The sequence below is a fragment of the Atractosteus spatula genome (genome assembly GCF_055471065.1).
Source record: "Atractosteus spatula isolate fAtrSpa1 chromosome 11 unlocalized genomic scaffold, fAtrSpa1.hap1 SUPER_11_unloc_1, whole genome shotgun sequence".
Classification (NCBI taxonomy): domain Eukaryota; kingdom Metazoa; phylum Chordata; class Actinopteri; order Semionotiformes; family Lepisosteidae; genus Atractosteus; species Atractosteus spatula.
Genome location: NW_028296630.1, coordinates 2,383 through 74,471, shown reverse-complemented (window position 1 = coordinate 74,471; position 72,089 = coordinate 2,383). Strand labels below are relative to the sequence as shown.

The 72,089-nt window shown below is 39.2% G+C and overlaps 1 protein-coding gene across 1 annotated transcript; it reads right to left on the bottom strand.

The window, feature by feature from the left end:
- Window positions 1-29,492: 29,492 nt before the first annotated feature.
- LOC148811427 (deoxyribonuclease-2-alpha-like) lies at window positions 29,493-68,543 on the bottom strand. The gene is made up of 7 exons (XM_088908765.1): window positions 68,394-68,543; window positions 67,672-67,853; window positions 65,173-65,269; window positions 47,293-47,377; window positions 32,503-32,667; window positions 31,746-31,937; window positions 29,493-29,830 (listed from the first exon to the last, which is right to left on the bottom strand). Exons 1-7 carry the CDS (start codon window positions 68,541-68,543, stop codon window positions 29,493-29,495), a joined length of 1,209 nt encoding a protein of 402 aa, XP_088764891.1.
- Window positions 68,544-72,089: the final 3,546 nt, after the last annotated feature.

The following is a 72,089-nucleotide window of genomic DNA, read 5'->3' as shown; positions in this document are numbered from 1 at the left end:
AATGAATAAAAAAAACTCTCTTTTTTAACTCTGTTATCTTGAACAGAGAAGACTACAAGGAGACCTGTTTCAAATATTCAAAATCCTCACAGACAAGTCTGCTTGTTGAACGCTGACTTCTTTCAAGAAACAGCTGGATGAGACTCACAGACCAATTAGCAAGTAATTACCAAACAGGCTAAAGAGCTTCCTCTCATTCGTAACTATTCTTATGATATGAAACCCATATCCTGCATGCAGAAAGGACTATATGGGCTATAAACAACACAAAGTAGCATGAAAAGATGTACAGTATGGTTGAACTAACAAGAAGAAGCTAAAATAGGCTAGAGCAGTGACAAACATAAGCAACAACATCAGAGCGTCAAAACACTAAAACAGAAATGAGCTTTATAGCAATTAGAGAAGAAACTGAAAGAAAAAACTGAAATTGATCCTTAGAATACAAACACAGTCAAGGTAGAGACCTCCTTGAAGAAGACATGATGACAGCAGTATATTCAAAGGTGCATAATGGAGAGATCTTATGGAAGCCTTCATCCAGAAACGTTACTGATTGAGGGCTGGATAAAGGCAGAAGTCTATGATGAAGAGTCAGAATCAGATGGACGGTTGTTTAAAAACATCACACTTACCTGTTTAGTCGCATAATTTTTGTCATACTGCAACTTCACATTGCTTAGGTAGTTATGATATTGATTGTATTCTTTCAAAGAGCAGAGGACCTGAAAACAGACAAAACATGTTTCAAGTACTGTCTAGGAGGTTAAAGAAAATGTTTTTATTTTTATTTTACAAATCTAGAGCACAGTCAAGTACTCTGTGTTTGAATATTTATTGAGCATAAGGACTTTAGCACAAACCATAGGCCTGCTTTGATTACATCTACTATTACATGCTTTGATTACAACCATAGGCCTGCACACCGAATACATCTATGCTGTAGTGCAGACATGAGTTAAATCACACTACTGGAAACTATTACAGCTAAATGAGCTAGAACCTGGTCTATGTTTTTTTTTTGACAACACCTCACTCCTTCACCATACCAAAAAAGCCTCATTCTTTGCACAAACTCCAAACAGCCTTACTTTCTTCTGCTCATTGATTAAGCCTCTGTTCTGCAGAGACTCCTGCATGCCCTTGCGATGGTAATAGGTGCGCAGGTGGGGGTCATGGAGGCTGTTGTACTTCGAATCCAAAAGGAAACCGCGGGGATCAGTCAGACTGAAGTCAGGAGATGGCTGGTGCAACTGAAATAGAAGGTAAGTATTTTATTAAAACATGATATGTATAGGTAAACACAGATATGTATCCCCCTATGTTTCTGAACATAAAAATGAGAATGTTTTTTTTCTCCCCCCTCCGAAGGCTGTCGCCAGTTTCTTGGAAGACTACTCCAGAATCACTGTTACCATTTTTCCTACGTTCTTGAACATCAAATTCCAATTTCTCAGTCATTGTAGCCAACTAAAAATGACTGAATTGCAAAAAGACAGTAAGCACAATAAGCTTTAAGGCATACAGTACAGCTGAATTTCAATAATGTGATCAATATACTGCGTCTAGAAAAATATATAACCTTACTTCTGATGTTATATGCACAAAGATGCCAAGGGAGGACAGCTTGCTTACAGTTTAATCATTGCAGCAACCACATTATACTAACACACACAGAAATGTGTTAATGTGTCCCAGGTATCATTTCATATTATAACATTTTACATGTTGGTTTACCCCTAAAAAGAAAGAAAACCATGAATAAACATGTCATTTTTTACAATTTAAATGTTTAGAATTAAATGAGAATAAATGTATTCATGCTTTTCATTTTAGGTTACACTTACTTTCTCCAAAAGAGCAGTCCTGCAAAATTGAGGTTTAGACCCTGGGATTAACGGCAGTTTAGTGCCGACAGGTCTCTCCAACAGCTGCTGCTCTCCCCGCAGTGCATACAGCATGGTGTAGCAGCCCTGAAACACAGAACATAGCTATCGTACCTCACAGAACCACAGCCAAAACGCCAGAAAAAACAAGCAGAGCTGATGGCAGAAATTATTTCATCTGTCACAGAGTGAAATAAAATGGCTGTGGGGGCAACAGCAGGTATCAAGGACAATGTTGACTTGAAGTTTGTATAGAATGACTAGTGACTTCAATGAGGGTGGTAATATGTGTCTTTCTTTGTTCTGGGGCTTCCTACTGATCAAAGATGCTTGTTAATTACCACACAGTTCAGAGAAGACACATGGAATGTCAAAACTGGCCTAGCTGAGCCTCAGACTGAGGAGGTGGGTCTAGAACATAACAATTCTAGAAAATCTAGAATGTTCTAGAGCAATGTTACACCTGGCCATCTGTATATAGCCATTTGATCAATGAGCCCCAAGAAGTTAGCTCTGCTTACACCCAAAACTATCAACCCCCACCTCCCCCAAGAAAGGTAGGGGGGCTTTAATAACCCCAGTGACAGAGCACACAGAAACAGAAGAAACAGGAATAACCAATTTGTACCACAGCACCCAGGAGAGGGTTTGGACACCAGGGACTCTCTACAGTGAGCAAGGGAGGAAGGCTTTAGCATTGTCTTCCTCCCCTCTCTACTCAAAAAATTGACTCAGAGACAAATGGGGGGGGCATATTAAAAACCAGACTCAGCCAGGACTGAGGAGGATCCCTAAGACTACACAGAGTGTCTTTGCTATGACAGAAGCAGGCACACCAGGTCTCCAGCTGGGACTGGGTTTGGGAGAATATTTGCAGCTGGACTTTTCCTTTGGAACTCTGGTTTTGGTAACTGGGCTCAAATGGGGCTCTTGAGCTGGTCTGCAATGTGTTCTGTGAGTAAGTAAGTACCTCTAGTGGATAAGTTGTCATATGTGTTCTGTGGATTAGGCTATAATAGATACTGGAATTGCAAAGTACTGTAATAAAAATGGAAATTATGTAGGATGACTGTCTTGTCTGGTCTGTGGATGCACTGGTGGTTCTGGAAGATAAAAAGAACTTGTTGCTGGGGGAAAAGGTCTTTAGAATTGCTAGGTGGCATAATCAGCTACAAAACTAACTTTTAAAAGCAGTCCCTGCATTTAAGGGTCACGGTTCCTGACATATCTTTTTATAGATAGGTAAGAAAAGTTACCCTAGGGTGTTTAGAGGGCTAAATCAGTTCATAACATTCTTTTTTTTTTCTTCTGCACAAACGAGTTGATTCTCTACATCTGGGCTAAGGATCTAAGTCTGTTTAGAGTTTTAGATTGGGAAGGCATATTCTCATGCAAGACATTTTAAGACAACAAAAGAAAAGTACAGTACGTATATTCCCATAAAATACAGAAAGGGTTAACAATAAATTATTAACCCACGATTTCAGAAATAGAACACATAGCTGGAATTTTAAAATCACGTTCCATTTATTTTACCTTCTAGAGCTTTTAAAACAGTATTAGAAATATTACTACGTTTTTACTGTTTTACTAAACCTTACATTTTAAAGCTAAACTAATGCTGATTTTTTTTTTACAATTCACTACCTAAAAGTTCAAATATATAAACGTATGGATAGTACACTCACAGCTCCAGATCCCGGTTTCTTTCTCTCCATTTTTATCCCTGATCTCGATCCATTAATCCATTAATCAATTAATCTATTTTGAGAAAACAATTCCGTCGTGTTCGTGAGCGTTTAAACTTTATTTTGTATAATACGGACTTGAGCATAAACCAATGTATAACCAAAATGTTGTCTATTATTACGTCAGATCTGCAAAGCAGTTGCCTTATCTGACGTTTCCAGCTAAGTTAAGTTAAGTAAAGACGTCATTAAAAGCTGCCGCAGGGAAGCTACAGTATTCGTCCCTGTACGGACTTGTTTTTTATATATATATATTTATAATTAGGTTTTCATTAGAAAATCCAGACAAAAGGGCGATGTCCGATTTAATGTTTAATTTGAATGTCGCCATTCTAACTCAAAGCCTTCACGGTATCAAACCTGTGTGGTCGCACGTCCCAAACAGTCTGGCTCTGCCAGTGGAGCCTGGAGACCCCAAAAATATAACACACGTTTTGCCTTTTAATAAATTACACCTCTAATAATATTTTTATTAATAATAATAATAATAATAATAATAATAATACAAAGTAATAAACACCTTGTTTGAAAAGCGCGGACTGATTAGTAATTTGTACAGAGCAACATAACAAGACAGTGGCCACAGTACATACGGAAATCTCCAACTATACTATATTTAAAAACTGTATCTTTTTTCTGTATATCAAGACCTAGTTTTCAGTGACTACCGCGATACGCCCTTCAATTCCTTACTTTGTTATAGAAAGCAAGTGGCGCTGCTGAAGAAAATATCCTAAAAATAACTACTTTTTGTAGTGTCCGTAATGTGACGAGGGGTCCGGTTCACCTTCAGACTTAATTTCTTATATTAGTATATTGTATATACAGTAGGTTTTACAGTCTGATAAAACCCTTTTTTTCCAAAGCGTTTTATAACGCTACTCTTGCACTCTGCTGTCTCCTCGTTCCTTTCAGTCGGGCTTCACCGGTGAAATAAGGATGAAAACATCCTCTCTCTGCCCAGTCTTGCTTTTAGGCGGTTGATGTGTCTTTTCTAGATATGTCTAAAACGGCACCTAATCTGCAGGAAGAAGCTGTTAAATTGGTAAACTGGTATCTGTAGCTGGGTAGCTGCAGAAAGGGATTGAAAACGCACAGACAGAAACTTTTTAAAAACAAATCTGGGCGCGACGGTAGGATGACGTCACAACGGAACGGCCATTTCACGAGGTTCCTAACTCCTCAGCCTCGAGATGTGTTCTGGTTGTTTTCGGTTCGGCTGAAGGTATTTGTACCGTAGCAATGCCGTGCTTTAAATTTCATACTTGGTTATTTAAGATCCCTGTTTATAAGAACAGGTGTGTTAACCCCTCTGTATTCTGGCTAGATTTCACTCTGGAATTCTTAATCTGGCCTTCCTAAAGTTTTTCCTTAAAACAATTGGTGAAGAAATTTCTCACTTTTCAACCACTTTTCATCTGTAGCTCTGAGGAACTGCTGGTATAGTGGTGGACAATGCGTGATGGACTTTGGGATCCTTTGGGGTGGAAAAGAAGTGTAGAAATGCAATTTTAATTATGGTCAATTATGGCATTGCAGCCATTTATAGTTATACAGGTCTTGTCCTCAATATTCTCAGTCACAGCAGCATGACACATGGAATATTATCCATCCATTGTCTAATCACTTGATCCAATTCAATGCTGTGGAGAAGGGCTCTGCAATTACCAGAGGTCAGTTTCTTCATTTCTGTTGCAGTGTGAGAGCAAAGAAAATTACAGTCATCAACAATTATACTGCTTATCTGTTTAGTTGCAAGAGGATTATCCTTTCTTTTGGACAGAATATGCATTCGGATTTGTGACCAAGATTACATAATACAAATGCCAAAGCTCGGAACGTCTGAAAAAGACTCAGTGGATGACAGAGGGATCAAATTAGCTAACTGAATGTGTGTTCACTGATTGATCTGCAGAGTCGCGCCGTCAGGCTGGGTGCAATAAGATGTGGATACAGTCCTTCAAATTCACACCCCTAGTAAAAAAAAAGAGCATACAATCCATTTTATCCAGCAGCCATATCACTCTACAACTCACAACTGGCAACCTACTGAAGCTAAGCAGGGACACTATATTATAAACAGGCGCCATCCTTCGGATGAAACGTAAAACTGAGGTCCTGACTCTCTGTGGTCATTAAAAATCCCAGGGCATTTCTCGAAAAGAGTAGGGGTGTAACCCCGGTGTCCTGGCCAAATTTCCCATTGGCCCTTACCAATCATGGCCTCCTAATAACCCCCATCTATGAATTGGCTTCATTACTCTGCTCTCCTCCCCACTGATAGCTGGTGTGTGGTGAGTGTTCTGGCGCACTATGGCTGCTGTCGCATCATCCAGGTGGGGCTGCACATTGGTGGTGCTGGAGGGGAGTCCCCATTACCTGTAAAGCGCTTTGAGTGGAGTGTCCAGAAGAGCGCTATATAAGTGTAAGCAATTATTATTATTATTATTTTAATACCCTGAATGTATGAAATGAGCACATGCTTGTTTTTAGCCTAGTCTTACTGACAATCACATTGCTGGTCTGATCACCTGCAGGATACGAGAACTCCGTTTCTATAATATTTTGTCTTTGAAGAACTGGCATCTGATTCATTTCCAGTAGTCTCTCTCATTACTTGACTGTCTGTTGGGAACTGTTAGTCCTGCTTGTGTTTATTCTGCAGTCTGGTGAACAACAGGTCATGAAATTAAGATCTATTTGATTAATTGTCTTTTATCCACCCTTTATCAGAAGGCTACTTATTCCTGTTTAAGGGTTTGCTGACCAGGAGTCTATCCCAGAATCCCAGAGGTGTAACTCGGCATTAGTAGTATACTTGTCCCCTTGTAGGGTACATACACAAACACACAGGGCGATGTAGACATTCCAGTGAACCGAACAAGCATGTGTTGAAGATGGAAGATGGAGGGAATCACCCAAAGGAAGATTATGTGAAAGCAGGGAGAAGACGCAAACCCCCTACATAAGGTGCACACGTCTGGAATCAAATTCAATGACCCCCAAACACGTTCACCAATTTTATTTCTAAAAAGATAACTTTCTGCATTATGATAAATGATGAATGCACCCTCGTGTTTATTAAAATTTAATTCTAAATGATTTTAAAAAATTGTGTTATTTTTATGTAAGAACTATTTCAATCAAACGCACTAGAAAAAGAAAAACAATATTTTAGGAAATGCAAGATGGTTGAAAAGCCTGGAATGCAAGTGTAATCCTCACTTAAGGGGAGCCGGGTTTTAGAACTGGCTATAGTTGCTCACGGACGTCGCGTTGTCTTTATGAACTACAACTCCCATAACGCACTGCTCAAGTGTACGTCACAGTCCCTATTCTGCCTGGCTGTGGTGACCTCTAGCGGGGCCCTCTCAGTTCTGGCAGCTTTACCGTTGATCGTGTGCACTCACCGGCGCGTGCAAGAGGAACTCACACACGGCTCCCTTTTTTAAAGTTTATTTTCTAAAAAAATAGAAAAAAACACGGGAGGGTTTCCAGAGATATGTACAAGTCAGGTTTACAGCAGGCTGGAAGCGAGAGTCTGACTCCTACCCTCATACATGTTGTTTTCCCCTGTTTAAGACGTTTACTATAACACCATTTAAACGCGACACAACATAACAACTCAACTCACAACACACAGACAGTTTTCATCTAGCGACTTCACACAGTTAGCTAACGAAGTTCAATTTCGTCTCTGATAACCCGCAGAGCCCGAATACACTTTTGATACTCTTAAAACAAATATAAACGCGTAAACCTTAAACCGAAACTATGACATCAGTAAACATAAATTTACTTTTAAAAAAGCCTTATTACTTCAGATCTTACCTAAAAAATTAGAAAGAGCCATGGGAGAGTTTCCAGAGATACGTACAAGTCAGGCGTACAGCAGGCTGGTAGCGAGGGTCTACCAGCCTGCACGAGGCGCTGTTCCCGATTCCCGGGCCCAGCTGCTCATCACCTGGTTGCACAAGCTTTGACTTTTCATTTTCATTACTATATTTTCACGTTGTGTTTTTCATACCACTACCGAAAAAAAAAACATATTTTAGAGGAAGATGTCAGCTTGATTAAAAAAATATTACTCCTTAAGCCTAGTTCCTTACTGTGCTAATTCTGCCACCTACTGGACAAGGTAATAAATAAAATAAGGAGAAAATCATAGAATATAACACCCACATTACAGGCCAGCCAAGTAAAGGGTGTAAGATGACCAGGGGAAGGGTCATTCATAACAGGTATTTTCGGAATAACCTACTTAAAATACTAGATATGGACCTCAGTAAAATGGCTGCCAAAAAGAACCAGCTGACCCGTATATGGAAAGGGTCTACCCTGAGAAACAATGAGACACAGCTGAGCCGCATCAGGAACCGAAATATAAGTGGCCCGGAGGCAGTGGACAAGGCGGAAGTCGATCAGGTGAATGCGGTTTGGAGGAAGAGGGAAGAGGGAAGAGGGAAGAGGGAAGAGGGAAGAGGGAAGAGGGAAGAGGGAAGAGGGAAGAGGGAAGAGGGAAGAGGGAAGAGGGAAGAGGGAAGAGGGGTTTATGTTAAAGATCGGACTAAGGAATAACGGACTACTGAAAGGAGAAAAGGTTTATGGTTTTTGGATCGCGGATTGGCTTTATTACGGACTTTTGTAACTCGGATCGGAACAGGATTAAGAGAGCGGATTACGGACTGGATTTGGAAGATAATTGGAGGAAGAAACGCCACGAAACTCAGGAAAGAAAAGTGTGGTGTGAGTACTTCTCTCATTTAGATAAACTTTCCCCCGGAGGCACCACAAGGGATATCTGAAGGACTGAAAAGAAGTGCACTGATTGTCACATTATCTAAGGTTGTCTTTAAAATGTACTTGTATTCCATTAACAGCATCTATTGCATTGCCTGAGAAAATCAGAAATTACTGTATGTAATTTGTTCGAATTGGGTTTCTATGAAAAAGACTTGTGAAGAAACCCAGCTGGGACTCAAAACCCTTGGTATCTTCTCAGAAGAAGAGAATGCAATGTGCCCCAAAGCAGTATGATTTTCAAAACACAGATTTAGTACCAGAAACAAATAATTTGTAGCTATTTTATAAGAACCTTTCATCTCGTGTTTTAATTGTAATACAGTGTATTAAAATGCACAATGGTTTGGTTTTGGGAGAGAGAAGGAATAGGAGGGAGAGAGGTAAGAAGGGAAAGCAAATGAAAGAAAAGTCCAGAATAGGCTGTAGGCTGTAGAAAAAATGTGAATAGAATATGACATATTCCAAGGAGAAGTCGAAACAAAATAAGACCTTAAAAAGAAATCAGCCTATCACTGTTTGCTGGGAGAATGGATGAATCCTGTCTAATGCTCAGCTGACACCCTGTTAAAAGCAATAAAAGACAATGTTAGTCCTCCGTGGTTAACAACATTTATGCTGTTGCTTTAAAACAGATAACAATGGAAGAACTGAATGACATGGCGGAGAATATAGTGGCGTGGGTGGCAGTGTCCATTATCAGAGTGCTGCTCCCAGCCATCTCCCTGTACAATGAAAATAGGAGCCGGAGAAGAGTCTCTTAATCACCTGCTGCAGATCTAATAACCTTGCCTCTGAATTGTGGATGGTGTTCTTGAATGTGTCAACTCTCCCTTGTCAGCAAATACGAAAGAATTCCCACCCCAAAGACTGTGCGTCTTAATCAATCTGCAGACTCGGAGACTGACAGTGAGATTTTACAGGTTGTCTCTAAAAGCTTGAACCACTTTCACTGTATGTATTGAGTCAGTGTCAGTCTACGGTCTCCATATTAAATGAGATGTAAAGTCTCAAATTGCACTTAATGAGCATGTTTTCTTTAGTGTTTCAATGAGACTTTTGGGCAGCAGAATGTACTGTATGTGGTGTTTTTTGCAATGGAATGCACAGCAGCACTGCTTCAGAAGGATATACAGTACAAAAGGTAAAATGTAATATTGTGGTAAAATAGTTGATAGCTGAATGGATATGATTTAAAATTACAGTGGTTTCCAGTAGTAAAATTAGTGTTAAAAGGAAAGAATTCTCTAAAGGTTATGAAGGTTTTAATCCATCCATTTTCTAACTGCTTTATCCAACACAGGGGAGCCAGAAGCAGGATTCACTCACACCAGGGACAATTTTCACAAAAGCCAATTAGCTGAAGACAACCCAAGCAAACACATGTAGAACATACAAACCCCAGGTCTGAGGACGAACTCATGGCCCCAGTGCTCTGAGCCATACACATACCAATAGAAAGTCTTATACTACTGTTTGTGCAACAGTACATGAGTATAGTTATTAATTTATTTAGATACGTGAATCCATATTATATTCCCTATTAATCAAATTCTGAAAGTATGCTTTTGTTTACTCCGATAGCGAGCGTATTCGCAGAAAAGGTTAAAATATCACTTTTCTCACAAAGTATATAAACAATATGGTCAGAAGGAGCACGTAAAAACGTTTCCGAAATAACCACATGTAAGACTTTGATGCTTAAAATGTTTAGGGAGAAATGGAATACTGGTGTGTATTTTTTCTTTAAACTACCAGTACCAGCAATATACACTTTACATAATGTTTATGTTACTAAATTAATATCTTTTATGACCTATAACCAGATGCATTATGCTCCTATTTTTTTTATGCTCAGCTACTAAAATTTCCCTTTAGTGGTTAAATTCCATATAAATATTCAATACTAAGCGGATTAAAACGTGCACAGTAAAGAGATGAAATGATTAAATTTTTTCACTACCGATCAATGCCCCACGAGTGCCCCTGTTGGGCATTTTGGCCAGCCAATCACGTACCGCGCTACGGCGCGGGGGCTTGTGCATAGTTGCGTGCGGTATGGGGTTTGTACCGTGAACTTTGAATGGCTGCATCTGTATTCAATTAGTTTTTCATTTTGAAATGTAAAATTGTTACTTTGAAATTAAGACTGTCTCCGATTGATTTATTCTGATTTTCCAGCCTCACGATGACCCACTTTAATGGCATTAACACTTCTTTGGTCCTCATGTTGAGAGACAGCAGCAACAGACTCGATGCAAATGCTACATCTAGAACCAGCTCTAGACGTTTTGTTAGCTCTCTTGCGCATGAACTAATGATGCAAATACACACAGCTGGCCAAGAAACAACTGAGCAGCCAAATGTCCAAATACTTTTGGTCCCCTAAAATGGGAGGACTATGTATAAAAAGGGCTGTGATTCCTATATGGTTCACCCAATATAGACGTAAATATCCTCGAATTAAAGCTGACATCCTGCACTTTAACCTCATATCCATTGTTTCATTTCAAACCCAATGTGCTGGAGTACAGAGCCAAAACAAGAAAAATTGTCACTGTCCAAATACTTACGGACTGTATTATATATAAAATAAATGTACAGTGCGTTATCTAAATTAAGCAGGTAGATAACTGTGTGAATAAAAGATGACTTAGTTCTATTGGTCTAGAATCTGGGCCATCTAAATCAACATCCAGATGGAAGGAAGTGAAATTCACTGTTCAAGGGGTGGTCATGACAATCAATGATTATATTGGCCTTTAGCGCTATTTGCTTGATGTAGTTGTCTGAAAGCTGTAGTTGTACACCAATAATTTTGTTAGCTAGCTTCACAATCCTGCTCAGTTTGGTTTTATTACACCTGTATGAATGAATGTTAAGACGGATTCAAAGAAAGTTCTAAAGAACAAAGTCATTGTTGTAGTACACGCATTAAAAGAGCAGATTTTTCTTAGGAGGAACTATCACTGTTGTTTTTTTTTACATATGGAATCTGTGTTTTCCTCAAAGGTTAGTTTGTAATTAACAACAGTGCCAAGATATTTGTAACTGTTGACAACTTCAATTTCTTGCTCTTCAATAACTGTTGGTTTTGCAGCTGGTGGTTGCTTTCTCTAATTGATGATCATGTCTTTGGTTTTTGACACACTATGCTGAAGGAAGGAGCTGTTACACCAATCAACAAAATAACCCACGACAGGCCAATGATCAGTGTCTGTGTCTTGGAGGAGACTGAAATTGACAAGTCATCAGCAAACCTAATGATGTGCCTGTCCACTAAAGGGCTTCTACAGCTGTCTGTATACAGAAAGTTCAGGATAGGGGACAGCACACAGCCCTGAGGAGACCCCGTGGAAGAACAAAGCTGCCCTGATACAAGACCACTTACCCTCACTCTTTGTGATCTGTTGGTCAAAAAGTCTAAGATCCAGACTACAATATTAAAGTCCAGATTAAAATTTGAGAGTAATCGCTCCACTAACAAGCATGGTTGAATGGTGCTAAAGGCTGATCCGAAATCTACTGTATAAATCAATCTCTGGCATGTGTCTTGGGACCTTTCAGATGTGAATTAATTCATAAGAGATTCAGTAATGTTAGGGTAGCATCTTTGACCAGCAGGTGCTCTAAGTGGTGGGGAACATGCCTTTTTACAATTTACTCAAATCATTTTATAACTAAAAAGGACAATGCCACTGCTCTGAAATCATTTAATCTTGGGGCATTTGTGTTTTGCAAGTGGCATGACTGTTACCTGTTTCCCCAATTCTGGGTAATTTCTGCTGATTCATACACATATTGAAAACATAATGAAATACAGTACAGAACTGCTCAGCACGTAACCTCAGTACCTCAAGTTCAAGTTCAAGTTTATTGTCATTATACTCATATACAGGTATATGGTATAACGAAATGCTATTTAGCTAGCTCTCAGACATAAGTAGTACAAAGAAAAAACAACAACAACAACAACAATACAATTGTATAACAAAAGAAAGACAGAGACAACAGGCAGTGTGCAAAAAAACAACAACAGGCAGTGTGCAAAACAGCAAAAAGGTAACCGGTTATGTGCAAAAACATGCATCAACAGAATGAAATAAAGGGATAGAAATTATGGGGAGTGAGCTTTTGAGATGTATGGTAGAGGTAGATTTTCAATGTGTGTTTGTGGTTTTTGGTAAGAAAGAAAGAAGGCACTGTGAGGTTCAGATCATGGGTGAGAGGTAAGGTGAGAGTGAGAGAGGCTGGGAGTTTAATAGTTTGATAGTGCGGGAGTAAAAACTGTCTCTGTCTGGTAGTCCGGGCCCGAATGCTCCAGTACCGTTTTCCAGATGGTAGCAGATCATAAAGTCTGTAGCTGGGGTGTGTGGGGTCTTTGATGATGCTTAGAGCTTTCCTCAAGCACGGTCTCTCATAAATGTCCTGTATAGATGGGAGGGCAGCCCCAGTGATGGACTGGGCAGTTCTCACCACCCGCTGTAGGGCTTTGCGGTCAGCAGCACTGCAGTTGCCATACCACACTGTGATGCAGCCTGTCAGTGTGCTTTCTGTAGTGCATCTGTAAAAGTTAGTGAGGATCTGGGGACATATCTTAGCTTTCTTCAACCGTCTTAGGAAGTACAGGCGCTGTTGCGCTTTCTTGATCAGGCAGGTGGCATTGAGAGACCATGTGAGGTCCTCGGTGATATGGACGCCAAGGAATTTCAAGTTACTGACCCTTTCCACTTCAGTCCCGTTGATGTGGATAGGGGCATGTCCGGTTTGCAGTTTCCTGAAATCAACGATCAGCTCCTTGGTTTTGCTGACGTTGAGGGTGAGGTTGTTGTCATCACACCACGTTGTAAGGAGATTGACCTCCTCCCTGTAGGCCCTCTCATCATTGTCTGTGATCAGACCTACAACTGTGGCGTCATCGGCAAACTTGATGATGGAGTTGGTGTTGTGTTTGGCCTTACAGTCGTGGGTGTAGAGGGAGTAGAGCAATGGACTAAGCACACACCCCTGGGGGACCCCAGTGTTCAGAGTTAGTGTGCCGGAGGTGTGGTTTCCAAGCCTGACAGCCTGAGGTCTGCCTGTCAGAAAGTCCCGAATCCAGTTGGAGAGGGTGGTGTTGAGACCCAGTGCACTGAGTTTCTTGACTAGTTTCTCTGGGATGATAGTGTAAAAAGCTGAACTGAAGTCGATGAATAGTAGTCTTGTGTATGAGTTCTTCTTGTCCAGATGGGATAGGGCACCTGCTCACTGAGGTTATGAGGTCTGAGACTTTTCCTGACTTTTCTTGAAAATGTCTCGTTGAGTATCACCTTGAGTTACATTGAGTATCAAATTCAACCTTGGTGTTGGCAGCGAGCTTCTCTTTAATACTAAAGCAATGTTTGTCAAATGTATGTTAAAAATGCAAGAGGCAGAACAGACAAATCTTAACAGCATAGAACTTAAGTCACCACTACATTTGTTTCACATTATAAGCATTAAAAGATGCTACCATGGGACATGTAAAAGTCAAACTGAAGAGACAATGGCAATAAAGCTCTAGCAAGTAAACATACAGTATAGTAATTACCTTCTGGAGAAGGATCAAGTCACCCTTGATAAGAGTATCTCCTAAGCTTCAAATTACAGTGTTCTGGAGAAGTTATAATACAGAGAACTTCATAACAATATCAGCTCTAATATCCATATGGCTGTCACTTAATCTTTTCTTGCTCTGCATTAATTAATTACTATTACTGCAATTATTACTTGATAAATAATGTCTTTGTTAGTGCTTTTCATCCAAGAGATCCCAAAATGGTTTACATACAGAAAGGGCTGCTCTTCATCTGCCACCTAGGTCCCCCCTAGGTTTTAAAATAAAATAAAGGTTTTATTTACTTATAGGAATGTTACTTAGAAACGTGGACGTTTCTTTTTCCACGGTGGGTCTAATGTGAGACATATTTGGTTTAACATGTTCAGTGTGTGGTAGTTTGTTTGGTGCGAGTGAAGTCTTATTTAATCTCTGACCCAGGGAAAAGTGTGGTGTGGACGGCTGAGGACAGAATGCAGGCTCGCGCTGTGTCCGTTATTTTGATTCTCTTTGTCTTCTTCTTGCTTGATCGGCTAGTTTACTTTTTTTGTTTTACCAATAAAGTTTGATAATCGGCCAGTAAAAGCTCTGTTGTCTTTCACCTGAATGTCTGAAACATTTTACCGAACCCAGGATTTTACATATTTGGTGGCAGCGTCGGTTTTTTTTTTATTTTTGTGTGTGTGGTCTTCACGGACAAAAACTTCAGCACCGTGCCTTGCCGTTTGGACATTTCTTTTGGATGATTCGCTGTTCGCAAAAGGACTACACGTGAGTTTACTACACTGCTTTGGCATTTCATGGATTCAGTAGGATGAGCATCATTATCTGACTGAGTATTTTAATGACTTTAGGATATATGTTTTTATCAATATTACCTTGAAACGAAACGTACTGCAATTCGTTACTTGTTCGCCTCAAGTAAAATCTTCAAGTTAAGAACTTTTAACTTTAATACTGCCATCTCCGATCGCATTTTGGATATTTTTTTTTGGCTTTTTCTGTACTTCTGTTATTCTGTACTTTGCATACGGATTTGTTGGGTTTTTTTTTTTCGTCCGGCCAAAATTACTATAATATTTCTGAAGATTCTTGGAGTGAATCCGTTAGGAGAAAGTCACAGTTTTGAAACTGAGGATGTCTACAGACATGTCTGACGATGACACATTCACTGCTGTGGTGCACTTCAAAGCCGTTTTGCCGGCGGATTTCACTGGTGAAGGAACCGAAAGTTTTTCACAGTGGGTTAGACGTTTTCAAGTGTGCTGTGAGACTTCAGGTATGGATAAAACACAAATAGCTAAAATTCTTCCATCGAGATTGGCGGGTGCTGCATTTAGTTATTGGGACAGTCTCCCAGATACAGTGAAATGTGATTATGATAACACTTGCAAGCACATGCAATCCGTTTTCGGACAAAAACAGGAACTCAGGACATTTCAAACATATCTGAATGCACGGCCGCGTCAGCCTAATGAACCTTTGGAGGTGTATGCAGCAGAGTTGCGTCGCCTTGTACTGCAAGCTTTCCCAGATTATGGGCAAACTGCCATTACAGGAGAAATCCTGAGGCGTTTCATTGCTGGACTTGACCTTGAGTTACAAGCAAAATTGTACGAGTTTGGCGTTACCACTCTTGATGAAGCTCTTAAGGTAGCTGACTACTCCACCGCCTGCTCTCTCCACCCCAGTCCATAGCTTGACTAATACCAGTGCTGACAAGCTAGCAGCCCAGCTAGACAAACTTACACTTCAAGTGGACAGATTGCAGTCAGCTGTAACATCACTGACTCGCACCCAGGCATGTACCCATTCTCATTTCCCGGAGGTCCAGTCTTCATCTGCTGCACGTAGGAGACCACAGTCCCCAGACCACAGCAGAGGCAGATCTCCTTCACACAGCTGCATCAGTCAAAGCCGACCTTTTCGCAAGCCCCAGTCCTGGTGCCAGGTCATACCAACAACACCACGGTTATCATGAGCCTTTACACTGGGACCGGCAGGTGTCAGGCCATCATCAGACACATGAAGCTTGGGACACGTTGCTGAGATCCATTCAGTTTGCCTACAATACAAGTGTACATGCTAGCACTGGGTATACACCATTCTATCTGGTGCATGGTCGTGAGGCTCGGTTGCCAGTTCATCTATTATTTTTGCCTAAGGCTGAACTATCATCTGCATCTCCAGGAACACCAGCTGAATATGCTGCATTTGTTTGTCGTAAACTCCAGCATGCTTATCAGTCCAGCCAGGAACATTGTGAAGCTGCACATCTACAACAAAAGACCCAGTATGACAAAAAAGTAAAGTACTCACCTTACCACAAGGGAGACTTAGTTTGGTTGAACGATCCAGCTCATTTACGGTGTAAACTGGCGCCACGTTGGAAAGGGCCATACTGTATCATACAGTTAATACGTCCTGCTGATGGAGATGGGGTGCTGTATGTCATTAGACAGAAAGACTCCCCTGATGGACCTACCCAAGTTGTTCATCACAACCGTCTGAAAGCTTATTTGACACCTGGTTTTCCACAGACAGAATGTCTCCCTCCAACTGCACCTGTCGAGCTTCAGCAGACTCAAAGGGTGCCACCCCAGGACAACCCAGATGTACAGGTACCTAGTGCTACCCCTGAGTTGCCTTCCATCATTTTCTCTGGTGTGAAGCAGTGCCACCATCCTGCCAGACATACAATTAATGAACAGTCAACTGCACAACGCGTCCAACACCTGAGGCTGAAGACTCAGCTGTTGAAAAGTAGAGCTTTGAGAGCTCTTTAACCAAAGATACAATAATGGCATTGGACACTTCATGATTTTTGGACATTACTGCTTTGTATAATGCAATAAGGGAGCCATTTTCTTGCAGCAAGTCATTGTACACTTTTTCAATCATTTGGTCTGCATCCGAAGGCTGAAGAAAGATGCATCTGTCATGCTCAGCTGTGCCTATAGTAATTCCTGGAACAGCTGATAACTGCACGATCACAGATTCAGTAATACTTATAACCATTTCACTCAAGGTTTGCAGAGGTCTCTTCAGATCTTCAGTACTGGACTCAGGGCTGGAACAGTTTAGCTGAATTTTCTTTAGCAGATTATCTGTGACTCCATGTACTATTTCAGAAGAAACAAGAGAAACTTCAGAAGACTGAGCACTGGGTATTGCCTCTTTGTTGTGCTCACTAGTGATTCTAATATCACTCATAAGCTCATCAACCTTCACATCATGCGAAGAGGACTCCAGAGGTTGTGTTTTCATACAGTCTGGCCTCAAGGAGCTCTTCTTAGTCTTCTTAACTGTCTTCTCTGAAGCCTTACACTGCTGTACTCCTTCTAGATCCTGGACTCTTTGAACCAGATAATCTCCAGGCTTGTCTGGGGTCTCAGAAGCTAAGCAATCTTTTTTCTTATTAGAACAAGGTATCACAGCAACAGCTTCTCCTAGGGAACGTGATGAGCAGGGCTTATCCATAGTATCTTCTGGCTGGAAACTGTTTTCAAAACCACTTGGGACTGTTGGAGAAAAGCCTTTTGGAGACTTTGTCATAGAAGACTGCAGTTTTTTACTTCTGACTGTTCGACCAATAACAGGTGAAGGTTCTAACTGGTCCGTTTTGGTGCACATGAGCTGCTCAGTGCTCCAGGTTTCCATATCAATGGCAACTTGAGGAGTACTGGACTCAGGGCTGGAACAGTTTACCTGAATTTCCTTTAGCAGATTATCTGTGACTCCATGTACTATTTCAGAAGAAACAAGAGAAACTTCAGAAGACTGAGCACTGGGTGTTGCCTCTTTGTTGTGCTCACTAGTTATTTTAATATCACCCATCACCTCATCAACGATCTCACTTGCTTCTCTACTAATACTGGTCTCTGGTGAAAGGGATGAACATCGGGAAGCTGAATGTGTCAGCTTGGAAATGTTGGTCACCATAGAACTGATTATGGTTTTGACCACTGTCTCATTTCTGGAGGCTACAGCTTTCTGTAGAACCTGTTGGGATCCAGTTTGACACAGCAATTCATTGTGAACAGAGCTGGCAACCTGCTGAATCTTGTGTGGTTCATGAAACACATCATTATCCTGTTTCACAACTGTTATCTCCTGGTTTTCTGACAAGTCCTGCAACACACTGTCAAAGAGGTCCACAGCTAGCTGACTCAGCAAAGACACAGACATCTTCCCTGGGATTTCTGTAGAAGTTTCCTCTTTTATCAAAGTAGGGTATATCTGCAATAGCAGCTGTTTTATGATGTTTTCCACAGTCTCAGTATACACTAAAGTCATATTAAGTGATTCTGTTGATTTAGCCATAGAAATTTCCTGGAGCCCAACTGAGGAAACCAGTTCAATATTCAACAGTTCTACAGGGACACTGAGTGGTTTGATTTCAGAACTGTTTTCAAGGTGGGAGTCTCTTTTCAGTTCTTCAGAAGAACTCTTCTCAATTTCTGATGTCATCCTGGCTGCTGGTATATTACCTATGGTAACAAAGAGCTTTTCATTTAATGATAGTAAAACAAAATATCAGAAAGTATGTACAATTGAAACAAAAACTAAATTATATTGAGAAGTAATGAATGACAGGCATCACAAAATATTTGAGTATAAAGCTTCATGTTCCTGTAAAACTATTACATCTTGGAGCTCAGGTAACTACATACAAAGAAGCAGCCATATTCACAGATATTGTATATATGGCTACTGAATATATGGCTATATTCACTCATTCTCTCATTCATAGTCATGGCCTACACTATCTTGGTCTAAATACATCAAAAACATTTAAAAGATACAACAGATAGAAAATAAAGGTACTGTATATTTATTACAGTCACTACATTTTTTAAATTGTACTTCATAACAACTAAAAGGTTAATACACTATTAAATGATTTGATTTGATTTCCTTCTTACCTTGATTTTCACTGTCTTCAGGCTCCATTGATAAATCACATGCAGCAGACAAAACATCCATGACAGACTTTACAAGCAAGCTGGAAAGCTGATTAATTGCATCATGGTACATCTGTGAACTGGGCACTGATGGTTCAGTACTTTTCTGTGGTCTGTGATCCTTGGCAGTCAGAGACACTTTCTCTGAAATCCTTTGGGAAGACTTAAATTCCGGATTTGTATCACAATCTTGAAAAAGTGAAACATCTTTCTCATTTTCGTCAAAAGTTGGAGAATCAGGAAAACTGAGGCACTGCTTCAACAGCTTTTTCACTGATTTCTCAGTACATGAATACAACAACTGCATAGAGAGCTCTGAGGACTTTGGATGGGATAAATCCTGAACTACTAGAGGGCTCTTTAAAGTTGGATCTGAATTAGATTTGTGAGCTGTGCCCAATTGTACTGCAATTCCTGATTTCAAAATTAAATGGAAAACATTTGGAACAAATTGGAAATGCTTTATTCTCAGTGACGAGACCAGCAGCACACTCTGATTTCTTTTGGCTTGCTCTAGACTTGCTTTTTGTATCTGAGGCCTCCGTTACATCAAGTTCGCCCATAATAATGTCAACAATACCCATGGCAACAATTTCAATGTCAGACACTGCAGACTCTGCACATGCTATGTGTTCTGCTGAGAAGTCAATCTTTGGTGAAATGAGAGGGCTTCGCTGGTCTCCTTCCTCAACATTGTCAAGTGTTGTTTTCTCTAAACCTCTCTTTTGTTCTGCAGCATTTAAGCTGTTTTGATCAGTAAATGAATATTCTAACACATTGCTTCTGCAAGGAAGTTCCATGAACTCTTGTTCACCCAGTCCCATGTTATTTGAAGTAGAGTGTTTCTTCCAAACCCAGGACCGGGGAACTCGATTGCTTTTACATGTCAATTCATTTTCTTGTTCTGCTGTAGGAGTAGGTTGATCCTGAAGTTTTGATGAAGCATCAGCCAGGGCTCTATAGGGAGTGTCCTGACTCATGACTTCTGTGTCATCTGTATAAGAATCAATCACCATCCCAGGCACATTTATGGGTGGGAAACGTTGAACAGAATATTCTCTGCGGTTACTTTTAGTGTACTTTTTAGTGTACTCGTCTTGGTGGCCATGGACTATTTTATGAAGTGGCCGGTGGCCTACGCCCTCCCGGACCAGAGTGCCCCCACGGTGGCCGATGCACTACTGGAGGGGATGTTTGCCAGGCTGGGGGTGCCGGAGGAGTTACACAGTGACCAGGGGTGTAACTTCGAGTCCCAGGTCTTTCCCAAAGTGTGCCAGCGCCTGGGGATCACTAAGACACGGACCACCCCGCTGCATCCCCAGAGCGACGGGTTGGTGGAGCGGTTTAATCGGACGCTCGCCACCCAGCTGGCCACCCTGGTGTCCCGGAACCAACGGGACTGGGACCGCCACCTCCCCCTTGCGGTCTGGGTGTATCGGACCGCGGTCCAGGAATACACCGGGTGCACCCCGGCCTCGCTCATGCTGGGCCGGGAAATGCAAACCTCAGTGGACCTGGTCTTTGGCCCGACGCCAGGAGACGGGTCGGCACCGCGGGCTGGACTGGACTACGAGTGGGGCCTACGGCAGCGGATGCAGCGGGTGCACAGCTTTGCACGGACCCACCTGACTCAGATGGGGTCCGGCAGAAGCGGCACTATGACCTGCGCTGCAGAGGGCCTGCCTTCCAGCCCGGGGACTCAGCCCTTAGCTGGCGCCGTCATGGGAGGGGCCCGCTGAGGTACTCGGGGTGGTGGGCGAGGTCTGCTACCGTGTCCGGTTGCGAAGAGTGGTGGGAGAGTGGTGGTCCTGCACCGAGACCGCCTGGCCCCCTACCGGGCCCGGGAGGAGGAGCCGTGTGGGGAGGCTCCAGACTTATAAGTGTATAGCGTGTTGTTAAGTAATTACCACCCTAAAGATGTGTACGTGTTCCGTCAGTCTCCTCATGTGCATGTATATCCTGTGTTTGGTTTTGTGGTTGTTAATGAATAAAGCTATCCCTTGGTTTGTTAATCGCGTCTCCACTGGTCCTTTGTTCTGAAAAGAACCTGTAAACGCTACAGTATATTGTATATACAGTAGGTTTTATAGTCTTATAAAACACTTTTTTTCGAAGCGTTTTATAACGCTACTCTTGCACTCTGCTGTCTCCTAGTTCCTTTCAGTTGGGCTTCACTGGTGAAATAAGGATGAAAACATCCTCTCTCTGCCCAGTCTTGCTTTTTGGCGGTTGATGTGTCTGTATGTGTCTTTTCTAGATATGTCTAAAACGGCACCTAATATGCAGGATGAAGCTGTTAAATTGGTAAACTGGTATCTGTAGCTGGGTAGCTGCAGAAAGGGATTAAAAACGCACAGACAAACTTTTAAAAAACAAATCTGGGTGCGACGGTAGGATGACGTCACAACGGAACGGCCATTTCACGAGGTTCCTAATTCCTCAGCCTCGAGATGTGTTCTGGTTGTTTTCGGTTTGGCTGAAGGTATTTGTACCGTAGCAATGCCGTGCTTTAAATTTCATACTTGGTTATTTAAGATCCCTGTTTATAAGAATAGGTGTGTTAACCCCTCTGTATTCTGGCTAGATTTCACTCTGGAATTCTTAATCTGGCCTTCCTAAAGTTTTTCCTTAAAACAATTGGTGAAGAAATTTCTCACTTTTCAACCACTTTTCATCTGTAGCTCCGAGGAACTGCTGGTATAGTGGTGGACAATGCGTGACGGACTTTGGGATCCTTTGGGATGGAAAAGAAGTGTAGAAATGCAATTTTAATTATGGTCAATTATGGTATTGCAGCCATTTTAGTTATACAGGTCTTGTCCTCAATATTCTCAGTCACAGCAGCATGACACATGGAATATTATCCATCCATTGTCTAATCACTTGATCCAATTCAATGCTGTGGAGAAGGGCTCTGCAATTACCAGAGGTCAGTTTCTTCATTTCTGTTGCAGTGTGAGAGCAAAGAAAATTACAGTCATCAACAATTATACTGCTTATCTGTTTAGTTGCAAGAGGATTATCCTTTCTTTTGGACAGAATATGCATTCGGATTTGTGACCAAGATTACATAATACAAATGCCAAAGCTTGGAACGTCTGAAAAAGACTCAGTGGATGACAGAGGGATCAAATTTGCTGACAAAATGTGTGTTCACTGATTGATCTGCAGAGCCACACGGTCAGGCTGGGTGCAATAAGATGTGGATACAGTCCTTCAAATTCAAATCCCTAGTAAAAAAAGAGAATACAATCCATTTTATCCAGCAGCCATATCACTCTGCAACTCACAACTGGCAACCCACTGAAGCTCAGCAGGTGTGAGCCTGGTCAGTACCTGGTTGTGAGACCTCCTGGCAAAAACTAAGGTTGCTGCTGGAAGAGGTGTTAGTGGGGCCAGCAGGGGGTGCTCACCCTGCGGTCCATGTGGGCCCTAATGCCCCAGTATAGTGACGGGGACACTTTACTGTAAACAGGCGCCGTCCTTCGGATGAGACATAAAACCGAGGTCCTGACTCTCTGTGGTCATTAAAAATCCCAGGGCGTTTCTTGAAAAGAGTAGGGGTGTAGGATTTCCCATTGGCCCTTACCAGTCATGGCCTCCTAGTAATCCCCATCTATGAATTGGCTTCATTACTCTGCTCTCCTCCCCACTGATAGCTGATGTGTGGTGAGTGTTCTGGTGCACTATGGCTGCCGTCGCATCATCCAGGTGGATGCTGCACATTGGTGGTGGTGGAGGGGAGTCCCCATTACCTGTAAAGCGCTTTGAATGGAGTGTCCAGAAAAGCGCTATATAAGTGTAAGCAATTATTATTATTATTATTATTATTATTTTATTATTTTAATACCCTGAATGTATGAAATGAGCACATGCTTGTTTTTAGCCTAGTCTTGCTGACAATCACATTGCTGGTCTGATCACCTGCAGGATACGAGAACTCCGTTTCTATAATATTTTGTCTTTGAAGAACTGGCATCTGATTCATTTCCAGTAGTCTCTGTCATTACTTGACTGTCTGTTGGGAACTGTTAGTCCTGCTTGTGTTTATTCTGCAGTCTGGTGAACAACAGGTCGTGAAATTAAGATCTATTTGATTAATTGTCTTTTATCCACCCTTTTTCAGAAGGCTACTTATTCCTGTTTAAGGGTTTAGCTGACCAGGAGTCTATCCCAGAATATCAGAGGTGTAACTCGGCATTAGTAGTATACTTGTCCCCTTGTAGGGTACATACACAAACACACAGGGCGATGTAGACATTCCAGTGAACCGAACAAGCATGTGTTGAAGATGGAAGATGGAGGGAATCACCCAAAGGAAGATTATGTGAAAGCAGGGAGAAGACACAAACCCCCTACATAAGGTGCACACGTCTGGAATCAAATTAAATGACCCCCAAACACGTTCACCAATTTTGTTTCTAAAAAGATAACTTTCTACATTATGCTAAATGATGAATGCACCTTCGTGTTTATTAAAATATTATTCTAAATGATTTTTAAAAATGGTGTTATTTTTATGTAAGAACTGTTTCAATCAAATGCACAAGAAAAAATCAATATTTTAGGAAATGTTGGAAAAGGAAAAGATGATTGAAAAGTATGGAAGCCCGTTTCCGCCAGGGAGTAAAAAAAAAACGCGCTATGGTATCTCAGAATTCCGATTTATTATCTCAGAATTCCGACTTAGTAACTCAGAATTCCGACTAAGTATCTCAGAATTGCAACTTAGCAACTCAGAATTCCGACTTAGTATCTCAGAACTCCGACTAAGTAACTCAGAATTCTGACTTTATATCTCACATTTGCGACTTCGAAAGAGCCCATATTTCATTGTCTGTCCTTTTGTTATTGTAATGGATTCGGGTTCTAGGGCTTGTGCCCTCGCTGCTCCCACCCTAGTTTGTGCCTCACTGCATTGGCTCGAACCCAGGTCCTGCCAACTGAGGTACTTTCTGAGATACTAAGTCGCAATTCTGAGTTACAAAGTTGCAATTCTGAGATACTAAGTCGCAATTCTGAGATACTAAGTCGCAATTCTGAGATACTAAGTCGCAATTCTGAGATGCTAAGTCGGAATTCTGAAATACCATAGCACGATTTTTTTACTCCCTGGCGGCAACGGGCTTCCATAGAAAAGCCTGGAATGCAAGTGTAATCCTCACTTAAGGGGAGCCGGGTTTTAGAACTGGCTATAGTTGCTCACGGACATAGCGTTGGCTTTATGAACTACAACTCCCATAACTCACTGCTCAAGTTTACGTCACAGTCCCTATTCTGCCTGGCTGTGGTGACCTCTAGCGGGGCCCTCTCAGTTCTGGCAGCTTTACCGTTGATCGTGTGCACTCACCGGCGCGCGCAAGAGGAACTCACACACTGTTTCCTTTTTTAAAGTTTATTTTCTACAAAAATGGAAAAAAACATGGGAGGGTTTCCAGAGATATGTACAAGTCAGGTTTACAGCGGGCTGGTAGCGAGAGTCTGACTCCTACCCTCGTACATGTTGTTTTCCCCTGTTGAAGACGTTTACTAAAACACCATTTAAACGCGACACAACATAACTCAACTCACTAAGAACTTAACTCACAACACACAGACAGTTTTCATCTAGCGACTTAACACAGTTAGTTAACGAAGTTCAATTTCGTCTCTGATAACCCGCAGAGCCCGAATACACTTTTGATACTCTTAAAACAAATATAAACGCGTAAACCTTAAACCGAAACTATGACATCAGTAAACATAAATTTACAGACCTTTTAAAAAAGCCTTATTACTTCAGATCTTACCTAAAAAATTAGAAAGAGCCATGGGAGAGTTTCCAGAGATACGTACAAGTCAGGCGTACAGCAGGCTGGTAGCGAGGGTCTACCAGCCTGCACGAGGCGCTGTTCCTGATTCCCGGGCCCAGCTGCTCATCACCTGGTTGCACAAGCTTTGTCTTTTCATTTTCATTACTATATTTTCAGGTTGTGTTTTTCATACCACTACCGAAAAAAAAACATATTTTAGAGGAAGATGTCAGCTTGATTAAAAAAATATTGCTCCTTAAGCCTAGTTCCTTACTGTGCTAATTCTGCCACCTACTGGACAAGGTAATAAATAAAACAAGGAGAAAATCATAGAATATAACACCCACATTACAGGCCAGCGAAGTAAAGGGTGTAAGATGACCAGGGGAAGGGTCATTCATAACAGGTATTTTCGGAATTACCTACTTAAAATACTAGATATGGACCTAAGCAAAATGGCTGCCAAAAAGAATCAGCTGACCCGTATATGGAAAGGGTCTACCCTGAGAAACAATGAGACACAGCTGAGCCGCATCAGGAACCGAAATCTAAGTGCCCCGGAGGCAGTGGACAAGGCGGAAGCTGATAAGGTGTATGCGGTTTGGAGGATGAGAGAGGAAAGAGGTTGATGTTAAAGATCGGACTAAGGAGTAACGGACTACTGAAAGGAGAAAAGGTTTATGGTTTTTGGATTGCGGATAGTGGATAAGGATACATCGCGGATTGGCTTTATTACGGATTTTTGGAACTCGGATCGGAGCAGGATTAAGAGAGCGGATTACGGACTGGATTTGGAAGATAATTGGAGGAAGAAACGCCACGAAACTCAGGAAAGAAAAGTGTGGTGTGAGTACTTCTCTCATTTACATAAACTTTCCCCCGGAGGCACCACAAGGGATATCTGAAGGACTGAAAAGAAGTGCACTGATTGTCACATTACCTAAGGTTGCCTTTTAAAATGTACTTGTATTCCATTAACAGCATCTATTGCATTGCCTGAGAAAATTAGAAATTACTGTATGTAATTTGTTCGAATTGGGTTCCTATGAAAAAGACTTGTGAAGAAACCCAGCTGGGACTCAAAACCCTTGGTATCTTGTCAGAAGAAGAGAATGCAATGTGCCCCAAGCAGTATGATTTTCAAAACACAGATTTAGTACCAGAAACAAATAATTTGTAGCTATTTTATAAGAACCTTTCATCTTGTGTTTTAATTGTAATACAGTGTAGTAAAATGCACAATGGTTTGGTTTTGGGAGAGAGAAGGAATAGGAGGGAGAGAGGTAAGAAGGGAAAGGAAATGAAAGAAAAGTCCAGAATAGGCTGTAGGCTGTAGAAAAAATGTGAATAGAATATGATATATTCCAAGGAGAAGTCGAAACAAAATAAGACCTTAAAAAGAAATCAGCCTATCACTGTTTGCTGGGAGAATGGATGAATCCTGTCTAATGCTCAGCTGACACCCTGTTAAAAGCAATAAAAGACAATGTTAGTCCTCCGTGGTTAACCTACATTTATGCTGTTGCTTTAAAACAGATAACAACGGAAGAACTGAATGACATGGCGGAGAATATAGTGGCGTGGGTGGTAGTGTCCATTATCGGAGTGCTGCTCCCAGCCATCTCCCTGTACGATGAAAATAGGAGCCGGAGAAGAGTCTCTTAATCACCTGCTGCAGATCTAATAACCTTGCCTCTGAATTGTGGATGGTGTTCTTGAATGTGTCAACTCTCCCTTGTCAGCAAATAAGCCAATAAGAAAGAATTCCCACCCCAGAGACTGTGCGTCTTAATCAATCTGCAGACTCAGAGACTGACAGTGAGATTTTACAGGTTGTCTCTAAAAGCTTGAACCACTTTCACTGTATGTACTGAGTCAGTGTCAGTCTACGGTCTCCATATTGATGTAAAATCTCAAATTGCACTTAATGAGTATGTTTTCTTTAGTGTTTTAATGAGACTTTCTGGTAGCAGAATATATGTAGCGTTTTTTGTAACGGAATGCACAGCAGCACTGTTTCAGAAGGATATACAAAAGGTAAAATGTACTGTAATATTGTGGTAAAATAGTTGATAGCTGAATGGATATGATTTAAAATTACAGTGGTTTCCAATAGTAAAATAATGTTAAAAGGAAAGAATTCTATAAAGGTAATGAAGGTTTTAATCCATCCATTTTCTAATCCATTTCCAAAGGCATGATATACCCTGAACCGGACACCTGTCCATCACAGCGCACACTCACACCAGGGACAATTTTCGCAAAAGCCAATTACCTGAAGACAACCCAAGCAAACACATGTAGAACATACAAACCCCAGGTCTGAGGATGAACTCATGGCCCCAGTGCTCTGAGACAGCACCACTGCTTTTTTATGCTACTATATTCCAGTTAAATACCAGTCCTTACTGTTGCTTATTTTAGCCTGGAAGAGATACATTATGATCATTTGATACTGGCAAATATTCTTGTAGCACAAGGAAAGCAGTACAAACATTATATTTCCACTAGGGGGAACAGTAGGTTTTTGGACTAAACTGTCCTGCTTTGGCAACACTGTATATTTATGGTATATAAATTAGTTATTTCTGGATAATCACTTCAGGAACTCACTTTATCCCCTGAACAGTAGTCACTGTAAATATAATTTGTCTTTTATTTCCCAAAACAATTCAATATTTCCCACTGTACTGCATACAGTATTTAGCCTCTAGAATTTAATTTGCTCAATGTTAGTCTTGAAGCATGTAGTTAGTACTGTATAGGTACTATCATTTAACAGCATTCATGAGATACATTCAAACAGAATATTAATTCCATATATTCAATTGAACCTTTCAAAGAGAACAACCATTTCCCTGTGAAATTAGGCTTTTCTCTGTCACTTCTCAGGTGGCTCTGACAATCAGCTGCCGTTAAATTGTGGCTGTGGGCATCTGTTTCAATGGAGTTTCTACTCCCTCTTTAAGTGTGATATTAGAAATACATCTTTTTTTGCTCAAAAACTGCTTTTTACAACTTAAAGATACGGCTATAAACTAATATGACGTTTTGGCTGTGAAGCCTTCTTAAGGTGTGTGGAGACGCATCTGAAGAAGGCTTCACAGCCGAAACGTTTTCTCTCTTCTCTTTTCAGCATGGAATAAACCTATTGTTCCTTTACAGACTACGCATGCTGACGCAGCTACCCACCTGCACTACTATAAACGAATATAGCATACAATGGCATCTAATTATAACAACTTATACTTGGGATTTTTTAAAGAATCTTTTGTTTTTAATCCACAGCATAATATTACATTATGAAAGACAGTTTTGTGCAGAAAAAAAAAGCACCTTTACATTTTCCTTTATTTATTTAAAAACTAAGAGCTTTTTTTTAAGTGGTAAGAATGGTAAATTGTGCCATGTGAAGTTCATTTTTCAGTTTCCACTGTCTACATTCCCGGGCACGGCTTATATGTGGGTTAATATTTACCTATCGGATTAGCAAAGGTTAAAATAACACAATTGAAACAGGATGAGGAAATGTGCACACACTCCTCTGACATACTCATGAGAGAGAGTCTTTCCCCGCTTGACATGCTTTGAGCTTATAAAAGAGAGATCACCCACTGGAGAAGAACACGACTGTGAGTGACATCACTGTGAGGTCATAGGCATTGAGCAGGTCAGAAAATCAAGACTGCAAGGGGAGACTCAATCCTACCCAACATTAGAGAAATGCCTGCTTTTGCAAGTACCAGCTTAATAATGGTTTAAGTTCCTCAGATATTTTTTAACTTCAGCTAGGCGTATGGCCTTTGACTTAAAAATCAGTAAATCATTAAGGAATGCTGGAAGGTTTAATAGACTTAAGATATTCTTACCAGATCGAAACACCAGCACGGCACTGTAACCTTATTCTTTATAAAAATGTGAACATAAACTCTCTCTTTTAAACTGTACAGGCCTATTACAAAGCCAGTCAAAGTGGACAGCTCCACAGAGTAAACAGTCATATAATCCAATGCTTCAAGTTGATCAATAATGTAGTAACTGTACTGTATATGAAGATGTGGTGATTGTTTTTATTTAACCTTATCCACCTGTTCTGAAAAGCATAGGTTGTCTTGTGTTTTGCAATACGTAGTCTGTGGTGTTATTGATTTAGCTAGTAAAAATATATATATTACTCATCCATTGTGTGGTTTCTGTGTAAAGTGTTGTCAGCATTACACTATTAATATATTACAATACTGCTGTGAAAACAAACTTATTGATTATGTTTAAAAGGCAGTGGAGATCACTTGCATTTGCAATATTTTGAGAAAAGGGTAGAGTTGAAAGCTAATACACACATATATTCCCCCTCGATATATTCAGTACTTAATTCAAAAAATGTTTTTTTAGATGCATGACTTCCTCGTGATACATATCCTTTCTAAATACATTTTACTTTTGCTAGTAAGGTCAGTACTGAATAGTTTAGGAACATGTAAAGGTTTATTCCATGCTGAAAAGAGAAGAAAAGAAACAATATTTCAGCTGTAGAGTCTTCTTCAGGTGTCAGTTCCCGTTTCTTTTCTTCTCTTTTGCAGCCTACACGTGTTGACGCACTACTTACTTGAGCTACTGCAGAGTTTTCTTACATATTACTTACCACCATTTGCTTTGACTTGGAAAAACTATGCAGTATCTTTTGAAAAGCAGCCCTTTCTTGTTCGTCTATTTCTGCCAGCCACGTGTTACTGGCAGTCCTCAAATGTGTCAACTACTGTGAGGAAGGCCTTCCACACTCCAGGCCTGCTCGTGCACACAGCCCCGCCTCCTCTTCTCGTTTGACTGATCTCTCGGTTCGTGTCCGCGATGCAGGTCCAGTGCGGACCCCCGCCCTTCATCACACACCACTTGGAGTGGTCCACCATGATGCCGAAAGGCCTGGCCTCTGGCAGCTGCATCGTCGTCACGTTGTACACCTTGTGCGCCACGGAGCAATTCGACGGCAGAGGCCGATGAAGCTTCCCCCAGCTTTTGGCAAAGAAGTCGTCTCCTAAATAGTTAACCAGCAAACCTGAGTAGAGATGTGAAACGGAACAGAGTCACAGGTTCCATGTTAGAATCTGTCCCAGGCACACTTTCTACCCAAGAACAAGTGAATGTGTATTTCTCCCCCCCCTCTCTGAATGCTGTACTGTACTGGTTGCTACCCAGAACGTTCTTTTTTAAATCAACACCACCAATATACAGTAGATCAAGTGTGAAGTGTGACATATTGCTTTTGAAGGGCGGTGTTTGAAACTTACTGGATTGTTCCTTTTCTACATAACCTTTATTTTAAATGTATTTCAATAAAATATGACAACCGTTTCCAATAACCTTTAAAGTAACAGCAGAATGAGATCCTTGTATCAATTAATCAATTTCTTTTCAAAACGAGTTGAGATTAATGGAACAAACTGCACGTGTTATTTAAGTCCTGGTTCCTTTCAAGAAACAGCAGGATGAGATCCTTGAATCAACTACTAAGAAATTAGCTAAATGGGCCAAATGTAACCTCTCGTGTTCTTAGGTATTAAATGGTATCTAAAGAAGCTACACAAGTTATATTTTTATCCTTTCTTGTGTTTAAATCAACATACCAAGAGAAAAACATTTGTTTTAGATTGTTGTATAAATAAAAGATTGAAATATTCTATTAATCAATTTGCTCAAGAATTGGGCTTTACAGAATGTTAATAAAGCACCTACAAACTACCTCAGACACAAATCCTAAACCTAAATTACTACTGAATATAAATGAATGCTTTACTAACATCCCATAAAATCTCTGTTGAAAGAAAGCGATGCTATGAAACCTTAAATCTAAAGTGTAACCGCAGAACCATGTAGGAAAGTTCAGTTGCCAGGTGGCAGATTGAGAAAGTTTCACCAAAACGAAGTCTGCTTTTTTATATAAATACATCTTCAATTGGGAAAGGCTTTGACTAAAAATAAACTGGATATTGTTCCAACAAAATCTTTGTGAGAAAGTGGGTCTTGCTGGCTAGAAACGGCCAACATACCATAGAGTTAGACTTTGTAAAAATTAAATAAATTCAGATTCTGAGAGGCTCAATAAGTGCTTGTTCAGAGTAAATCAGACACTGTTGACCGAGTTTCAGCAGTGATACATAATTCACTGAATACCAACACCAACACAACAAGATTGGGCACTTTGGGATATCCAAGCGATCTCAAACGCGTCCAATAACTGCAACCTCTATGACCTTGTAGTGTTGTCAGTGAAAGAAACATCATTGGTACAACTTATGCCAACTCCGACACTTAGCATCACTGTGGGGCTGTTATAGCACATATTTTGAAGGAATAAGTACATTTCGTCATCTATTCCAAGCTGGTACTGGTCTGGAACTGTGATAATTCATTTGTGATTTTAAAATGTAGAGGCATGCAAAAAATTAGTTAACCAGCAAACTATTGATTCCAAATATCTAAAATGAGAAAAATAACTGATGTGACATTTTCACTTCTCCAGGAACAAACTGCAATAATGAAGCACAGAGATTGTATATGGATCATGGCAACTGTGTTGTTCACTACTGTTTCTGTATTTTGAATTGGAGAATAGTTTCTAAAGAAGCGATCAGTTGGGAAAAAACCGTGATCCATAGACTTTACTGATTTTTTTGTTTTGCAGACTCTAGCTCTGCCTTGGCTTTCTTTTTCTGAACACTGACAGGTTTTGTGCCTTCGCAATGTTGTTTTCCCCCCATCTCACACATTGTTTGAGCAGCTTTTGAAAAGAAATGCGAATGAAGGGGGATGTCTGAAGTAAGTTGTAGAACAGAAAAATACGTTTTGTTTAATCTTAAAACCAATATCTGGCATTGGTATGGGTGGTAGTGCCATTTGCATAAGGGAAATTTCAGATCGACTTGCATTTATCAGAAACTTCATGAAAAGGAATTGAGATTCGAGAGGGAAGAAGTGGTGCTCACCGTCGTTAAATCTAGAGTATTTTGCAAAGCTGGTGAAAGTTTCCCCTGCTAAAGATGTCAGGGGCAGCTGCTTAAACCAAGGCTCTTTCCTGGGATAGCATGTTCTCTGAGCCACACACTGAAGGTCTCTGTGGAAGGTTTGGGGGATGTGATAGTCAAAAGAGTATACATGGATATACTGGAGTTGCACAGCTGTAGAGACAAGAATGAAAAATAACCAAGAGTAAGTATGGCATTTTCATACATCCAGGTCAAATGCCCCCTTTCTTTTTCCATTAGTTTGGAGAGTTACCTTTATTTATTTTCATTTGTTAAACTATCCTCCAAGTTCTAAAATGTTGACATACATTTTCAGCAGCCACAATACACATCATTTAGATTCAATTAGAAAGTCTAAGGCTATTTCGATATTTATTTTCATCTGTATACACAATGAGGTGTAAGTCTATTAGTGTCCACCTATTCTCAGGGTTATATTAAGCGTTCATATGTAATTGAACCACCAACAGAAAATAACAGAATAGACTGGTTTTTGCCCCACAGGTAAATTTAGAATAGGAAAAGAAAAGGTGCACCAAACCAGAACAAAAACTGCAAATAACCAATACTTGAATCTTAAAATCTGGAAAAATTGTACCAAAGGCTTTCAGAAAGTGATAGACAGCTGCGATGTCAATGCCATGGACATACTAAAGCTCAGCAATCAAAGTTGTTCAAGAAAAGCTTCACACAGCTGTATGTACATGTGAACACCTACCTATGTCCTTGAAGGTGCTGTATGTGTAAGTCCCGCAGAAGAAGGTCTGTGCATTTTCATGCCCACTGGAGGGCCAGAATGATGTAGAATGATTTTTCACATCTGGAAGCTCCGGGGTGCTGTGAACCAGCCACACTCCTGTCTGTCTGTCTAACATCACAATCCCTGAAAAAGGTCACACAAGATACATTCAAATCTCAAAATTTGATCGTTTTTGATCCGTCTGGTTTTTCAGTTTCAATGTTTTTAAAGGACAAGTCTGCTCTTTTTGAACAGAGTCCATTATCAAGCCTGCTCCCAGCTGACGAAGTCAATTAATCAATTCAGATCAAAAGTCAGATTAAGAGAATTGAAAACCATAGTCCAAAATAGGACTATTCTTAATCCTATTAATTATTTTCAGTTCTCTTGAACTGACAATTGGCCATGAAGTATGTAGATTTATTTCTTAATCTCAACAATTTAATTTACTGTATTCATTTAGAAATGGGCTACTGTAAATTCAATTCAATAGAAACCTAGAGCCCAAAACAAGCATCTTTAGTTTTGTTTTACCCAGCAGATGAATCTTTTATTATAAACATCAGTATTATATTGACTTACAGAAGTGTTTTTAAACTCAGTGATTTTCACCAGGAGAAAAAGCTCTGATGGCAACAGATTTGTTCTTAGCTTATGTGATGCCTCAGTCAAAGAAATGTAAATGGGAAAAAAAATAATGAACAAAAACAAGATGGAAATATATACTTTAAAGCTTTATGATTCAAGTTTTAAAACCAGAAAACACAGAAAGCTTGTGTTGGTATTCTTCAGACACAGTATATACTTCGGACGTTCCATCATGTCTTGACCATACACAGTAAATCATCAAATAAATGTTTTCTACTGAATCAATGATTTGGACAAAATCTGCAGAATCACACATGTAAATGTTCTACCCTGAAATAGTGTAAATTTTAAAATATTTTATTTTAGATATATATAAAATGAACAATTCACATCCTGCATATGTAGCAAACATTGCACTTGGCTTTAATCATAGGAATAAGCAAGCAAACCCAGCAAGTATTACAGATACAATTATATTGTTTGTTGTGCTGTCTGTGATGTTTTTTCCCCCCCCCATTTTCTGTGTCCTTCTGTCTTGTACAGATGCAGCCATTCAAAATGGGTGGGGTATTTCACGGCATACCCCGGTGGGCGTGTCGCGGTATCACGCGGTATCACGCGGTTAATCGACGTCATTTGACGTCATGCCGGAAACTATCCAGCATCACCTTGTAAAACCGCCAGGGGGAGCTTAACCTCTCATGTACAGCATTTGAGCTTTTAATTTTGAACTGTGTATTACAGCATGTTAATCATCAGTCATTAAAATGTTGGTATATTTTATGAAAGCAAGATTGCTCAGTTGGACAAAAGTACACAACCTACCTTTATCAGAAATATTTATGCATCAAAGCCTTTACCGAAGATATTACTAATAGTATTAATAATGAATGACTTTGGACAAGCTGTATACTCAAAGTATAATTTCTTTAGCACATTTGTACAAGCGCTTGGAATCTGCCCAAGCCATACTTTGTCAGGCATTTTGTTTTACTTCAACGGGCATAAAAACTCCCTTGCTTTTAACAGGGCGTTTCATAATTTCTAACTACGAAAATGATTTAAAATGCGACACTTATCATTCAACTAGAGCTCAAAATATCACAAGGATCCTCAAGAGCACAGCAAAGACTGTATTAAAAGATACTTGTATGAGATACATGAGAATCCAGGCTTTTTTTATCAATGCTTTCTTTTCCGTATACCAGATTTTATGGAACCACTTCAGAAGGGTGTCAGCCAGTCAGATTCCAGGAATCGGTACTTTAAAGGAAAAATACACACCGGTATTCCATTTCTCCCTAAACATTTCAAGCATCAAAGTATTTAACTAGCATGTGAAATAGCGTGTGAAAAAGTGGTAGTTTTAAGCTTTTCTGCTAATATAATATGGAATCGCGTATCTAAAGAATTTAATAACGATATGATTATATTCGTGTACTGCGACAGGGCTGTGTAGGGCTGTTTCGCCTCTCTCTTCATGTGACTTCCCTTGTAGCCTACTGGTCTACGTGCCCGCTTACCAACTCACGGGTTGTGTGTTCAAATCCAGCTGGTGCTGGACTTTTCTCTTAACAAACATTTCTTCGAAAAAATAGAATAGCGATATTATGGACAATCAATTGACTTTTATATTTCAAAATATCACAACATGATCGATTCTAAGTCATTTTTGATAACAATGAATAGTCACCTTCTTCCCTTCTGACAACGGTCCCTGCTTCTGCTTCCTGCTTCTATTGTGTGTGTGTGTGTGTAATAGAGTAAATTTTTATAGAGAAATGGAGGCTGGACAGTATGCGATACAATATAAACATTTATATTGATTTAAATCGTGTTTTGATTTAAATCGCAAACGCGTGTTTAATTATATGTGTTTTTTTAATCATAATCAGGCTAATGCAACATAAATTGATACAGTATCTCTGTCTTCTAGGTATCTTAATAAACTTTCAGCATAGCTTTCTACCCGTTTAGATTTATATTTCTTGAGATTTTGGGATCAAACGTGGAAGGATTAGATTGTAATCGTTTTTATTTTTCAAATACGTTTTAGAAAAGTGTAATCTATACCTGCCCAGACTGTACGCCTTCCTAAACCCCGCCTTTCACTAGTGTCCTGCTCTTCCCCGCGCACCCCAGCCGGGCGCTCTTCGGCCTGTGACCGGGACGAATGTATATTTTAATATTTACACCCGGCGCGGCACCGAGGGAGCGTCTGCATTTATAACTTACAGATGCAGCCATTCAAAATGAGTGAGGTATTTCGCGGCATACCCCGGTGGGCGTGTCGCAGTATCACGCGGTATGACGCAGTTAACGTGGTGTCACGTGGTTAACTATCCGGCGTCGCCTTGTAAAACCGCCAGGGGGAGCTTAACTCTCATGTACAGCTTTCGAGCCTTTAATTTTGAACTGTGTATTACAGCATGTTAATCATCAGTCATTAAAATGTTGGTATATTTTATGAAAGCAAGATTGCTCAGTTGGACAAAAGTACACAACCTACCTTTATCAGAAATATTTATGCATCAAAGCCTTTACTGAAGATATTACTAATAGTATTAATAATGGATGACTTTGGACAAGCTGTATACTCAAAGTATAATTTCTTTAGCACATTTGTACAAGCGCTTGGAATCTGTCCAAGCCATACTTTGTCAGGCATTTTGTTTTACTTCAACGGGCATAAAAACTTCCTTGCTTTTAACAGGGCGTTTCATAATTTCTAACTACGAAAATGATTTAAAATGCGACACCTATCATTCAACTAGAGCTTAAAATATCACAAGGATCCTCAACAGCACAGCAAAGAGTGTATTAAAAGACACTTGTATTTATCAACGCTTTCTTTTCCGTATACCAGATTTTATGGAACCACTTCAGAGGGGTGTCAGCCAGTCAGATTCCAGGAATCGGCACTTTAAAGGAAAAATACACACCAGTATTCCATTTCTCCCTAACGATTTTAAGCATCGAAGTATTTAACTAGCATGTGAAATAGCGTGTGAAAAAGTGGTAGTTTTAAGCTTTTCTGCTAATATAATATGGAATTGCGTATCTAAAGAATTTAATAACGGTATTCGTGTGCTGCGACAGGGCTGTGTAGGGCTGTTTCGCCTGCCTATTCATGCAAGCTGTCTTGTAGCCGACTGGTCTAGGTGCGTGACTACCAGCTGGCAGGTTGTGTGTTCAAATCCAGCTGGTGCTGGACTTTTCTTTTAACAAACATTTCTTCGAAAAAATAGAATAGCGATATTATGGACAATCAATTGACTTTTATATTTCAATATATCGCAACATGATCGATATTTGCGATATTTTGAACATATCTTCCCTTCTGACAGCGGTTCCTGCTTCTATTGTGTGTGTGTGTGCAACAGAGTAAATTTTTATAGAGAAATGGAGGCTGGACAGTATGCGTTACAATATAAACATTTATATTGATTTAAATCGTGTTCTGATTTAAATCGCAAACGCGTGTTTAATTATATGTGTTTTTTAATCATAATCAGGCTAATGCAACATAAATTGATACAGTATCTTTGTCTTCTAAGTATCTTAATAAACTTTCAGCATAGCTTTCTACCCGTTTAGATTTATATTTCTTGGGATTTTGGGATCAAACGTGGAAGGATTAGATTATAATCGTTTTTATTTGTCAAATACGTGATTGTATTTCTGAATGTTATGTGACACCTACAGTAGTTCACTGCTTTAAATACATCGAATTAAGAAAGTTATGTGTAGCACTTTAGATCTTTTTTCTGAACCAGGGAAAATCTGATCATGTTTCTCTATAACAATAATAAAAAACTTTATTTTACATATCGCCTTTAAAAGTGGCATCTCAAAGCAATACAGTAGATCGAAAAACAGTTAAAAGGGACCAAATTAAATACCAGACAATCGCAAACGCGTTTTCAATAAAATTATTTTATTCATTCAGCAGTTTGTGAGAGGGACATCCAGCAGGGGAGACACACCCACCGGTTTTCATTGACAAAATTGTTTTTTTTCAATTCCTCTTGTCTAACAGGAATGTTTTGTTTGTGGACAGACTGTTAGACAAGAGGAAAAGACCGCCTCCTCCTACGAAGCATTAATCGCGTATCTAAGGAAAATTGCAGTATACCTTTGTTCATGCACATCATTATACAGTACAGTATCTCAATTTGTATTTCGATAAAAAAAATCGTTTGCCCAGCCACTACTGTTGTTATTGTTTTTATCCTGTAAAGCGTTTCCTTTTTCTGCGTTTTCCATTTCTTTTTTCTGATCACTCGCTTTCTGGATACACATCTCACCTGTCCTGTTCTTTGTTTTCCTGGTTTGCTGATTATGCCTGCTGCGGTCCACTCCTACCCTCACACCTAAAGAATACTATTTTAAATTTCTTGGCGCAGTTCATTAACCCTTGTATGTGCTGTCCGCGCCAAAAATGCAATTAAAAAAAAGTCAAAAAACGCGCTCAAAATACAATTTATAGCTTAATAAGATACACTCCACAGGCAAAATTAAAGACAAAATTAAAGACGATTAAAATCTGTAATCTTTCCACTTGTACTGTGAGTCATCGGACAGTTTCTGCTTTGTGTAAGGATGGTGAGAAAGCTGTGCTCAATGTATTTAAGGGACTTAAAAGTTAAAGGAGATGCTTAATATTGCTTGACTAATTTTAAAAACCAAGTTATAAATGCAGACGCTCCCTCGGTGCCGCGCCGGGTGTAAATATCAAAGTATACATTCCCAACAAGAATTGTACCCATCTTTCATGCAAATAAAACACCTTGAATTGAATTGAATTGAGGGAGAGAGGGGGGTAGTGGGACAGAGATACTGTAGACAGACTCAAGGCAAATAAGATACTTATGGGTACGCAGGCATTCACGACAGCAACATACAAAACGTTTGCACGTACTGTATAGTTAAGTTATTACTTGGTTTTCAAAATGCAACGAAATACAATATTGTTGTTGCTGCTGTTCTGGTTGTTTTTATCCCGTAAAGCGTTTTGAGAAGCCACCTTTAAAGGCGATATATACTGTAAAACCGCTGATTCTTATGGAATGTGTTCCGCAGGAGATTCAAATTTTTATTTATTTATTTTTTAATCGCGTATCTTAGGAAATCTCAGTATAACTTTGTTCATGAACAGTGGCATGTTACATTATCATTCGTTTTTTTAACAAGGCTCGCCAGCTAATGTGAATTGAAACCTGTCTTGCTAGTTTTTAAAGTCGTGCATGTGTAAACTGTACTAGAGGGCATGCAAGTTACTCTGCCCCTTTCAGCTGCAGGGAGTCCCTCTGCTGCAACACACAGCAGACAGAACGGGAGACTATTGCCTTTCATATCTGACACCAGTGAAGTAAAAGGGGTGTCTAAAGGGGTGATTTCAGACCACATTTTAGTTACTTTATTTTGTTTACTTTTAACATTTCTGTAATTTACAGTAGATGTCACAATAGAAGCCCGAAGCCTATTATACTTAGTCTAGCCTTGGATCCTCTGAGTCCCATGACTCAGTCTTGTCTGCTTTCCTAGAATAAAACCAGTTAAGTCTTGTGTACTATGCAATTTATATTTTCCGATTCCATGCATTCCCTTAATGTTTAGAGTTTACTATATTCTCCAGACTCAAACACATAAGTACTAATAGCTCTGTCCCTTTAGGAGACTCTTTGCAGTACTGTGTCCCACTACCCCCATGAATTCTTTAGGTTGGGTCTAATATTTTCCAGTAATATACAGAATGGGATACAAAATGCTGTCAGGCAGGTAACAGAAAAGAGAAAAATATAAATATTTCCATTTTACAGACGTTCACACATTTATAACATTTTGGCTCAATAAAAAGCTAACCCAATAATTAAATGTGATAAAGTATAGTTTGGATGTTTATACATTCATGTTAATCGTATTCTTGATTTATTTCATGTTTCATTTGCTAACTTAGAGCATATTGTGCAATGAAGAATAAAATAGCTGCATGACAAGTGACTTCCTTCTCTCAGTGGAAATTAAAAGGTAGCCTGATAAATTATAATAAGACAGTAAGAAAGGTTCCAATCAGGAGGAGACAATTCTTTCCATTTTTTTGTTTGATTGCTGGTAGCAAACTGATCTGAGGATCTACTCCAGCTCTTTCTCTTTTTATCATACAGTAAATCTTATTTTCTTGCTTTCTGAAACACAATATAACAAAAAATAACCTCACAAACTCAAAGAAAAAATCCTTGCTCCCCCCCCTTCCCTTGGCAGTACTTCCTCCCATGCTTTTAACTAAGGGCATCTAAAATACTGTCAAACAGCTACAATGGTATCTCTGTACAAGGCTTTGACTGTGTCAATCACAGCACCTACCATTCCCTTACCAGCAACAACATGGATTCTAACACTCAGACATTAAAAAAAGTCAGGCCAAGAGAGAAAATACCGAGCTTTACAACATGCGGTACCAGTAACATTTTACCCACAGTAGACTCACCAACCAGATGTGTTTCAGTTTCTGTGATAAGCCTAGATTAATCATATCCTCTCCTCTAGTAGGAGCACCAAGTGTAAACATGTAACGCCCCTATTAAAAATAATGGCAAAACAGAAGTTCACTCTTTCTAGAACATACCTTCCTATGGACACTCCTAAAATGTATAAAATAGTGTCCACAGCATCTCATAATAGAGGCAAATGGGGAACTACAAACTCATTTCATACAATGCCATCCATGAGGGGTTAAATACACCCTGAGAGAAATTAATTTCTGGATAATTCAACGGCTGTGATTTCTGGAATATGTATTATCCCAAATATTTTCAAAAGAAATTGAATCATTTCAATGAATCTGTGCCATTCAAGTACCTGCTCCAGACAGTAACCACTGCTAAGGGTTTATATGAAGCTTGCATTAAAAGACTTTAAAAAAATGTCATGTTCCCATAAAAAAGTCATGCCTTGGAGTATAGACCCCCAAAGGAATGCCATAGACTCAAACTGCAAAATAAACACATACAGAAAGAAAGTATTTGTATTGTAATTGCAAATCCTGGTATGAGTGATTGGTATGACTTTCCTCATTACAAATCTCTTATTAGAATTTAAATTTCTCTGTAACTCCAGGTCAGAACAGAGAAAATGTAACTGCCTTAAGGAGTTTACGATTATGAAAAATAGAAGGATAAGCATGATACGTATGTCTTCTGTCATTTTCTAAGTCATGTTACTGAGCACCAAATCTTATTGAGAATATGAATCCATTTAAGGTTTATACCATTAAAGTAAAGGTTTATTCCATGCTGAAAATGTTTGTACCAGACTTTTTTGAGGCCTGTTTAATTGTGTCTGAAGTCTGATGTTGTAAATTTTATTGTTAAAAAGATCCATGAAAATGTCACTACTAAAGTTAGCTGGTACTGTTGGTATTGTAAGTGGCAAGTAGAGCTCATATTTTAGATTTTGTGTAGTTTCTAGCTTTGAACTGTGTGTTGGATGCACATGAATTGAAGGAATGGGCAAACATAGCTGATGTGGATCCACAGAGCCAGCATATTAAGATGTTTATAATTAGAGGCAATTTGTTTAAATAACTAGGTATGGATACTGATGTGCAAGAGAGGTGGAAAGGCTGTTTCCTTAAGCCAGCCCTATAAAATGTTTTATTCTCAGTGAGATGCTGCCATTTCATAGTGGGTTTCTAACACTGTGTATAGTTCCATCCACACAGTGCCTTTACTTCCATCCATTTCTAATCTCTTTATCCAGTACAGAGGATTTGGAGCCTATCCCAGTAAGCGACGGACACAAGGCAGAATACACCCTGGACATAGCGCCAGTCCATCACAGGACAGACAGACACAAACACACACACACCAGGGCCAGTTTAAATCTAACCTCAGAACCTTTCTTTTCAGAAGACTTAGTGTCTGTATCTGCTTCATTTTCTAATTTTGGTAGCACCTCTAACTGCTTGTCTTTCTTATATGCATTTACTTTGTAATCTGTGGTCCTTTTATCTGTTTTTACATCTACTGTATTGCTTTGAGATGCCACCTTTAATGGTGATATATCAAATAAAGTTTTTTATTATTGTTATAGGGAAACATGATCAGATTTAAAAAGATCTAAAGTATACTAGTTTGTCACTCTTCTCATTCCCTTTGCTAAATGACTTTTCATACTAATCTGATCAATCTAACTGCCAGTTTTCTGTGCTTTCTCTATCCTGCTAGATTTCCAATTATTCTGAAAATTTTCATCTTGAAATAACTCATTTCTAAATACCTTTTCACTGTTAACATCTTGCAGCAACTCTGCGACAAAATATACACTCTGACAGTTCATCCTGCTACCAACATTAAATAGAACAAATCTTAAGATTTCTATATTTATGTCTTTATTTAGTGGTTTCATTAGTGACAAAGGCTAAACTTTCTTGGAAAAATGTCTTTTATGTGTTGCGGAAAAAACTGACTCGCTTTAACAAAATATGTTTACAAATCCTTTCACCTGGCATTTTCGTAGTTAGAAATTATGGAACGCTCTGTTAAAAGCAAGGGAGTTTTTATGTCCGTTGCAGTTCTTTTGCAACATGAATATAATTATATCGTTATTAATTTCTTGAGATACGCGATTCCATATTATATTCCCTTTTAATCAAATTCTAAAAGTATGCTTGTTGACTCCGGTATCGCGTTAGTTAAAGACTTCGATGCTTAAAATGTTTAGGGAGAAATGGAAAACTGGTGTGTATGTTTTCTTTAAAGTACCGAGACCAGCCATATACTGTATGTTTAAGTTCCAAAATTAATATCGTTTATGGACTTCACACGCGTTGCAGTATGCTCCTATTCTTTTTATGCTCAGGCACTAAGATCTCCCTTCTGCTTTGTGTAAGGATGGTATCAAAAGCAATCTTAAGTGGTGAGAAAGCTGTGCTCAATGTATTTAAGGGACTTAAATGTAAAAGGAGATGCTTCATATTGCTTGACTAATTTTAAAAACTAAGTTATAAATGCAGACGCTCCCTCGGTGCGCTGCTCTGGTGCGCCGGCTCTTACACAGTGCCTGTCTGCCGTAAGCGTTACAATATACATACCCAACACTGCTTGTACCCATCTGTCATGCAAATAAAACACCTTGAATTGAATTGAATTGAGGGGAGAGGGGGGGAATACTAAAGACAATACTGGCTCAATACCAATACGGGCTTTGACGTGCTAATGCGTTGGTTTAACAGTCCGGGTGTGGCAGGCTTCCAATGTCAACTCGACTCGATTGGAAGACAATGAACGTATTTTAGCCCTAAATGAATTAATAGCAAACATGGTTTACATAAAATACATTTTTCCAAGAAAGTTTATAATAATACGATCTATAGTTGAAATCTGAGCCTACTTTAAAAATAAAGGAAAAGCATTTTCAGAGAGCAATCACGCTGTGTTTATGTAGAAAAAGCGATTAGGTTTATGAGCAATCTAATTACCTATTCGCTTAAAACGCTATATAAAATAAAGTTTATTTAGAGATGAATGATCAGTGTCGCAGTTTAAATAATGGGAGTCAGGAAACTAACACACAGCGCCACCGGATTTAATAACGCAATAAAAACGCTATAAAATAATGTGACTAGACACAGAAAAAGTTTACAGCACAGTACAATAATAAATGCTGACCATGACTTTAGAAGCATAAATTACCTTACACTCAATTTAAACACAAGCTGTCTTTCTGTATGAACCTCTAAGCTGGTTCATACAGAAAATGTAGAAATGCATTAGCCTGATTATGATTAAAAAACACACATAATTAAACACGCGTTTGCGATTTAAATCAGAACACTACCCCCCTCTCTCCCTCAATTCAATTCAATTCAAGGTGTTTTATTTGCATGACAGATGGGTACAATTCTTGTTGGGAATGTATACTTTGATATTTACACCCGGCGCGGCACCGAGGGAGCGTCTGCATTTATAACTTGGTTTTTAAAATTAGTCAAGCAATATGAAGCATCTCCTTTAACTTTTAAGTCCCTTAAATACATTGAGCACAGCTTTCTCACCATCCTTACACAAAGCAGAAACTGTCCGATGACTCACAGTACAAGTGGAAAGATTACAGATTTTAATCGTCTTTAATTTTGTCTTTAATTTTGCCTGTGGAGTGTATCTTATTAAGCTATAAATTGTATTTTGAGTGCGTTTTTTGACTTTTTTTTAATTGCATTTTCGGCGCGGACAGCACATACAAGGGTTAATGAACTGCGCCAAGAAATTTAAAATAGTATTCTTTAGGTGTGAGGGTAGGAGTGGACCGCAGCAGGCATAATCAGCAAACCAGGAAAACAAAGAACAGGACAGGTGAGATGTGTATCCAGAAAGCGAGTGATCAGAAAAAGGAAATGGAAAACGCAGAAAAAGGAAACGCTTTACAGGATAAAAACAATAACAACAGTAGTGGCTGGGCAAACGATTTTTTTTATCGAAATACAAATTGAGATACTGTACTGTATAATGATGTGCATGAACAAAGGTATACTGCAAAGTTTCCTTAGATACGCGATTAATGCTTCGTAGGAGGAGGCGGTCTTTTCCTCTTGTCTAACAGTCTGTCCACAAACAAAACATTCCTGTTAGACAAGAGGAATTGAAAAAAAAACAATTTTGTCAATGAAAACTGGTGTGTGTGTCTCTCCCTGCTGGATGTCCCTCTCACAAACTGCTGAATGAATAAAATAATTTTATTGAAAACGCGTTTGCGATTGTCTGGTATTTAATTTGGTCCCTTTTAACTGTTTTTCGATCTACTGTATTGCTTTGAGATGCCACTTTTAAAGGCGATATGTAAAATAAAGTTTTTTATTATTGTTATAGAGAAACATGATCAGATTTTCCCTGGTTCAGAAAAAAGATCTAAAGTGCTACACATAACTTTCTTAATTCGATGTATTTAAAGCAGTGAACTACTGTAGGTGTCACATAACATTCAGAAATACAATCACGTATTTGACAAATAAAAACGATTATAATCTAATCCTTCCACGTTTGATCCCAAAATCCCAAGAAATATAAATCTTGACGGGTAGAAAGCTATGCTGAAAGTTTATTAAGATACTTAGAAGACAAAGATACTGTATCAATTTATGTTGCATTAGCCTGATTATGATTAAAAAACACATATAATTAAACACGCGTTTGCGATTTAAATCAGAACACGATTTAAATCAATATAAATGTTTATATTGTAACGCATACTGTCCAGCCTCCATTTCTCTATAAAAATTTACTCTGTTGCACACACACACACAATAGAAGTAGGAACCGCTGTCAGAAGGGAAGATATGTTCAAAATATCGCAAATATCGATCATGTTGCGATATTTTGAAATATAAAAGTCAATTGATTGTCCATAATATCGCTATTCTATTTTTTTGAAGAAATGTTTGTTAAAAGAAATGTCCAGCACCAGCTGGATTCGAACACACAACCTGCCAGCTGGTAGTCACGCACCTAGACCAGTCGGCTACAAGACAGCTCGCATGAACAGGCAGGCGAAACAGCCCTACACAGCCCTGTCGCAGCACACGAATACCGTTATTAAATTCTTTAGATACGTGATTCCATATTATATTCCCTTTTAAGCAAATTCTAAAAGTATGCTTGTTGACTCCGGTATCACGTTAGTTAAAGACTTCAAAGCTTAAAATGTTTAGGGAGAAATGGAATACTGGTGTGTATTTTTTTCTTTAAAGTACCAAGACCAGCTATATACTGTATGTTTATGTTCCAAAATTAATATCGTTTATGGCCTTCACACGCGTTACAGTATGCTCCTATTCTTTTTATGCTCAGCTACTAAGATTTCCCTTCAGTGGTAAAATTCAATATCTACAACGGGCACAGCAAAGACGTTTACTGTAAGTCTTTCTACAACAGACCAACGGACCACGAGTGCCCCTGTTGGTCAACCAATCACGTACTGCGGTGCCACGCGTCATCTTGCGTCACACTGAGCGACGCCACCTGCGGTACGTGTCTGTAACGCGCACTTTGAATGGCTGCATCTGTAGTTTTTAAAATTAGTCAAGCAATATGAAGCATCTCCTTTTACTTTTAAGTCCCTTAAATACATTGAGCACAGCTTTCTCACCACTTAAGATTACTTTTTGATACTATCCTTACACAAAGCAGAAACTTTCCGATGACATACGGTACAAGTGGAAAGATTACAGATTTTAATCGTCTTTAATTTTGTTACGTTATACGTTTTAGGAACGTTTCATCTAAACAAACACCACAAAACTATTCTCGATTGTATTTCTGAATGTTATGTTACACCTACAGTAGTTCACTGCTTTAAATACATCGAATTAAGAATGTTAGGTGTAGCACTTTAGATCTTTTTTTCTGAACCAGGGAAAATCTGATCATGTTTCTCTATAACAATAATAAAAAACTTTATTTTACATATCACCTTTAAAAGTGGCATCTCAAAGCAATACAGTAGATCGAAAAACAGTTAAAAGGGACCAAAGTAAATACCAGACAAACGCAAACGCGTTTTTAATAAAATGCTTTTATTCATTCAGCAGAGAGTGAGAGGGACATCCAGCAGAGAGAGACACACACACCGGATTCCATTGACAAAAAGTAATTGTTTTTTTTACATGTTTTGTTTGTGGACAGACTGTCCACAAACGTGAGACTGTCTTTCTCAGACTTACATCCCCGAATGTCCCCCGCCCCGGTCAACAATCCTAGGAAGGCTAGGTGCCTTTTGCCGAAGTCGGGAGACATTGGAGGCTTGCCACACCCGGACTGTTAAACCAACGCATTAGCACGTCAAAGCCCATTGAGGACCCGGGCGCAATAATTGTTTTGTCCCTTGATTTACTGATCTGCATTAATTATGGAAATCGAGTTCCTGCTCTGTGCAGACGACCTGGTCCCGCTGTCGCCCACAGAACAGAGGCTGCGCCAGAACCTGGCACTGCTGGAGCAGCACTGTCAGACCTGGGCGCCGACAGTCAATCTGGACAAGACCAGAGTTATGGTTTTCCAGAAAAAAAACCAGACCTCAGGGAAACAGGTACAAATTCACACTTAACAACACATTAACACCTAACAACGGGAGCAGGGACGAATTAGGCCAGTACCCACTATTGTTAAACATACAGAAAAGGATATTAAAGTATTGAATATTAGTATTGGCTTTAGTATTAGCCATACAGAACATTAAAGTGCCACTTTTCCATTCAGCGGGCGCCTGAGCCGCTGTGTCCTATCTTCTGACAGTCGCCATTTACTCTATCACACACACACACACACACACACACACACACACACACACACACACACACACACACACACACAATAGAAGCAGGAAGCAGAAGCAGGGACCGTTGTAAGAAGGGAAGAAGGCGACTATTCATTGTTATCAAAAATGACTTAGAATCGATCATGTTGTGATATTTTGAAATATAAAAGTCAATTGATTGTCCATAATATCGCTATTCTATTTTTTCGAAGAAATGTTTGTTAAAAGAAAAATCCAGCACCAGCTGGATTTGAACACACAACCCATGAGTTGGTAATCAGGCACGTAGACCAGTAGGCTACAAGGGAAGTCGCATGAAGAGAGAGGCGAAACAGCCCTACACAGCCCTGTCGCAGTACACGGATATAATCATATCGTTATTAAATTCTTTAGATACGCGATTCCATATTATATTCCCTTTTAAGCAAATTCTAAAAGTATGCTTGTTGACTCCGGTATCTCTTTAGTTAAAGACTTCGATGCTTAAAATGTTTAGGGAGAAATGGAATACTGGTGTGTATTTTTCTTTAAAGTACCAAGACCAGCCATATACTGTATGTTTATGTTCCAAAATTAATATCGTTTATGGCCTTCACACGCGTTACAGTATGCTCCTATTCTTTTTATGCTCAGCTACTAAGATTTCCCTTCAGTGGTAAAATTCAATATCTACAACGGGTACAGCAAAGACGTTTACTGTAAGTCTTTCTACGACAGACCAACGGACCACGAGGGCCCCTGTCGGTCAGCCAATCACATACTGCGGTGCCGCGCGTCATCTTGCGTCACAATGCGCGACGCCACCTGCAGTACGTGTCTGTAACGTGCACTTTGAATGGCTGCATCTGTACATTATAAAATGTTACTTACCTTTGCTGTGTCCAAAAGATGAAGGAGCAGGTTTAAATGACTTTGGAGGTTGATCATTGTATAGAAGATACCCAAAGTCCACAGTCTTTTAGGAAGGAATATAAAAAATATCAATACAAAGTCTGTATTTGTATTGCACAAAAGGCTTTTGAATTATAAGAGAAGCCTGTGAAAATAAACAGATCGAAAAGACAATGTATATCCTGACCTCACTTTCTGGGAGATGACACAGATTATAAATAAAGGTTTCTTACCTTTTTATGAATGTAAGACAAAAAAGGCTGCAAAGTCTGCCCCACTGCACTCTTGGAGTCATTCACCAATTTCTTCCCATATACCCAGCCATTGGTATGGTCATCCATGTAGAGGTATCGCAGACCTCTTCCTTCATCGTGGTCTGGCAGCTTATACAGAATAAACCTGTATGATTCCAAAAACACATAAAAGAGTATTACATACTGTATACTGCTCTAGAACTGTGACACTGTACAATGTGTCCTGGGTGTTGGACAGACAGTGTTAACTGTTGTGATCACTAGAAAATAAAAAGGGCACTTAAACAATACTAGTGTCTGTTGCCAGTCTGTGGGTGCACTGGTGCTTCTGGGAGATGAACAGAACCTGTGGCAAGAGAAGATGGGTCAAGCAGCCTTGATCATTTCTAGGTGATGTAGTGGCCTACAAAGCGAAAATAGCTCTTGTTTTTAGGGGTCGCCCATGTTTGACATGAGCATTGTGGCAAGACTAGAATAATCTTATGCGATTAGAGCTCATTTTCTGCATTTTAAACCAGCAGAGCTCTGTAGAATTGAACTGCAGCAGTTGACAAAGAGTCAACAGTTGACTAAAAGAAGCGAGGCAAGGCAAGCATCTCACAAACATTACTCTCCTCAAGAATACATTCTGGTGAATCGTTTCAAAACGAACTATTGAAAGGAAAAAAAAACTTTAAAATCCAATAGTAATTTCTTTATGACAAAAAAAAATCATAGACAATGTACCCTGGATTTACAGATGCAGCCATTCAAAGTGCGCAGCACAGGCACGTACTGGGGATAATTGGCTACGTCATTGCGCATCGTGATGGGAGATGACGCAGAATACCGCGGTACGTGATTGGTTGACCGACAGGGGCACTCGTGGTGCGTTGGTCGGTCGTAGAAAGATTTAAATGTCTTTACTGTGCCCGTTTAAGTATTGAATATTTATATGGAATTTTACCACTGAAGGGAAATCTTAGTAGCTGAGCATAAAAAAGAATAGGAGCATACTGTAACGCGTGTGAAAGCCATAACCGATATTAATTTTGGAACATAAACATACAGTATATGGCTGGTCTCGGTACTTTAAAGAAAAAATACACACCAGTATTCCATTTCTCCCTAAACATTTTAAGCATCGAAGTCTTTAACCAACATGATACCGGAGTCAACAAGCATACTTTTAGAATTTGATTAAAATGGAATATAATATGGAATCGCGTATCTAAAGAAATTAATAACGATATAATTATATTCATGTACCGCAACACAAGAATAGTACATGCTGTACGATGTCTGTTGATAATGTTTCTGTAGGGCTTTTTCAACACTCCTCATGTGACCTTGCCAGTGGCGCTGTGGGTTAGGTTCCCGACTCACACATCACATGTTGGGTGTTTGAATCCAGCCAGAGCCATTACTTTTTTTTTTAACAAACATTTCTTTGAAAAAATAAAATAGGGTTAGTGTTAGGGTTACTGTCAAACTAAATCAACAATTGATTTAAGGACGATCTGTCAAAGTGCAATGAAATACAATATTGTTGTTGTTATTGTTGTTTTTATCCTGTAAAGCGTTTTGAGAAGCCACCTTTAAAGGCGCTATATAAAAGCGCTGATTCTTATGGAATGTGTTTTCTTTCTTCTTTTTTTCAGCATGGAATAAACCTATTACTTGATTCTTATGGATGCCCGGTTCCGCCGGGGATTAAAAAAAAAACCCCATGGAATCGCGTACAGTATCTAAGGAAATAGCAGTATAACCTTATTCATGCACAAATAGTGGCATATTACATTATTAAATTTGGGTGTCTCCTCTTGCCAGAAACCTATAAATTGCATTTTGAGTGCGGTTTTTGACTTTTTTTAAATTTTTTAAATTACAACCCATAAATAAAGCTGATACTGTTTAGACTTTTAATTATTTAAAACTGTATTACAGCAGCACAATGCACAATGCAAAGTAAATCGCTATCTTTGTCTTCTGTGTAATAATGTTCACCTCTCTGTCCAGCAAATTAACAATAGTAATAATAATGAACTTTATTGTATATGGCGCCTTTAAAGGTGGCTCCTCAAAGCGCTTTACAGGATAAAAACAATAACAACAATACTGTTAGGCTGGGCAAACAATTTTTTTAAAAAAAGACATACAAAATGAGATATAAAGATGTGTTCCGGCTTAGACATTAACGAAGAGCATAATGAAGGTCATAAAGGTCATAAACGATATTAATTTTGGAACATCAATATATTATGTAAACTGTATGTTGCTGTTATTGGTATTTTAAAGAAAAAATACTGTAAAATCCTGGGTTCGGTACAATGTTTCAGGCATTCATGTGAAGGACAACAGAGCTTTCACTGGCCGATTATCAAACTTTATTGATAAATCAAAAACAAAAACTATCCGACCAAACCAGAAAAAGAAAAAAAGAATAACGGACACAGCGCGAGCCTGCATTCTCTCCTCAGCCGTCCACACCACACTTTTCCCTGGGTCAGAGATTAAATAAAACTTCACTCGCACCAAACAAATGACCACACACTGAACACTGAACATGTTAACCCAAATATGTCTCACAATACTTTTATGGTACATTACTTTGCTAAAATGTATTTAAAAATAAAAACGATTACAAACACCAGCAGAGAGAGAGACACACACAGTTCTTCATTGTCAAAAAGTAATTGTTTTTTACTTTGTCAGCACCCAGACAAACGCAAACGCGTTATTAATGAAATGCTTTTATTCATTCTTAATCGAACTCACAAGTTGTCATCTGCTGTTGAAGCTCTGTGACACTAGACTCACACATGGCTAGACTTGACTATTTAACCATGAGATTATGTTTATGTTTATTAATCTTCCTTGTTATGCACTGAGAATGATAAGCACCCCAAACACAAGGGCGGCGTAGCGGTCGGCTCTGGCTTTCCCATCTATACCGATGCACTGCAAGTACAACCCCCCCTCCTTCTCTTGAGTGATGGGCAACAGTTGGATATCTGGGAGAATTGTTCGTTCCACTGGCGTCTGTGAATTCCGCTGTGTAAACGGTGCTTCCTGAGGGGAGATAGATGGCGGGGACAGCGTCAGCCAGGTCCTGGGCGGTGGTGAGCAGAGAAGCCAGATGGAGTGTCCTGAGGCGGTGTGTGCTCTGGGGGGGGCAGAGCTTCCGCCAGGCATTGCAACCTGCGCAGTGGGGGGAGGCACTCACCGGGAGACAGCTGCTCAAGCGTTTGACTGCAGGTACACACTGTCTCCGGCTTCTGCATCTTCAGGAGTGTCTCTAACCTCCCAATCCTCCCCTGTAATGCGTCGCACTGCTCCCGGTGCTGCCGAAAAGTCTCCATACAGGTGCTGCCTCTACAGGCTGGCACCCTTGAAAGCTGCACGTATGCGACTTCAATTAACACCAGTATTAAATGTATTACACTGTATTAATCAAGCCTTGTTTCCTTGATAATAGTTGATCTGTTCTTGCATATTGACATAGAACTTGAACCTTATTGCATGTACATGTACTGGTACAATGGAATCCTTACTTACAGAAAGTTAGGATAGTTATGATCGGGTGTGAATGAGGAATGTTGAATGGTATTGAATAGTTTGACTTTTGTGAAGGCAAATCCATGAGAATATTTTGTGCTCTAATCCTGCAATTAACATGATAAATCAAGTTAAAATAAGTTCCCAGATGCTTCCCTAATTAATCTACTGTTCTTATCATAGTTTACTACAGTAAGCAACACTAGATCATAACCTTGTCGTGTGGTTTGGTAAGCCTTCAAACTAATTTTCTTGAAACACATAATTACAATACACTGTATAATAGCAGAATAACAATAACATCTTTTAACTGGATTTGATTGCTTTCAGAGTTCTTTTATAAGGATTGTGCCTTTGTTTCTAAGGTTAACACTGTCCTTTCATTACAGAAATATCATGAGGTCCAAGCAAATAAACACACATGCACATATAAGTGACAAGTAATAGGTTTATTCCATGATGAAAAGAGAAAAGAGAAAACACAACGTTTCAGCTGTGAAGCCTTCTTCAGGTGTGCAGGTGTGCCTTCTTCTTTAGCACACCTGAAGAAGGCTTCACAGCCGAAATGTGTTTCTCTCTTCTCTTTTCAGCATGGAATAAACCTATTACTTGTTCCTTTGAAGACTACACATGCTGACGCAGCTACCCACCTGAACTACTTGCACATATAAGTGTTTGCAAGCCTGTATCTATATATTCCTGGTAATATGCTTCTATTAATGTAGTAAGAAAGCAATCAGAAGAACTGTTTATAAAGTATTCTTGGTAAAACTCATCAAATCATCTCACTTTTAAATAACTTTAAAAAGTTGCCTGATCACTTTCTTCTTGCCCCTCTTTTGATAAAGAGGTATTGTTGGTTTTTTTTAGGATAATGAAATCATTGTGAGAAAGATGTTTTAAAGAATTCTACAGGATATTTTAGCAAGTTAGCGAGATAACACTAGTAAGGACCCTGATAATTAGATACTAATTATTTTTGTTTGGAAGTGTATCTTAGCATTTCATAGAACAGCACAGCATGGCATAGAAAGTGATGCATTTGTATCACTATATTACGAATATTCTTTCAAAAACATAATCAATTTTTCTATATTAAACTATAATAAAAATTCTATAATAAAATCAGTATAAAATTAACACGGATTTATTGTTTATTAGATTTAATGTCTGCTAAAGACTTATAATTATTAATTATAAAAGACCATGTTATGGCAATTAGAATTTCGAAAGTAGTGGAGTATAAGTGGCTCAGCACTGGGAATACACGTTCTTTGATGGGCTGGAAAAGTCCTGTACATCACTGTGTAAGGTCAATAGGTGTATGACTGTGTAAGAGAGGTTGGACAAACCTGGGGTCAAAGGTCATGGGCGTGAGCAGAAATGTACAGATAAAATCGCCAATTCTAATTTGGGTGGGTATAAAATTACCACTACTACTACTACTACTACTACTACTAACCAGGCAGCACAGTAGTACAGTGGTTAGCATTGCTATCTTACAGCACTGGGGCCCTGGGCTTGATTTTGGACTCAGGATGCCATCTGTGAAGAAATTGTCTTTTCTCCCAGGGTTTCCTCTGGGTGCTCCAGTTTCCTCCCCCCGTCCAAAAATATACTGGTTGGCTGATTGGCTTCTGAGAAAAGATTAGCTCTAGTGTGAGCTTCAGTGTCTGTATCTGCCCTGCGATTAATTGACTTCCGGTCCAATGTGTCACCTTCCTTGTGCCCATTGCTTCCAGGGATACAAACATCAGTATCATCTTTATCATTGCCACTACTAAATTAAACACAATGTACCTCACAACTGGCAGCCCACTAAAGCTCAGCAGCTGTGAACCTGGTCAGTATCTGGATGGGAGATCTCCTGGGAAAGCTAAGGTTGCTGCTGGAAGAGGTGTAAGTGGGGCCAGCAGGGGGTGCTCACGCTGCAGTCTATGTGAGTCCTAATGCCCCAGTATAGTGACGGGGACACTATACTTTAAAAAGGCACTGTCCTTGGGATGAGACATAAAACCGAGGTCCTGACTCTCTGTGGTCATTGAAAATCCCAGGGCGTTTCTCGAAAAGAGTATAGGTGTTACCCCAGCATCCTGGCCAAATTTCCCATTGGCCCTTACCAGTCATGGCCTCCTAAGAATCCCCATCTTTGAATTGGCTTCATTACTCCGCTCTCCTCCCCACTAAATAGCTGGTGTGTGGTGAGTGTTCTGTGTACACTTTGGCTTCACATTGGTGGTGGTGGACGAGAGTCCCCAATACCTGGAAAGAGCTTTGAGTGGAGTGTCCAGAAAAGCACTATAAAAGTGTAAGGAATTATTATTATTATTATTGACCTTTTCAAAGTACTGTGTTAACGGTAATAACTTGCAATCCATCATCTACTGACTCTTCATAAATCGCTAACTGCTGTTCATTGCAAGTATGAATGAATAGAATGTGATCTGTTATCTCGGTCTGTTGTAATATCTCTTTGTGTGTCCACACAGGAGCCCTACACTTTGACCAGACTCAGGGTTTCTGGCTCAGTCACAGTGTCCCCCACTTCCCTCCATTCCCAGAAAGGGGGTACAGCTGGCCGTCCTCAGGGAAACTGAACGGCCGGAATGCGCTCTGTATCACTTACAAATCTACACAATTCCCTCAGATAGGTGCGCAACATCCACTATAAAGTCACTGGGGAGCCAGAGCCTATCCCAGCAAGCAAAGGGGAAAAGGCAGGATACACACTGGACAGGATGCCAGGACATCACAGTGCATACAGAGCCAAAAACACACAGTGCTTACCCAAGAGTCAATTTTCCCAAAAGCCAATTAACCCAACTAGTCTGTTGTTTTTGGACTGTGGGACCAAAAACTGGAGCACCCAGAGGAAACCCCTGCAAACACAGGGAGAACATACAAACTGCACATTTGTAGTTCACATCTGTAGGGCAGAAACACATGTTGCGCTTCTAAAACTGTCTTGCTACAAGGGCTTTCCAATCACTACCAGTAGCTCTTTTATGTTGTTCTGTTGTGATTGTTATTAAAACATAAAAAGTTCTGAAAGAACTTAATTGGAAAGCAAAGCACTGAAAACCATTTAGTAAGGGGAAATGTTTCATTATACAATGTGAAAATGGCAGTAAAATTAAATTCCAGACCGGTAAGAGCTTTTTTTTTACTTTTCACAGAGTGTTTCCTTTCTCTTTAAGCCAAGAAAGAGCCCTGTCTGGAGAGCCATTGTAGATGCTGTTAAATGCCTTATATTTCTACTTTGTTGACATACTTGAGGGTTGTCTTTTACAGACATCTACACTGGTTGGGCTGCTCAAGTTTTAAAGACTACTCTGTTGACGGAAACCTGGCAACGAAAAGAGCATGAACTGCCTTCGAACTGCTCCCTTCCTGAACACGTTTTAAATATCAGAAGAATTAAACTGCCGGGACCTGTGGAGTTCTGCTCTCACTTTGATCATGCCAAGTGGTGTGTATCCCAGAAGGATGGAGACCAGTGGATCTGCACTGGAGATCTAAACAGAGAGGACTGCCAGTAGTGGAAAAGTGGAGGACTTATTTGCTCACAAAACCCTGTTATCTACTACGCTTTCAGGGGGGCTGTGTCCTGGTTTGTTAGGTGCAGAGACATGTTTAAGCTGTAAGAGGGGGAATGTTTGACCCTGTTGTTGCAATTCAGTTACGCTGACTCTTTCTGTATCTATTTGTTGCAGATGCAGAGCAGTGTTAATTGCGCTCAGGTTTAGCAAATGCTGTTTGATATTTTGAAGCTAATGTTTGCTGAAAAGCAAGAAAAAAAGTTGCTCAAATGCAAATGTGCTTCTTTCCAGAACAACTAAAATGTATAGGTTTAAACATGGGTTGATGGCTAACACAAAAGAAACACCCAACGACTGCAATTATCAATCCATTCATCTATTATCAGAAAGCAGCTTTTTTCCTGTGAAGTGTAGTGGCAAAGCTCTTCATTTAAAATAAGAGGACACTGGTTGTAAATGTCAATCAGAATTATGTTGCGCAAATGTTTTTTCTTTATAGGTTTGGTTGGGTTACCACCAGCAGTTCTGTGAAATCTTTCCTCATTTTGTGCTTTTGTCTTCTGTTGTGCGAATCCCATCTACAGCCAATAAATGATGGTGCTCGCAGCTCTGAATATATTAAGATTAGTGGAATTCCTGGTCTACCAGCACTCTTTTGTTGTGTGCATCTAATCTATAATCAATAAGTTAAGATAACAGCATATTATTTGCTGAGGTACGCAGATATTCCTGACTTCCATTGTTGGTGGAGCTGGGTCATATTTGCCTGGGAAAAAATGTGCACAACATGATTTCTTCTAAAAAAAACGTTTCTACTAGCATCTTGTGCTGTGTTCCTCAAATGTCTTATTTTTCCTGTTGGCACTGTTTTTCTTCCCGTTTTCTTCTACCACCTTACAGTGCGCTCACAAATTATTGTCACCCTTAATGAAGAACAAAAAACCCCATATAAAATAAACAGCACAGATAATGACTTATATTTTATATACCCCAAAACTGGGTAAACTAGTGAAAAACATTGATTTTGTTTTCTCTCAAACATTTCTTAGTTGATTTTTAAATGGTGTGTTTAGGATCACTGTCATGCTGGGAGGTCCACCAGAGACCAAATCATGCTGTAGCTTTCTGGCATAGGCAGCCAGATTTTTGCCCAGAATATCCTGATATTTAGTAGAGATCATGATACCTTTGTCCTTAACAAGGGCCCCAGTGGCATCACAACCACCCCACAACATCAATGTTCCACCCCCATATTTCACAGTGAATATACGTTTTTTTGTGTGAGTATGCATCCCTCTCCAACGCCAAACGTACTGGTGGTGTGAGTGGCCACACACTTCAATTTTGGTCTCACCTGACCATAGCACCGGGTTCTAGTCAAAGTCCCAATGGATTTGGCAAACTCCAGACACTTCAGTTTGTTTCTTGTTATCAATTCCTTCTGGCAACCCTTCCAAATAGCTTTTTGGCATGGATGTACCATCTAATTATTGATTTAGAGACTCAAGGACTCCAAGATGCAACCAGACTCTGCAGTTCTCCAGCTGTGACCCTTGGTTTCTTTACCATTTGTGAAGATTAATACTAATTTGTCTCTTAATTTGTCACTTCTTTGCCTTTCCCCATGGTGGTGGATGGCCAAAGTTTTTATTATGTGTGTTTACCTCTTTTTATACCCTGGTGAAACAGCAAGTCCAGAAAATGTTCCTTTTGACTGAGTTATATTTAAAAAAGCAGAACTTCATTTCAGATTTTATTTAGTTCAGTTTTCTTAAAGAAAAGTGGGGGATCTAATAATTTTGACATTAATGTTCCTGGAAAAAACATGTATTACTCATTTTAAATATTTGTTTTGAAATAATTCCCATTGTCTGGGCATAAGATAGACTCATTATCTGTGCTGTGTATTTTATACAGCTTATTTTGTTTAACTTTATCAAGGGTGCCAATAATTCTTGAGCCCACTGTACCTGCTTAGATAAATAGAATCACTATTACACACCAAGAAAAACACTCAAAACACTAACTTCTGTTCTTGGAAGTATAGTGTTCAGTCCAATTTTAATGCATCACTGATATTTGAAGAAAGTGAAAACCGCTTTGCACTGTTTGGAGATGATTGCCAAGATCATCCAGGTGGATGCTGCACATTGGTGGTGGCGGAGGGGAGTCCCCATTACCTGTAAAGTGCAATATACTGTAAGTGTAAGCAATTAATTATTGAGCTTAATTTTGTGGGTCTGTCTAAACAAAATTCCAAGTAGGATCAGATTTCAAATATTGGTCTGACAAAGTGTAAACCCAGAAAAAACTCCCCTTATGCAAAACTGGGTGAAGGGACTTATACCTTGATCACAGCTGCTTCCTCAATGTGCGGTTTTAAACTTCCAATTTTGATAAAGTTCTAGCCCAGGAATGTTAAAAGGTTACAAGCGAGAGAAAGATATTCTGCCCATCTTTTCTGTTTGGTTGATAACTATTGATAAAAGATTCTTTGTAACACTCCTGTGATTTGGATTGCACAGCATGTCTTTTCCATCACAGACTTCAATTTCATTCTCTCCCCCCATGTTGAATGTGAAGTACTGTAGCTGCCCGAGTCCAAATTCTCAGTTCTTTTCAGGATTTTGAATACTCAAGTCTCCACATCTTCAATCCTCCAGCCAAAAGTGATAAAGTTGTTTTAACCTCTCAGTTTACAACACAATACTGTACCTTTCAATGTGGGAGTTATTCCGGTTTCTCTTCCTTAGACTGTTTCCAATGTCAATTATTGTAATGATCTTCTAATATAAGGACTCCTACATTTTATCTTTAGCTTTTAGACATGCTCATTTCTAATATACAATGAAGTCATTGTTCTCTGTATTAAAAAACAATATGAATACAAGCTAATAAAAGGAAGACTGAAATAGCGGTTTGAGACAAGCCAGCCTCTTCAGACCTCATTAGGCCCCAGCATATGGACAAGCCACAACAGAAAGGAAATACTGCAGAAAAAATTTAAGTCACAAGCTGCCCCACCACCAACAACAACAACAAAATCCTCCCATAGAACTATTTATAAACTGTACCAAACCTAGGCTAATTGACACCATGTGAGAATGTGCCTCTCACCCTTAACTAATTTGCTAATTCACCCCCACGTGGGTCTATGTACACATGATTGAGGCTTGAACCCCCTCAGCTGAAACTAGTGCATCAACACTGCTGACCCACCACACTGTTGTATTTGAGAGCTTCCTTAAATAGAGGTGAAATGTGCTCTCGCTGTCCTATTCAAATTCTTTGGTTCCTGAAATGAATAGTAGCACAGATGTAAAGAAAGAACAACTGGATACAGCAATCGCTCAGCAGGTCTTTTTAAGCCTATGTGAGTTGCACTGATCGGGCAAAATCACTGTCCATGCTCATATGTCCTCGCATGTTGGGAGTTAGGATACAGAATTTTTTTTTATTGAATTAAAACCCTGTTGTGGTGAAAGAACATCAAGACTGTTATAAAATGAACACTCATTGGAATGTTATTTTGTTTCACAAATGTAGCAATAGCATTTGTGATGATATTATTTTAAACTGCTTTAATGATGTCAAAATAATCAAAGTACCTAACTGAGAAATTCTGCTCTAGATCATAGTCTGATTTACAGTGTCCTTTCACGTATCTAATACTGGATATACCGGAAAATCAGAACTGCAAATAGTTCCTTGTCTTTCAAGGTCAATTGCAAAATGCCTTTTTTGGCATTCTGTGCATTCTTTTAGGCAAGTTTTGGTCTGGCAACACTTTCGGGTTTCGTGGCCTGAATTGGAGAAGTGAGAAAACTGAAGTAGCTGCCTGTATTGTCTCTCCTTAGTCTTGAAAGACTAAAACCTGCTTCAAGGCCACACTCATGGTAAGTGTCTGGTTTTCTTTCATTAGTTTTGAAAATTGAATTAGAATGTTCCGTGATTGAATTTAGTCACACAAGAAGTATCGTTCACAAGCCGTGTTCACTCACCCTCTGCAGTACGAGTTGGGGATTGTCTTGCTTAAGTTGGCATCTGGGCTCCTAACTTTAGCCTTTAGTTATGTAGCCTTTGAGTCCCTTATTACTCCATCATTATTGCATTGTTATTTTTGCAGCTATTAACATCAAGCCTACATTTCATTTTCTACCATTGTGGTAGTTCTGGACTTAAAAACTAGAAAATGACTATGGGATGGCTTTATTGGAAATCTCTCAAGAATTCACATACACTTTTACCTTTGTTTGTTGGGAATGAAAGCATAATAGAAAATGCTGAATGTCCATTTAATGACTGATCGCATAGCACTACATCCATATTGCACTACAATAAATGACACATTAATCCAAGAAAGAACTGCACTGTAACTTATAGACCATAAATAGACTTAAATAGACCATAAATGCTGTGTATGAAGTGAAGTGTGAACTGAAATGTCTTTCTTCACCAAATATTACTTTGTCTTGTGTGCCAGCCTTAAGCATGAGATACAGTACAAGCTGGAAAGGTTTGACTCAACATGCAAATTTGTCTTGAAAGTTAAGCTTCTAGGTTTGAAAAAATGATGGGCATTTTATAATGAAGAAAACAGTTTGGTACTGATTTATTATTGCATTTTTCTGTAAAATTCGATGGTTTGATTGTAGACAATTGAGAAGGACAAACCAGATTTCTTGAGCCCTTGTTTCCATTAGGATGCCGTTTGGATGCTGCTGATCTGGCCGCTGATGATATTTGTACACAGTGGGCTCACTGCTGGTGCAGCCGTGTCCTGCAGGAACGAGCAGGGGGAGTCTGTGGACTGGTGAGTGGTTTTTCTGCCTTTACTAATTCCCCAGTATACATGCAACAGCAAAGAGGTGTAAATTGTAATAAACAGTAGATGGACACATTCTTTCATTGCGTGTATTAAACATTACAATTTAGAATAAATAAAAGCTGAAAAAAGAGAACCAGCTTAAAGCATGTGTGTCCAGCTATAGTTCTGGATGCCATGATCCAGCAGATCTCGGGTTGCATTGGAGTGGACTCCGCTGAAGGGAATTACCCCCAATTGCTCGCGGAATGGTGACGTTCCACATTCTAACGTATCAAGGCGGAGAGAAGTTGCCATGGAGAATAAAACATTCACGTATTAGCAAAATTGAACTTTTTTTAAGTTTTAGAGCTCATAATATTGTAACGCATACGGCCACCATTGGTTGTGAGAGCCGGCTTACCAGCGCGGTGACGTCACCGCCCTTCCCTGTGAATAGCAGGGACCGCAGCCGCCGGGCTGATGGGAGATTTCCCTTTAGTTCAGCTGGCTGGGTCCCTGTTGAGTGACGCCGGAGGCCCGGGTTCGAGTCCCCGATGGTGGGGGTTCGACCTGAGGCGGCAGAGGAGAGGGCGCATACCCACATGAACACCGGAGCGCTACAATTTTTTTGAAAAAACAAACTTCATTAGGCTACTTTAGATTCAAACTGTATGTATTCTACGTACGAAGTTTTGACATAAAGCTTTTATTTCGTCACCCCCATTTCGACTGATGTATATTTATTCATTTACCTGCTTTGTATTCTGTACACGGAGTATTTAATGGTGCTCGTATTTAATAGTACAAGCTTTGAGGTATAGCCAAGTTTACCTTATTTAGTTGAATGAAAGCGTTATGTTCCTCGTACTGTCATTTTTGTACTGGGACAGACGATATGAAATGTATTTAATGGTACACAGCTTGGAATAAGCAGCAATATTGCCAGTGATTCCTTAGTTTACTTCGCCTGTTATGAATCGAGGTTAAGTTTTCAACATGAATGAACACAGTGTCACTACATTTGTACAGGGATTGACGAGATAAAATTCAATTTAATCAAACTGCAAGCGGACAACGAAAAAATTAACAGCCGACTTGGATTTTGACCCTCCTGAGCCGTGTGACAAAACAGTGACATCACGCGAGGGTGCTTTTTACCTTTTTGTACTAGTGCGCCCTTTAATACTGGCGCACTTGAAGTTCACACTTGCGCTACATCACAGAAGTGCGGACTTGTAGAAATGGCTTAGGGCGCAGGTCGAGAACTGGGACATGGCTTTTATCTCTGAAGCACCCAGAGATTTGGGGAAGGACATTAAACCGTTGTGGCTAAGCAAATAATTAGATTAATTGGGTAGGTAAGAGCCGAGTTGGAATTGAAGATTCATTTAACTGGTGAATAATTGAATACTGGAGTCACACCTGAAGAAGGCTCCACGGCCGAAACGTTGTTCTCTTTCTTCTTTTTTTCAGCATGGAATAAACCTATTACTTGTTCCTTTGCAGCCTACTCATGCTGACGCAGCTACCCACCTGAACTATCAATGTAACATTACTTTTTCACAACAATTTTATTATCAGAGAACAGATTATTTGATCAGAAATAGTTCCAGTTTGCTGTTTGATTGTTGTACTGTCTTTTGATTGTTTGAATCTTAATTTATGCATTTGTACACTTACGTTTTAAGTTGCTTTAAAAATAATGAGGTAGTGAACACCCCACCTACCTTGACAGGTAACAAACTCTTTGTTTTGTTTTTCTCACATAAAAATGTAGGAGAAAAATGTTTGACACTTCCAATTTTTGTTTAACCTGTTATTAACATTGACACATTTAGCCAATTTCCTCCTCCTTAAACATTTGTTATATCTCTGCAGCAGAACATAGCAGGAGCCTGGTTCAGGTCTTAAATTGAAGGTAACCCCCTTGGCATTGAATGTGAACAGTCAAATTTCTTATATTTCTTAATGTGTCCACTCAGCAGACAAACATATGAAAAAAAAACAGGAGGCGAAAATGTTTTTTTGGTCTTCAGAGGTCAGATTTTTCAACTATATGCATGTCAAGGGCCTGGGAATGATTTGAAAACCTTGTTCTAGGTGACTACTAGCTTGGATACAAATCTGGGAAAAATTGATCAATTAGAAAAAATTCTACATCATGTTTTGTGAAGACTGAACCTGGAATGAAATTTCACGCCTATAATAAAAAATCATAAAAATATTGAAAATAAGAATAATAACCATTGCAATTGCTATAAAAACCATTAGACACTGCTAGAGAGCCTTTATCTGCTGTTATGCAATGGAAAAAAACCTCAGAGTTGCCTTCTGCTGTGAAAAAAAGGAGCACTGATAAGAAACTGATTGATTACCCCTTCTGAGTCAATGATTGACAGCTAAAAGGCAGGCGGAATGCAGCTGGAGGCTTCTAGAGGAAGCCTTACCCCCATAGGGCTCTAAATGGCTGAAAATACAATGAATGACAGTGGTTTTTCCCAATCAGATCGCCTTAGTTCTAGCGGTCGTTCTTCAAACATTTACTACGAAGTCAATAACCTTCAAGAGTTAAACTGGAGATAAACTAGTCTGGGTTATTTTGGATATATATCATGCTTCAGAATAAGGTAAAAACATGGAATATATATACTGTATATATACGCTGGTTTTTGCTTTTGCTGTTTTGTTGGTAAAAATGTATGATATTGACATGCTGTGCTAGCCGGGTGTTTTTATTGGGATTCTGCTAGTTCATTAATTTATTGGTTTATTGCATAACAGTGTCATATCTGTGGAAACAAACTTTATGGTTTTGTTGTGATGATATTGGAGAATACGTGCATGTGAGAAAATTTGTGGAGCAGTTAAAAAAAATGTTGTTTATCTTGCGTTTATCTTAAAAATAAAAAGTGTCATCTGGGGGGACAGGCGTGGTCACCAGTGACCACGATCCGGGCAAACAGGTTTTTTCAATTTTTTTATTGATATCACATTACATTATAAATTATAGAGCTTAACTTTCTGTATGCATCATATGAAAAAAAATGACAGAAAACCTCTACAACATGTTCATTGACATAACGATGTACTATTCAGTACTGGAATTTATTTTTTTGTTTAGATATTTTTTCTATTTATAGAACACTGCATTAATAATTATTGAACTTAATTTTCTATGTGTGCTTCATATGAAAGAAACTGACCGAAATAACATCATATGTTCACTGACATATTGATGTACTGTACACATGTATGCATAGCCCGTGGGGTGTGATTAACGGGCATTTCGACTTATGTAAATTTCTAGTTACGTAAGGGTTTCTGGAACGGAACTATTATGTAACTCGAGGTTTGTCTGTACATTTTTGTCTCTATCCTTAAGCTCTAGAATGTTACTGTGAAATTAAGACATTTGGGTCTTCAATTCATAGACTGAAACAGACACCTGTTGCAAAAAAACCGACCTAGGACCTCAAGCACTTAACTACCACTATGTGCTCAAGTTGCCTTTTCTCACAAAAACTCTGAAATGGACAATGCGACTCAATTCTAATTGCATCTTGTATCTAATGGCTCTTTGAACCTCTTCAGTTGGAGTTTGGATCCACAGTACAGAAACTACCATTGTTAAGTCAGTTAATGATTTTCCAGTGGCTTCTGGATCACTTAATGTGCTCTTTATTCAACTAAAATGCTGCTGGTGTCAATCACAGTCCCACACTGGATCACATGGAAACTTATCTTGGGATATCTGGCACATCCCTTCCTTGGTTTAGCTCTTATTTATCAATACCACAACCAGAAACAAATTCATCAATCCTAGTTAAAAGTGCACTAACCCGAGGTATTACATAGAGATTTGTACTGGAAACTTAACTATTTAATATTTATACACTGGCTCTTGGGCAAAGTTTTTACCATTATGGGCTTGGGTTTCACTGCTATCCTGCTGACAGATTAATTTGAAAATCAAATTGGATTACTACTATTCTGGTTTCTGTACTTTACAGGTGTCTGTCTGAAATTAAGATATAGATACAAAAGAAACATTTCTGAAAGCAAACCGTGACAAGACTGATATTAGCTCAACAGCTGAAAAATTAATGCTATAATATTGATATGTGCCATTATTTTTTTGTGTATTATGTGTACTACTGTAAGGAGCTTTGAGGGTTATTTAAAAACACTCATAAATTAACATTATACTATTATTATTGTCCTTCAATGCATAGTCATGAGAATTGTGAAGAGAGAAAATCTTGCAATACTGCACTCACCACTCTGGGCAAGATGTCAAATTTGCCAAGCATGAACTGCAACTAATAGCACCAATGATCGTAAGAGACGCTGACACATCGAGGCCACTCTGCGTGGCCTCTATGAACTGGGCTGTTAAATCTACACAAGAGCTAATGCTGAATTCAAACAACTTAATTCCTTAATGCCATATCCTCTTCATTAAAATCCAGGCACTACTGTTTTGTAAATCCTTTAGTCACCTCAAAATTGATACCCAAAATATAAACAAATAATTGTTCCACATAGACATGGAATACTTGTTTATTCTGAAATATAACTGTTCTATCTACATACTCTTCACACTTTAAACTATAAATCCCACCATTTTCTAACTGCTTTTTCCAATACAGGGTTGCAGGGAGCTGCAGCTTATCCTGGCATGCAGTGAGCGCAAGGTGGTACAGTATACACGCTGGAGGGGACAGCAGTCTATCACAGGACACACACAGATAGACACACACAACCTCACACCAAGGCCAACTGTCCCAGAAACCAATTAAACTACCAGCGTGTCTTTGGACTGTGGGGGGAAACCCACGCAAACATGGGGAGAACATACAAACTCCACGCAGACAGCACCCCAGGTCTGGAATTGAACCCAGGGCCCCAGTGCTACATGGCAGAAGCGCTATCCACTCCACAGCCATGCTGGCCCTTTATATAGATTTTAATTTTCTTTTGATTGTGTTCCAGAGTACTTATTCTCAGTAGTCATAAAGGTAAGACACTGCATACTGAAAAATTATTTTATTTTCTTAAATGTAGCACAAAAGGGACAACAGTGAACACTAAATCCCTGATCCACCCCTCTTCATATTATACTCACTGGATATATATGGCATACAGTATATATGGGGAAACAGCCAAGTCCTGTCAGCTGCAAATGGGCAGGGATGTTTTTGGTAACATTTGGTAGAAAACAGACCTCTTGCTCTTTGAGTAAGCAAAACATGCTGCTATCTGGAACCCGATTCTGTGATTTTTTTTAAGGAGCATATTTGTGATTTTTAAAGTGGGCCTTAGTTTCTGATCATCAATATTCACGTTTGTTTTAGGTAAGATGATTGTCACTATCGTTGTTGCTGTGTTGAGAGAGGTTAATGTTACAAATTACTGCCAGAATTACTTCAATATACAAACTACCAAGAACAGAAAAACGCAAGAGAGGTTACAGACACAAGTGGGCTGCTCAAGTGACCGTATTCATTAGGTTGCTAGTAGCTAGTAGTTTACTGATGAATCATGTGAAACTGTCTCTTGTACTGTAGGAATCCCAGGAACAGGTTTATCTCTAGAACAAATCTGATAGCTTGTCCCAGAGACAGTTCACCCTCTCAATGCATGACGTCATTCTGGCGCCCAAAAGCTGACACCAAACAAATAGCAGGTTTAAGCAATATTGAGTCAGAAGTTCCTACAGTACCTTCTGGCCTCCTTCTGGGTCCAGAGAATGCACACACGCTACATACTCCTGCATGGCCTGTTCTTTGCTCATGTCCCCGAGCTGCTTCCAGGCCTGCCTGCAACATCACAGCACAATGTGTAACCCATCAGCAGCCTTACAGAGCCCAGCTGGTAGAAACCACACTCTTAACAGCTTTTCAGTAGGACAAATGTTTTGTTTTCTATTTTTAATACAGTTCGGCAAGGAGACTGTCAATGCTAGAACTCATCTTCTCGGGTACGTAATCTAGTCACAGTCTATCCCATAAATTGACAGACAGATGTTACTTGTCTAGGATGTTACTTAGCCTTTAACAACTGAAATCCTACTTACAGTCCCTGGTCTGTTGGGTTTCTTACAATCACTGTAAAAGTTCGCACATTTACCTTTCTTTTTTTCTGGACAACACTGAAACCTATATTTAGTGTGGGTTTTGTGGACTCGCACAGATTTGTCTCTTGCCTCGTGTAACTTAAAATGAGTTTGTGCACAATACTTTAGCTATCGCTTACTAAAAGGAATACATATTCAACAACTGAAAAGGTATCAATGAGAAGAAGCAAACTTTAAGAATATGATTAGCTAGTCATCATGTGAACAGAGGATAACAATGGCTGTTTCAAACAGCAAATACACTGGAATTTAACTGTATTCCTATTTTAAATTCACAGTGGCAATATGCTCACTGTGTGGAAAATGATTCCATTTATTTTTTAAATGTGCTTGATATGATATATATAGATATATATTGTATTACCCTGTTCATTTATGCCAACTGCTTATTTCTAAATTTTGCATATAAATAATGTATATAACTCAGTATACATGGCCAGTAGGTTTGTCAGTAATACAAAATGTTTGGGGACTACCAGGAGAAATAATGTCACAGGTGCAATGTAGTACTACAAGGAGGTACTGTAGATGGATTATGCTTATAATCACAACGTAGTTCTACAAACAATTATCTAAGAAGACAGTTTCCAATTAAACCAGTTTAACTGTAGTTCATTCAAACTTACCATTTCCTTTGTCCTTCAAAGTCAAAGAAGCCTGGTTTTGCTGTGTTACATGTTCCAACTTTGACCTGAAAAGTCAAACCAGACAGAATTTGAAATCTGAAAAAAAGTTTTATCACATACAATTAATTTACAGTTTCTATTGCTAGAAAGCATCATCATAAAGTGCTTAACAAATTTTAGTCCAAGCGGCAAACATTGTACTGTATCAAGATTATGAAAACAATGTTTGAGGTCATTCTGCAGGAAATACAGGACTGAATTTAAAAATGGCAGTAAGAAGGTGAAAACTTTTTTTAAAAAATCTTATTTTAAGCACTTTCTACAAATTTCAGGAATTAAGAGAAACAAAAAATAAGCACTGAAGTGATAAAATATAACAATAATTATTTAAGACAAAACTGGTTAAAGAATTTATTAAGCGATGTCGATCTCATGAAGCAGAGCAAGTCCTGAACTTCTATTCTCCTGTACGTCACAAGAGCTTGCTGCCATCAGCAGCACGGAAATAGAACATTTTGAGATTATGCTCAAAATGAGAATGTGTCCTTGGAAACACAGTGTGTGATGTCATTGCCTTTATAGTTGCTCATTTTATTCCATTTAAATAGGTCAGCATGTCTCAGATAGGCGTATTTGGCTCAAATAAGGATTAACGTTCAAATATGAATTTGCATTCACAGACTGGATTCACATCTTGTTACTGCTAGTTCCAAATTCTCCAGACCAGAGCTGCTTTCCCATCTGATTCATACACATTTAGTAGCTTACAATCATAGTACGTATCCCTGTGTCGCATGTTTTTATCATGCCAGTGAAAACTCTATTATTGGTGTCCACCCAAATATCTTTTAAAATGGCTGTGTAAAAGTATTTATTTCTGCACTTTTATATATCTGATGTCACGCGAGAGCTTGTTAACGATTTTTAAAGCACTTTCATATTCCTCACATTAAAATTGCGAATTTAAACAGGTATCATCCGAGTCTTCTGCCGATCAGATCTTGGTCCTAATAAGTCTTTGACTGACAACTTCAAGATGTCATGAGGAAACTGCTTCTTGCCAGTTGTTGTCTTGAAGATGTAAAGTGGGAACTTTCCCCCGTCACAGACTTCAAGAAAAGCAACAAGCCAACCCGTTGTTGCGCACAAATCGCGACTTCAGAAAAGTCGTTTTGTACACTTCTATTCAACGTTCGTCAGTTAAAACGATCCCTTGGGAAACTAGAAAATATTGCTAGTGGTTTCTACATCCAAACGTACTCAGTACTTTATAAACACGAAGGTTATCCCCCATTGTCACCAACTATATGACAGAAACTGATTATGCACATGCTGAGTGCACATTTGGAAGGTTTCAAACTAATTGATCCTGAGCCCGAAAACACATCAAACACGCCTTTGCTGCAGTTTATTAAAGAGTTGCCAAAGGTTTGGGGTTGCTTTACCTGTTTATACCTACCTCGCTGTCTGCACCAGTCCACGGAGCCGCTCAGCTGCCGCTTCAAACTCGGCTTCGAGCTCTGTCTCTTCCAGGCGATACCCCAGGTCACCAGCACCGCAACCTTCCTCCCCGAGACCCGTCTGAGTCCGAATCTGAACCACCGAGCGGCTCTCCTGTGTCCGGCCGAGCCGGGTCGGTACCTGAACCCGTAGCAGAGTCGGGGGAAGACGATGGAGAGCGAGACGCCATATTTGGAGTATGTGCTATAAATATAAATGTTATGATCGTAGTTTGTATTTCTCGAATAATCTAAATCGATCTTCAGGAACACAAATTATATTAAAATTACTCTCTCATGCAGACAGTACCAAGATGCTGGCTAATCGTTTCAGGACTTGTTGCTCACCGCGGAGAGGTCGGCAAGATGGCGACCAGTTCGCACGTGTTTTGTTAAGCGCTGAAAAATTCTTTTTGAGAAGGGTCTTTTTCCCTTAAACTGTTGGTGAAAGGAGAAAATTTGCTTTGATTTGGATGTCTATGATTTTTGACTAACTTTATGTCAATTTTTGGAGAGTTTTAATTTTATTTCTAACCCAAAAAGTTAAAACTTGGATACGATTTTTTTTTCTTTCCTCTGAATTGCACTACTGGAAAAAAAACCCGTTATTTTAGGATGGATTCGATCTCTGAAAAAAGCACTGGTGGAAAAAAGCGAAAAGAGAAGGACGTTTAGAAAATGCCGCGGCCTTCAGGAGGGCAGGTGCACCCTGCAGCAGGGGCGAGCGGCGGAGCCGGGGCGCCCCCGAGGCCGAGCACTCGTCCGCCCTCGACAGCGAGAGGAGCTCCGGAGAGCCGCAGCTGGAACAGCTGCTCGACTCCGACTGCGACATTGAGCCCGACACTCCGGAAAAGCCCCTCATGAAGAGGATGAAAGATGAGCCGTCTCTGCTGGAAATGCAGAATAACATCGTGGTGCTTCTCTCCAGGAAGATTAATGAGAGAGCAGATCATTTGGAGGCATTGATTCGAAAGAACACGATGACAGTTGCTGCCTTACAAAAGTCAGTGGACTTCGCGTTGGAGGAGGTGAGAGACTTAAGATCAGATATGAAAGCAGTGAAGGAAGTGGTTAAAACAAATGCACACATACTGTTGTCAATCTTAGAACTAAAGAAATGTAAGAATGTGTTGCAAAGTTGTGATGAGGCAGGTAATGTGGTGGGGCAGTTTGGCTTGAGCAGTGTGTTGATGGTGGAGAAAAGATGTCTGGGATTGTTTTGGTGATTTTCAATGATGTGAGAGAAGTAGGTGGATCTAGCAGACTCTATAGTAACCTTATATTCAGATAAGTAACCTCTCCAAACCTGATAATGTACATGTAGGCCGGAAAGACGCCACCTACGCTCAAGTTTGCGAGAGGCTGCCTTCATGGATCGCAGATGGTCATTGTACCAGGGGGCAGGGCGTCAGGGGTTTTCGTGATTTGACAAAACGAAAGGCTATTTTTTTTGTACTGCAAGAGGTTTAATGCAGATTTTTATTTTTTACAAGAGACGCACGCTTGTTCTTCGGATTTGAATTTTTGGAAGAGTCAATGGGGGAGTGATGTCTGGTTATCATTTGGTAGTAATCAATCTGCGGGGGTTGCAATATTAAAGGGTAAATTTAAAGGTAAATTTATTAGTAGTAGAGTTCATCATTTGGGCAGATGGATAATTCTTGTAGTGGCTCTTAATGGGAAAATGTTTTTGCTGGGGAATATATATGCTTTTAATAATGAACAATATAGCAGAGACTTGTTTCTTGAAGTTGAAGAAGAAGTGAATAAGGTGAAGGACAAGTTCCAGGATATTGAAATTATTTTAGGGGGTGATTTTAACACAGTCTTTGATGTTAAGTTGGATAGATACCCTGTACCTGCTAGATCTCCCCCTCCTGATATGGAGTTGCACAGGTTATGTCAAGGCTTAGGAATTAGTGATATATGGAGATGTAAACATCCAGGACTAAAGGAGTTCACGTGGTGTAACAAGGACAGATCTAAACAATCAAGAATAGATTTTTGGTTAAGTTCAAATGCATTAGAAGGACAGATTAACAAGGTTTCTATTGAACCATTAGTACTATCTGACCATAAAGCAATTTATCTTTCTGTTAACTTGAGTAACAATGAGGATTCTAAAGTCCCTAAGACTTATTGGAAACTCAATAATATGATTTTGGAAAATGACAGCTTTAAAATGGAAATGAAGGAAATTATACAAACATATTGGAGGCGAGCTCAATTAACAAATTCATATAGCCAAAACTGGGAATTTATGAAGTATAAGATAAGATTGATTGCTATAAAAAGAAGTAAAGAAGCTGTCCGCTCTAATAAAATAAAGGAAGAGGAAGTTATTAAGGCAATTTGTGATCTTACTGATGACAGCAATACTGATCAAACAGATGTTTGTAAATTAATTGGACTGCAAGCTGAACTGGATGAACTATACATAGAAAAAGCAAAAGGAGCTTTTGTTAGATCCAGGAGACGATGGTTGGAGGAAGGCGAAAAAAACTCAAAATACTTCTATAATTTGGAAAACAAGAATGGAGATTATACATCTCTTAGTAAACTTAACATAGATGGCTGTGAAACTCAAAATCCTGTAGAAATTTCAAGATATGTATCAGATTTGTATGGTAAGTTATATACTAGTAAGGCATGTTCTACAGAAAAAATGTGTGATTTTCTGAACTCATTAAAAGAAGACTTTAAAACTATAGACGAAGGGTTTAAAGCCATCTGTGATAAAGAGATATCCATCTTTGAAATTAAGAAAGTTATTAATAAGCTCAAGGTTAACAAATCTCCTGGTAATGATGGCCTTACCACTGGATTTTATAAGACCTTTCGAGATGATTTGGCTGAATTTCTTCTTCTGGTGTTTAAGGAGTCAATTGACAAGGGAGTCTTACCAACCTCGATGACTCAGGGCTTAATAACCATAACTCCAAAACCAGATAAAGATCATTTGTTGATAGATAATTGGCGGCCTATCACTTTGATTAATAATGATGGAAAGATTCCTGCTTCTGTTTTTGCAGAGAGACTGAAAACAGGCCTTGACTCAATTATTGATGAGTCACAGTCGGGTTTCATGAAAGGAAGACATATATGTAATAATATTCGTTTGGTGTTGGACCTTGTAGACTATGGTGAACTTATTAGTCAGGATAGCTTTGTTCTATTTGTGGACTTTTATAAGGCTTTTGACACAATTGAACATTCTTTTATTTTTGAAACTCTCCATTTTTTTGGCTTTGGTGAGTATTTTCAAAAGGTAATTAGAACTTTGTACAATCAAGGTAACAGCTCTGTTAAATTGGCTCATGGAACTTCTCATAGATTTAGAATTGGTAGGGGAATTCGACAAGGATGTCCCATAAGCCCATTCTTATTCCTGCTGGTCACACAAGTTATGGCTATTCATATAAAACAAGATGTGTTTCAGGGTATTCAAATACAGGATAGAGAGATTAAGTGTTCCCAATTAGCTGATGACACAACGCTATTTTTAAGAAACCATGCAGAGATTGAGAAGGCAATTAAGTGTATAAATGTTTTTTCCTCTGTTTCTGGTCTTTCTCTTAATTTAAAAAAATGTGAACTGATGGCTCTTGGGAACTGTGATGTTTCATCTATATGTAATATTCCTGTAAAAGATGTAGTTAAATATCTAGGTATGAAGATTTCCAAAAATCCAAAAATTAGAAATGATCTAAACTTTTCTCCAATTATGCATTCATTTGAAAAAAAACTTGACTTATGGTTGTTAAGAGACCTTTCTTTAAATGGTCGAATACTTTTGTCTAAATCTGAGGGTTTATCTAGATTAGTTTATGCTTCACTGGTTCTGGACGTACCACCTGCAACTATTAGGAAAATTGACTCCAAACTTTTCAAATTTATCTGGAGGAATAAACCCCATTATCTTAAAAGAGAAATGATTTGTTGTCCACAGGCAGAAGGGGGCTTAAATGCTTTAGACTTTAGGACATCTAATGCTATTTTTAAGATTAAATGGATACAAAACTATTTAGAAAATAAGCAAAGTATATGGCATATAATCCCCAATCTGATATTTCAAGAAGTAGGGGGTCTAGAGTTTTTACTAAAGTGTAACTTTGACATTGGAAAAATCCCCTTGAAACTTGCCAGTTTTCATAAACAAGTACTTCTGACGTGGTCACTTATGTATAAACAACTTTTCCCCACATAGATTTACTATCTGGAACAACAAATATATAAAAATTAGAAATAAAACCTTATTTTTTGAAAACTGGGTCAAGAATGATATAATTTGGATTAAACAATTAATCAAGGCTGATGGTAAAATATATAGTTACACCGAGTTTGTTAATAGATACAATATTTCTATTACTTTGGATCA

What these genes read in the sequence shown, in the direction of transcription:
- LOC148811427 (XM_088908765.1), bottom strand. Translation starts at nt 68,543, where the DNA reads ATGTCGCAGTCGGAGTCGAGCAGCTGTTCCAGCTGCGGCTCTCCGGAG. An exon ending in ACCCAGAAGGAGGCCAGAAG is followed by an intron (nt 47,378 to 65,172) that starts GTACTGTAGGAA and finishes CCTTCCTAAAAG; the next exon opens with ACTGTGGACTTTGGGTATCT. An exon ending in ATACTCTAGATTTAACGACG is followed by an intron (nt 29,831 to 31,745) that starts GTGAGCACCACT and finishes GTTCCGTTTCAC; the next exon opens with ATCTCTACTCAGGTTTGCTG.